The sequence below is a fragment of the Vipera berus genome, assembly GCF_964194415.1.
Source record: "Vipera berus genome assembly, chromosome: Z".
NCBI classification, from domain to species: Eukaryota; Metazoa; Chordata; class Lepidosauria; order Squamata; family Viperidae; genus Vipera; species Vipera berus.
The window spans coordinates 53531665-53603753 of record NC_138205.1 but is presented as its reverse complement, the minus strand read 5'-3'; the positions used below and the strand labels follow the sequence as shown (position 1 = coordinate 53603753).

The window sequence follows — 72089 nt, the reverse complement described above, 5'->3', positions numbered from 1 at the left end:
GCCTCAAAGCTTTCAGGCGTCGGGTGGCAGTCTGCGCCTTCATCGGGTCCTCGTACATGAGGCGCATATGGTCACAAAACCCCCCAAAGTTATCCAACAAAGGGCTAGGCTGTGCCAACAGAGGCGTGCCCCAACGAGCTGCATCTCCCGACAGAAGGCTCAACACGAATCCCACCTTATCTCGGTCAGTGGGGAAATCAGCTGCTCTCACGCTGATATAAAGCTGGCATTGTCCCAGGAAGGCAGGAAACAGTTCTGGTTTACCAGCAAATTTATCCGGCATAGCTATCTGACATTTCCTCCTGGGTGGGGGTGCAGCATGTACCTGAGCTTGCAGTTGTGCCACCTGAGCTGCCAGCAAAGTGAGTTGCTGGGTGAGCTGGGCATTCTCGGCAAGAAGCTGCTCCATCGTAGTAATAAGGGGTGGGTGGCTGAAAGCAAACTGTTCTGAACCAGCCCTCTTCTAGCAAACCCCTATTCAAAAGAAGAGACTGGAGAGCGTCCAAGGCTAAAAGGCTTCTGCCAAGATTTAATTACGCAGTTAACAAAAACACTAGAGCTTGTCTTCTCAAGCGGAAAAGTTGCTTTCAGCAACCAGCCCCTCCCCAAACACTCCTTTTATAGAGAGCTCAGGGCGTGGTCTCCCTGTGCCTCCTCCCGAGGAGTCCCACATTCTTTCTTTGTTTGTTCCTGCTCGACTGCCTCCTGCGTCGGGCGTCCTTGAACAGGGCCAGCTGTGGGTCATCATCTTCCGCACTATCGGGCTCACGCAGCTGAGAAGAGGGCCCCGGCTGGGAACTCTGCCAAGCCTCCACGCCATCATCAACCGGTTCGTCTCCCACATGGTCCTCCTCCCCCTCATCTGAGTCATCCGACACATCTGAGCCGGCTGCCGAAACCACAGGCTGGCCCTGAGTCACAACAGCGGGTCTGAATTCTTTTCCCTACAAGTTGCCAAGCATCCAAAGTCTGATCACATGACTGTGGGGATGATGCAATAGTCAGAAGTATGAAAACTAGTCATTTTTTCAGTGCCATTGTAACTCTGAATGGTTATTAAACAAATAGTTGTAAGTCAAGGACTACCTGTACCCCACCTTTATTAGTTCTATAAATAACTTAAGTTGCTGGACATAGCTTATACTCCATGTTTATCCTATTTTCCCCACAATATTTTTTTCCATATTAAGATGGTTTGAGCTAATCGAGAGTGACTGGCCCAAAGTTATTCAGCTGGCTTTTACTGTTTGTCCAAGATAGGACTAGCTTCGTGTCTTAATTCCTAGACCAAATTAACATTAGTTATGACAATATATGGTACCACAATCCTCATCTTGCACTCTCAATAATTGAATTATGCTTTTACCAGATGTGCAATAAATGGATTTTTCTACTCAATAAAACTGCAAAAGCAAGTAGATGAATTGCCTTCCACTATTATAACTAAAAATTAGGAGTCCCATCTTATACTTTAAAAACAATACAACATGTTAAAGTGGAAGCTAAAGAGACATACTAGATATGTTACAGGAGAGCCCCTGTTAAAAGGAAGATTTTTAAAAACATATATTTTACTGGGTTTTTTTAACATAGTAACCTTAATCTTCTGTCTTCACTTTCTGCCTTCTAATGGCAGAAAGTGAAGAAGAACTAAAGAGCCTCTTGTTGCGGGTGAAGAAGGAGAGTGCAAAACTTGGGTTGAAACTAAACATTAAGAAAACCAAGATCATGGCATCTGGCCCTCTCAATTCCTGGCAAATAGATGGGGAAGAAATGGAGGTAGTGACAGATTTTATTTTCCTGGGCTCCAAGATCACTGCAGATGGGGACTGTAGCCAAGAAATTAAAAGACGCTTGCTCCTGGGGAGGAAAGCCATGGCAAATCTAGACAGCACACTAAAAAGCAGAGACATCAGCCTGTCAACAAAAGTGCGTATAGTCAAGGCTATGGTCTTCCCAGTTGCAATGTATGGCAGTGAAAGCTGGACCATAAGAAAGGCTGAGCGCCAAAGAATTGAAGCCTTTGAACTCTGGTGCTGGAGAAGACTCCTGCGAGTCCCTTGGACTGCAAGGCGATCAAACCGGTCAGTCCTAGAGGAGATCAACCCTGACTGCTCTTTAGAAGGCCAGATCCTGAAGCTAAAACTCAAATACTTTGGCCACCTAATGAGAAGGAAGGACTCACTGGAGAAGAGCCTAATGCTGGGAAAGGTTGAGGGCAATAGAAGAAGGGGACGACAGAGAATGAGGTGGCTGGATGGAGTCACTGAAGCAGTAGGCATGAGCCTAGATGGACTCCAGAAGATGGTAGAGGACAGGAAGGCCTGGAGGAACATTGTCCATAGGGTCGCGATGGGTCGGACACGACTTCGCAACTAACAACAACAACAACAACCTTAATCTTTGGTAAACAGTGTGTTGTCTGGGTTTATATTTAAAAACAATCTATAACAATTACTTTCTATAATTCCATAATCCACATAGTAGCTTTTCTTGATTTTCTCTTCTTCCAATAATATTCTATTTTACCAACCTTAAATTAGTACATTTCTTAGTATTTTGATAGATAAAAATTGAATATAAACATTTTTCTAGTATTTATACAAGTAACTACAGCTTCTTTCTAATTAAACATCTTAATTACCTCATCATAGATCCTGTTTTCAAAGTTCTTATTTAGATTTGTTTTCCCCTCAATGTTCAAGACATTATAATCCATTAAGATTTTCTCAGAGTTAATTACACTTAAGTATCTAAGTCTTTTTCCTCATACAAGCCATCCCAACAGTTTTACATTTCTCATATCTTAAAAAGAAAGAAAAAAGAGAGAGAGAGAAAAGGAAGGAAATACTATACCACTTAAAAAACATATCCCCTTTAAGCTAAAATACATTTATATCATTACACTTAAGTATCTAAAATATTACCCTCATATTAACCATCCCAATATTTTTATATTTCTCATATAATAAAAATACTATGTTACTTGAAGGGCCCAACTCTCTTAAACTAAAATTCATTTATATCCAGAATTTTTCTATTTCTTTAACCATATACAAGCAAATGTTTAACCTTTAGATATTCCATCTGATAAATCCCATCATCAAAATTTCTTGATTCTAACTTTAGCCTTTTTTTTGCCAAACTTCTTTCCTAATCAGTATGCTCCACTGAACCAAAAAAATCTTCCTGTAATCTTGTAGGTGTTGTAAGTGCAAGAGACAAGTCAAATGAAGTGTTTTTGTGGGAAGATTTGCCCATTCATGTTCATTGAAAATATTTTTCTTTCTCTCTCTCTTAATTTCTCTTATCATTTTTTGTCTTTCAAGTTCTTGTAGTTCTCCTGACAGCTCTATAATCCATTTTTCCTTTTTTCTTGTCCTCAGACTTATTTTGCATTCTTGAAGTATAAGTTATCTTTTCTGTGTCCAATATTTCTTGCAAGTTTTTCTCTGCCTGGGTTAAGTCATAATTCCTTCTGTTGATGAGTTCCTCTTTAAATCTTTTTCCTTTGGTTTATATTCAGTTGTCTGATTTATCTGATCCCTCTCTATTTTTATTTTCTGAGAGTATTTTGGTGTGAGGTTAAATTGAAGATTTGTTTATTTATATTTTCAAAGTTGTTTTTAATTTCTTCATGGTTTAAAATCATTGTCATTTGAATTAGTTACAATATGACATACATTTCCTTCTGAAAAGTATTTGTTTTTTCTTGATATGTTCTTTCTGCAGATCTCTGATATTCCATGATAACTGTTCTGTCCCAGCCTACTATGTTATTCAAATATGTGAACAACCAGTTCTCTGTGTGGATGCCGCTTCCGGAAGTCCATTCTGGGTCTGGGCAACAAGAAAATTAGCTACCAGTTCTGCCAAAGTGGTGCAAACCGGCTGAATCCCACCACTGAACATATAATTGACAACTCAATGCAAACTCCATCCCATATGCACTTGTGTAACATCACAAAAAAGATACAAAATAGGTGGAGATAAAGTCACAATACATATTTTGTTATTCAACTCCCTTTGCCCCCTTTTGGGAACTATTGCTAAAAACATAGAAATGTGACTTCTCAAGTTCAGCAGTCCCCAATCTTTCCGGCTTGGCTGCCTGGGGCAAGGGGGCAAGAGGGATAGTTTTGTGTAATGGCAGGTGCGTGCATGCACATGCACACAGCTCAATTTGCACAAGCGTAAGCTCCCACTGCTCATTAGAGTGGACCTTCATGTCCAAGTGAAAGTGTCCTCCACTCGCACATGCAGCTTCAGTCCCACTGTTCGTTCAAATGGAGCTGCATGCAACAATGCAACTGCAAGCAGACTTCCAGTTTGCCGACAGACGTAAATGGATGCCTGGAGGATGGCTCCCATATTCCACGTCCAAATTCGCATCGCTGGGGGGTCCTAAAAGGACCAAAGAGTCGCCCTGGAGGGGTGTCCAGACAGAAGGGGCTTTTGCAGAAAGGCAGGGGGGCAGCAACCTCCTCATTAGTGCCTGCATTCCCTCTGTACTGGCGGACAAAAGACTGACCATAGGAATATGGCTAGCTCCTAGGCTGCAGACAGCTGAAGTCAAATCTACTATCAGGCAATATTAAAGCAGCGTGGAAGAGACGAGGGTAAGATTTCTCTCTTGTACTTTAATCATCTTCTTTTCACCTAATTAAGCTGCTAAGTACTTTCCCCCCTGTGGAGAGGGAGGGGGAATTTAACCCTCCCTTCGGAAGGCGGCAAACAAACTCAGGGGTGTTTTTTGGAAACAAAAGAATGTTTAAGAAAGAAATAACAAAAGAAAAGAACTCTTAAAGTACTTGGGGGACACTCAGTGGCTAAATTTGGAATTGCAATTTTGACTTTCTCTTAAAAAAAAACAACCAAGAAAATATTTAAGAAAACAAGATAAAGAGTAACCTTGAACATCAGATGTGAAAGTTTACAATGGAAGAGTTTCAAAAACAAATTCATGCTCTGTGGGAAATATCTTATCAAACTTATCAGCTCCTTTCTACAGCTGGCAATGAAATAAGAGCTTTTGGAAAAGAATTAGAAAGCATCTCGATGAAATAAACTCAAATTCAAACTGTGACTACAACTAATATTTTACTGGGACAGAACTCAACAGAAGAAATTGAACAATGAAATACATTGGCAGAAGAATTAAACAGTCAACAAATACAGGTTTTTGAAGATGGTGATGGAGAAAATATGGAAGGAAGTTTATTTGGACCAGGACAATTGTATCAAGAGGTGAAAATAATAAGATGTGGTGCTGTTGGCAGATTCTTTAATTCTTTAAAGGTGGAGACTGGGGGTCCACTTCAATATGATATAGTAATACAAGAATGCTTTGATGACCCTGAAGCAAAGAAGTGCAAAATGACATGGCAAAGGAAGAAAGCAAGAATAAGATTGAAGAAATATGAACATTTTTAAAAGGCCTGAAATAGATAATATTAAAATAGACAGGATGGTACTGGGATTGCAAGAATGTTTTGATGAGTAGATAAAAATATTGATTAACTAATAAAAAATAATAAAAATAAAAAATAAAATACAAATGTATATCAACATTGAAATATTGAGTTTTTCTAAATGATATGGGTTAAGATGTATATATGCTAAGAATGATAGAATGTAACTAATATATTTGGATGCAAAGACATGAAGGATGTATTGAATGTTAAAATGGAACAAATTTTGGTTAATTTTTAATATGTGGAAACTATAAATGAGAAACAAGAATATTTTATTGTCCTCCTCTTTTCTTTTTCTTTTTTCTTTCTTCTTTTTCCCCCTCTTTTTTTCTTTTTTCCCTCCTCCTTGCGATTTGTATCTTAATGACTACTATTTTAAATATTGTATAATTGATATAGATATGGAAATGAGATAAATGAGAACTGGACTACATTACTAGGTATTGAACTGTATAAAGGAAAAAGAGGTTATTTAGTACCGGGTAATATGAAATTGAGAAATTTTAAACGTTTTAATTTTAATATCAATGTAAAATTAAAGCTAGAAAAAATAGATAAGGTTTTTGATGTCTGAAAGATGGAATGTTAAAATATGAAATATACTAAAAGATTGATGGATATATATCCAAAAAATAAAATAAAATAAACTATTAAATGATTGATGGATAGTAATAAGAAATATGTTAATTTAGATAGTATATATCGAAGAAAAAAGAGAGAGGAAGTATTGGTTATAAATAATGTGGAGATTTGTAATAATATGTATTTGTCTGAAATGGAACTATTGTAACTCGGACCCCACATTGCTTTTTAAAGATATTATTGTAAATATTGGAAAACTAATAAAATATTTTTTTAAAAAAAAGAATGCAAGTGCAAGTAACCACCAGTCACATGAGTGGAGCTGCACACCCAAGTGCAAATGCTTGCTGCTCATGTGAGTGGAGCTGCATGTGCATGCGTGCTCACCCGCCATCATGCGGCCTGATTCCAAACCAGTCATAGCCTCTAAGTGGGCTGTGGCCTAGGGGTTGGGGACCTCTGCTCTAGTTTGAATGGAGGGGAGGTGTCATTTTTTTCCCTGTAGATTTTGAAAGAATTAAGTTTGACATTTGTTTTCATCACCTGTATTTTATACTTTAAGAATACATTTGTGTTCATTGAAGAAAAATATCTATGTGCTTTATCCTAAAAGCATAGAACTGTAAAATATTAATTAACTTTGCTAGAAATACAACTTACACCTTCTTTTAATCTCATTGGTGATAAAAAATACCTATCAACTTACAGTAAGTGATCAATAGAAACTTGTATTGCTTACCACCAGATTAGAATGGTAGAATGATCATCCTTTAGAGCAAGACTTATATCAAAATCTCTGAGACTAATTTAAACAAAATTATTAAGAACGTTTTCTTTTAAAAAATTATATCATCAAGTAATAAAATCATTGGAATCTGATGATTAACTATCCCTGCAGGTGATTATATACATATTGGCATTTAGAGGTTTGAATTATATAAATATTACAATTTATGTCATACAGTTTAAGACTTTAATATCATCTTGATTTGGATTTCTAGAAAATGTGAAATGCTTATAAAAAGGTTGATCTTGATAAAGGCTTAATCATGTTGTGGTTATTGAATTTAGTGCAATTAGCATCTCTTGCAAGAAAACGCAATGGAAGATTTGCAAAATATTGTATCTTAACTACAACTAAGATTCAACAAAATTCATTGCAACTCTACTATGTCAATGCTCTCTTTCTTTTTATTAATTTCCAGTGTACTCCTGACCTATCAGCAATCTCATTTGAGCCGCTTAGAGGTTTGTATGTATCACTTTAATCATTCTTCTGTGGACAACTGAGCAATTCACACATGGTTTCCCTACTATCTGCTTCCACTTTCATAAATTAAAATAAACCAAAGATACAAGAAGATTAAAGAGACAGTGGGGGTTAAATGGAAGGGGAGGAGATGCTGTGGGTATACATGTGAACTGTTAATAGTTTGACTACTTTCATCTCAGCTGAAAAAAGATTGAGACACATTCAATTATAAGACAAAGTGTGTGTATGTGTGCATGTAGGCCCATAAATATTGTTCAGGATAAGACAGGTGAATCATGTCTACTATTAGAACTAGATATTGGAGGGAACTTAATTCTTTTTTTACAAAAAGCAGATCAACAGATAAGATTTGGGATACACAGCACAAATATGCCTGAAAAAGTTCTTAAAATGCTGATAAATTTCATAAAGATTGTATTATTTATTTATTAATTCGGTTTATATACCGCCCTACTCCCAAAGGACTCAGGGCGGTTTACAAGGCAAAATTTAAAAACAATACAATATAAAATTAAAATTAAATTAAATTAAGTCTAGCTGCAAAAATTAAAATCACAATTTAAAAACATTAAACCCCTCAGTCCAGACAAGATAGCTCAAAGAGCCAGGTTTTTAGGTCCTGGCAAAATGAACGAAGGTCGGGGGCAGTCCGGAGTTCCGTTGGCAGTTGATTCCATAGGGCAGGCGCGCCCACAGAGAACGCCCTCCCCCTGGGGATCGCCCGTCGGCAATCCTTGACCGGTGGTACCCTGAGGAGGCCCTCCCTGTGGGAGCACACAGGATGATGGGAAATTGATGCTGGCAGCAGGTGCTCCCTTAGATAATCCAGGCCCATGCCATTTAGGGCTTTATAGGTCATCACCAGCACCTTGAATCTCACCCGGAGGGCAACTGGAAGCCAATGCAGCTCGCGGAGAAGAGGTGTTACATGGGAGTATGGGGAGACTCCCATCACAATTCGCGCGGCTGCATTCTGCACCAGCTGAAGCCTCCGAGTGGTCCTCAGGGGCAGCCCCATGTAGAGAGCATTGCAGTAGTCTAGCCAGGAGGTCACGAGCACATGGGTGACTGTGCATACGGCATCTCGGTCCAGATAGGGCCGTAACTGGCACACCAGGCGAACCTGGGCAAAAGCCCCCCTGGCCATGGCTCCTATATGATCTTCCAAACTGAGCCGTGAATCCAGGAGGACGCCCAAGTTGCGGGCCCTATTAACTGGGGGTAACACCTCACCCCCCATAGTTAACGATGGAAAAGATTGGTTAGTCTGAGATGCCGGTATGCACAGCCACTCAGTCTTGGCAGGATTGAGATGAAGCTTCTTTCTCCCCATCCAAACCCGGACCGCCTCCAGGCAATGGGACATCACGTCGAGGGCATCACTGGGTTGGTTCGGGGTGGAAAGAAAAAGCTGGGTATCAGCAGCATACTGATGATACCCCACCCCGAAACCACGAATGAGCTCACCCAGCGGCTTCATATAGATGTTTAACAATGAAAATGTATGGTTTTAATGAAACACTTTTAGAAACCTGTGCACCTTTGGTCTGTATATCACAACAGCTAGCTGGTCATGCTTATTATTATGGTCATCCATAAAATACAAAATAACATTATGGGATACAATTCTTATCTGTTTTTTCCAGGCAAAGAAGGAAGCCCTAAGATAGAGTCTCCCAACCTTTTAGGCTTTGGGACCAGCAGGAGGGAGTACAGGGGATGATTCCGTGTGTGTGGTAGGCACGTGTGTGCACAAAGGTCCAATTGTGCAAGTGGCTGGCATGCGTGCCTGCTTCTTGAACAAATGGAGCACACTTGCCTGCTGCTTGCCCACTACTCATATGAGTGTGGATGCGCATGCTCGCCCACCGCTTCTGCAGCCTGGTTCCGAAAGGCTCAAAACTCAGTAGTGGCCTGCAGCCTGTGGGTTGGGGACCTATGCCCTTAGATATATGAAAGCCTAAGCATCCAGGAGTGATTGTGTGCAATATTGTAGCACTTGCTAAAAACATGCTTACTTTGTCATGACTGATGATAAGCCTTTCCTCCTGTAGGAGGAGGAAAGAGCCTCAAGACATCTTCTCAAGTCCACTTGAGATCTAGACAAAATAGCTGCCTCCCTGCATACAATAGAAGTATATCTGTGAAACTTTCATTCTGACAAGATTTGCACTAATACATTTATATAACAGATGAAAATAATAGGTGCCAGAATGCAGCTTGTGATCATGTGATCCCCTTTTGTGACATTCTGACAAGCAAAGTCAATGAGGAAACCAGATTCACTTAACAACTATGTTACTAATTTAAGAACTGCAATGATTCACTTAACAGATGTGACAAGAAAAGTTGTAAAATGGGTCAAAACTCACTTAACTAATTTCTCACTTAGCCACATAAATGTTGGACTCAATTATTGTTATAGGTTGAGGACTACCTGTACTGATGCCTCTATTGAACATCTCTGTTACTTCTGGTTGTTCGCAGATATGATTTTTGATTATCTTTTCCAGGATCTTCCCAGGTATTGATGTTAGATTGATTGGTCTGTAGTTTCCTGGGTCTGTTTTTTTCCCTTTCTTGAAGATGGGAACATCAGCCCTTTTCCAATCCTCAGGTACTTCCCTGGTGCTCCAGGATTTTTGAAATATATGGTGCACTGGTTCTGAGATAACATCTGCCAGTTCCTTCAGAACTCTGGAATGTAAACTATTGGGTCCTGCTGATTTATATTTGTCAAGGTTGGATAGGTGTTCTTTTACCATTTTCTTGCTTATTTTTTTCTAGTTTGTCTTTTGCAGTAGGTTTTTTTTTTGGTATGTTGTGCTATAATTTCTTTTTGTGTGAAGACTGATGCAAAGAATGAATTAAGCACCTCTGCTTCCTTCTTACTGCCTGTTACTTCCTTGCCATCCTCTCTCTTTAGTGGATGTATAGTTTCCTTGACTTTTGACTTTTTTCTTGTTAATATGTTTAAAGAAACTTTTTTTATTGTCCTTGATTTCTTTTGCAAGTTTTCATTCATTCTGAGCCTTTGCTTTCCTGACTTCATCTTTGCCTGTTCTGCCTGTCTGCTGATAATTAGCCTTAGTTATGTGTCCCTCTTTTCTAAATGAATATATATATATATATATATATATATATATATATATATATATATATATATATATATATATATATATATATATATATATATATATATATATATATATATATATATATATATATATATATCCATCCCATGATATATAGAATAGAACAGAACAGGACAGGACAGGACCTTGGAGTCCATCTCCCCTGCTCAAGCAGGAGATCTTATACCATTTCAGACAAGTGGCTGTCCAGTCTCTTCTTAAAAACCTCCAGTTATGTACCCACAACTTCTGAAAATAATATATCTGTCAGAATCCATTTATATCATATTCATAAATGTATGTTTAAAACATTATTCCATGGATTCTGCCATCTCCCGAAGAGAAGAGAATGGATGTGTATTGAACCGGTATTAGGCATTTCAAAGGAAAGGAGAAGCCTTTTGAACTGGGGAAACAAAAGGGAGGGCTAGCATCTGGCTTGTGTCACGGAAGAGAGCAATAAACATGAAAGGTCCTAAATTCCTTTTTCCCACGAGAGGGATGATATGAGAGAAAGGATGGGGGACTGACCAAATGGGGCTAAGGGGGGTTAAACCGGGAACTCTATATAAGGGTTATTTCGTGGAATAATATTAAGTCCTGTCTCATTTCCTACAACCAAGCATGTCATAGTAAAGATTCTTTTTGGAATAGACTTGACTCCAAGAATTTTGTCTTCCTAAGACGCGGTTTGGGGTGGGTCCTGACAATATCGCTTCTGAAGATATATTCAGAAGATATACCCAGAACTTTTGAAGACAATATATCACATGTGTCCTATAACTTTCAGAAGCTGAAAATAAAAATAAAAATATGGCCCATAGCTACAAAAAATGTTTCTCTCAACTTACCATTTTGTCAGTTTATTCTAGTAAATGTTTGTATTTTTTAAATATTGCTATGACAAATAGAGTTGCATTATACAAACCATGTATCAATTCTATTATCATCTATCTAATGTCGTTTTTCTCAACGTCAGCAACTTGTGAAGAAACACTTATCTAATATGTATCATTTATTCAGAGCTTTCTGGAACTATAATACTTTTAATACATGGAACAGTTGCTACTTGTTTTTTGTTTTAGTACTAAGTTTATCATCAATCTGCAAACAGTCACTAGACTTTCATTCACTATACCACTTGTTCTTCAGTGGCAATTATGAAAATGTGCTGATGAGAGTCTTCTAAGAAGAAAGAACAAAAATATTTGAGTTCATTATAAAAATTAAAGCACAAATACATGTAACTATACATTTCTTGCCTGATCCTTACCTAGTGAGATCAGTAATTTTTTTACAAAAATTGCCTTTGTACTGAAACATTATTTTTTAAAAAATCTTTGCCACTGCCTTTATCTGTTCTACTAAAACATACATTTTCACAGGTTCATTTGCATATTAGGTAGCATGACAGCTGGGGAAGAAAGTTCTACTAGTACTGTAAGAAAAGCAAGAAACAGAAAAGGAGATTCTTCCCTTCTTTGCTGCCTGCCTGTCTCTCACCCCAAACAGAATTTCCTCACTGCTACCCATTATATCCATCTCTGCCCTTACCTCTGCTGGAGAACCTGGCTACCACGGAAGTAGCAGCACTCTCTAGCAAAGACAGAGGTAAAAGTAGGGATCACTCTGGTAAGAGCTGTTGAAGGTACTGGTGGAAACACTTTCCAAAAGATCAGTATGCCTATCAGAGTGCCTAAAGAACATTTGGTCTGCCAAGAAAGGACCAGAGACACAGCTCTATACTGGAAGAAAAGGGGCAGTCTCTCAGTGGGCCAATTATAGCCGGGCAGATTACCAACCTCCCCCAGGTACCAAGAGTGCTTTTCTAAAAGGCAACTGAACTTTCTTGGTTTTTTTCTTTGAAAACATTTTGCTTCTTATCCAAGAAGCTTCTTCAGTTGTTCAATCCAGTTGCCTTTTGGAACAGCATCTTTGGGACAATGGGGACCTGGATGATTGAGAATCTCCATAGACAACCTCCCCCAGATCACTCCTTCATGACAATCAGGATATTTATGGAGAATGTTTTTTTTCATTGGAAAACAACTTTCTTGATAAAGCTTCAGCTTGCCTCATTGATAGGTTGACCTCAAAAGGAAGGCTCTTGTTTGAAGATATGACTAGTAAATGTGCCATATCTGAGCCAGGGCAAGAGGGCTGTGTGGATAACTCTTTAATGTAACTCAATCATCCAATAGTGGAAAATTAACTCTTCAAAAATAGAACAGCCAGATACAATTAAATGCTCAGAAAAAAACTACTTTTTTCTACTGTGAAGATGTTCTAAGGATAGGATTTCTTAGATTTCTTGCAGACTTCCCTTTTTTTCTCCTGTTTCATACTGATCCTAAATAGGTCTACCAATCCTTTAACCTATTTCCCACTTTTTTCAGCACTGTATCAGATGCTTCCCACACACACACACACACCTTTTTTCATAAACTCTTCCTTTCTAGATACCAAAAATAATGCTTTTAATATTATTCTTTTAAAAAAAATAAAATTATTGACTCCGAGTCAATAGTATGGAGTTAGGCAGACCAGGAAATTCAGAGGTAGAATCTTATATACCTAGAATTTTCTGGTTATCAAAACTCATTATTACTTAGTGAACCAAACTAGCTTTACTGGTTCAATTAGTCACAACTGCTGAGTTTCTTCTACTTGTTTATTCAAACTACATAAGGAAGATATACGTAATGTATGCAGTGATTCATACTGCTAAACGTGAAATATCATACTATTAGCACAGAAATGGTTGATGAACCTACATACCTATCACTTAAATTGTTTTTTCTTTTCAAAAATGGAATAATGGAAGTTTGGGTCTTCCTTAAAGGTGAACATTAAGGAAATATGTTCAGATTTCTGATATGAAAGGCCAGATTGCCTTAATTTTGAAATATGTTGAATTCCAAAGGGAAGTGATACTGCTCCTTAGGCAACTAACATAATGGTCATTTTTAGACTACATACCTTTTTGTTTCCTATCTCATGTCAAAACCAGTGCTAGAAAGCTTCTCTATTCCTCCCCCATACAAAAATTAACAACCTATTTATCATGGTATGTTAATATTTTTGCCTATGTAAAACTTTAAGCAAATGGCAACTAATTAGCACTGACTCGTGATGCCTTTAAGCTAGTTAGTAGCTGACTATTCTACCAAAAAACTTCAACAGTTGATAAAGTTTGCAAACTGCTTTCTCTCTTCTTCCCTCCACAAAAATAATTTGGACTCATATTCAGTATACCTGTCTATAGGTATTTTTCATAAGTTTCCTCAAGGCAGGTACAAACCTAACAATCTCAAAATGAATGGCTAGAAGTGTAAATTCATAGTCATTCAAGTACTGTAGACATTACAAACCATTTACATTCACAGAGCCATAAAAACGTATTCTTCTGTAGATTCAAATCTAGTACCTTTTCTGTGTTTTATTCTGCGTAATCTATTTTTTTAATTTTAATATTCAGTCTAAGTTGCAAATATATATTCTCTACATTCTTGGTCTGGAAATCTCTAACTACTAATAAACCTTTAACAATTTGTGTATTTCATTGGCATTTGCAAAACATCCTTTCTGAGTCTCTGCTGTGAATGATGGTTAAAAATCTAAAAAGATATATTCAAAATAGAAATAGAAAATCTAGGTCTGAGGTGTGCTGTTGCATAATGACTTAATGGCAAAATTCCATTCAAATATATTCCATGTGGCAACACATCAACTACCTGGAGATGAAATGTGGTTGTGAGAAGAAATGAGGGAAGATAATGCAAATGAAGTTCTTTGCTGATAATTTTTAACTGAAGCAGTAAGCAAGTCAAAAGAAATGTTTAAATTCGGGACTTCCGGGTGGCTCTTCAGTGGCGCGGACGGTCGGGATCGACCGCCAGCCCCCCCAATCTCGTTAAAGCCGCAGAGCAGCGACGATCAGCTGTTCTGCGGCTTGAAAACCCTTCCCCTTGGGTGAAGAGGGGAAGGGGAGTGTTCTGGGTAGGGGTAGAGCTCCCCTAGAGCCCTAGAATATTTATTCTGGGGCTCGAAGGGTAAGAGTTCCCCCGAAGCCCAGAGATACTCCAAATCGGAGGACTTCTCTGCTTTTAAGCAGAGTAAGATGCTGAATCCACTCCTGCTGGATTTGATTGTTATCTTGAGCAACTGAAGCAGGCAGAGCGGATGCGGGAGCTGTATAAATAGCAAGTATAAAACTTTAACTCTGGAATCTCAACCTTTTTTTCTGTTTCAACGATCGTTTTTAAAAAGAAGGGGAAGATGGTGCCTGAGTGATTCTTTGTAACAAGATTTAGAGAAAAGTGGGAAGAACAAAGGATTAAGGAAAATAAAGAGGAAGGAGGAAGATTGGATGTGGATTTTCAAAGTTGCAAAAGATTTTGTTAACGTTTGAAGGTGCTTAAGTGATTTAAAAGACTTGGATACTTAATAGTTAAACAACATATTTGCAATTGGGGTGGAAAAGTGAAAGTGTGAAACGAAAGTTAACTGAGTGTTAAAAATGGCTTCTAAACTGCCTAGATTTCCCGTTCCTAAAAGTGTGGGGGCATCGCCAGTTCAACAATCTGGAATTCAGTCTTTGATGCCGCCCCCCGCAGCCGCTGCACCTACATTGACATTAAAAAATCTACAAGATGCCTTAAAACTTCAATCGGAACAAATATCTGAGCAAGTGGCAGAGCTTTTCAATGAAAAAAATAAGGAAATACGGGAGGATATTTTGCTGGCATTTCAGGGGCTCTCAGGTTGTATTGAGAGTCTCGATGAATGTGTGGAAGAAGTTAATCAAAATAATCTGATATCGGAGGCTAAAATGTGTGAAGCTGAGAATAAAATGGATAAAATTGATGATGAGGTGGTTATGATACAATATAGAGACATGGAGTTTGCCTTGCGGATAAGAGGTTTGAAAGAAAATCCACAAGAAAATTTGGAAGAGATAGTGGTGGATGCTCTGGCGCCTATTTTGGGATTTCAACCGGAAGATTTTATAATGGAGATAGACAAAATATTTCATGTTAATTCTTGGATTGCTAGGCAAAGGAAGCTGCCAAGAGATGTGGTTGTGTATTTCACAAAGAGAAAGATCAGAAATGCGATCAATCAAGCTTTTTACAGTAATAGATTAAAGTGGCTGATCAAGAGGTTTTGATTCTGAAAGAAATTCCCCCAAGAATTTTAAGAAAAAGAAAAGATTTTATTTTTTTGGCAGATGAATTAAAAAGACAAAAAGAAATAGAGGAGGAAATAAAGATGAAAGAGAAAGCTTTTATTTTGAACCCATCTGATAAGAGGCTGAGAGAAGCAATTAATTTGTTAAGAGGACAGTTTGATATGTTGATGGCAGATCAAGTGGCAACTAATTTATGATACGTTAAACACAATACTTTTAACAATGCTAATAAACTGGATAGGAGGCTAGCTTATTTATTAAGGAAAAAACAAAGATCTCGTAATATATATAAGATAGAATATAAGGGTAAAGAAGTATTTCAGCAAAATCTTATTAAAAAGGCTTTTGTAGAATTTTACTCCAAATTGTATGCTAGGGATACAATTCAAGGCTTAGATATAGATAGTTATTTACAAGAAGTGAATATCACGGTACTTACATAAGAGCAACGGGAAGGGTTGAATCAGTTGATAACTGCTGAAGAAATTATTTTAGCAATTAAACAATTAAAAGTGGGTAAGGCACCTGGTACGGATGGTTTAACAGCTATTTATTATAAAAATTTATAGTTAGAAATGGTGGAACCTTTAAAAGAACTTTTTAGAACAATTCAATCTGGTGGAGAAGTGCCTCCATCGTGGAAAACAGCATTTATAATGTTGATTCCAAAGGAAGATCAAGACCTTACTCAATCAAAAAATTATAGACCTATATCGCTTTTAAATAATGATTATAACATATTTGCAAAGATTTTAGCAAATAGATTAATGAAGGTTATGCAGCAAATGATTTATACTGATCAAACAGGATTTATAAGTGGTAGGCAAATGAAAAATAATGTGAGACATATTGTAAACTTATTGGAATATTTGGAAAGAAATAATCAAGTCCCGGCAGCTTTGATCTTTTTGGACATTGAAAAAGCGTTCGATCAATTGAATTGGCAATTTTTATTTAAAGTTTTAGAGAAGATGATGTTTGGTGATAAGTTTTTACAACCTATTAGATCAATTTATCAAAAACAAACAGCTCAAATAATAATTAACGGTAGTTTAACAGAAGCTTGTAAAATTGAAAAGGGTACGAGACAGGATGTCCGTTGTCGCCATTGCTGTTGGTTTTGACACTGGAAATACTATTGATTAAGATACGTGATTCAAAGAAAATAAAGGGAATTAAAATAAAAGATCAAGATTATAGATTGAGAGCGTTTGCGGATGACTTGGTTATTACATTAAGTTAACTGACTCAATCGGTTGTAGATTTAATGGAAATAATTTTGCAATATGGTCAGGTTTCTGGATTTAAGGTGAACAGGCAAAAAACTAAAATATTGTCTAAAAATATGACTACAGAACAAAAGGAAGTTTTAGAAGAATTACCGTAGTTTCCGGCGTATAAGACTACTTTTTAACCCATGAAAATCTTCTCAAAAGTCAGGGGTCGTCTTATACGCTGGGTGCTGAAAATTTAGGGACAGGGCTGGCTGGAAAACCTGGAGCAGATCTTCCATTTAGTCTGTGCAGGGAAAGTGGGACCAATTGGAGAAGAAGCTGCAGTCTGTGATTTTTTACAGGCTGGGGTCTGGGCGTCTTTCTTTCTAAAGTTGAAGAGCAGCTGTAGTATATCCCAACTTGAAAGGCAGGTGGGCAAGGCAGCAGCCAGAACAGCGGCTTAGCTCTAAGGACACATTTGACTCAGGAACTGGGCGGGCTGGCTGGAAAACCTGGAGCGGATCTCCCATTTGGTCTTTTTTTTAAATCCCATTTATATCCTGCCCTTCTCCGAAGACTCAGGGTGGCTTACAATTTAAAGCACAAATCAATGTGCTTAGCAATAGCCTTCATTCTGTGTATATGCCTGTTTATTAGGTCTTTCACCACCCCCCAAGCAGCATTATTACAAAGTCAGCTTATTGCCCCCAACAATCTGGGTCCTCATTTTACCTACCTTGTAAGGATGGAAAGCTGAGTCAACCTTGAGCCTGGTGGGATGCGAACCTGCACTAATTGCAGGCAGCTGGTTTTACATAAGGCTCTGCGCAGGGAAAGCTTTAGAGTGAATTAGGAAAAGTGAAAAAGTGAATTAGGAAAATAGGGAATGGTTGCTGGAATTGGGTATGTGTAGTTTAACGAAGAGAAGGGTGAGGGGTGACATGATAGCAGTGACCCAATATCTCAGGGGCTGCCACAAAGCAGAGGGAGCCAAGCTATTCTCCAAAGCACCTGAAAGCAGGACAAGAAGCAATGGATGGAAACTAGTCAAGGAGAGAAGCAACCTAGAACTAAGGAGAAACTTCCTGACAGTTAGAACAATTAACCAGTGGAACAACCTGCCTCCAGAAGTGGTGAATGCTCCAACACTGGAGGTTTTTAAGAAGAGACTGGACAGCCATTTGTCTGAAATGGTATAGGGTTTCCTGCCTTAGCAGGGGGTTGGACTAGATGACCTCCAAGGTCCCCTCCAACTACTTCTTCTTCTTCTTCTTCTTCTTCTTCTTCTTCTTCTTCTTCTTATTATTATTATTATTATTATTATTATTATTATTATTATTATTATTATTATTATTATTATTATTATTATTATTATTATTATTATTATTGTTTAATCCACTTGCACTGTTTGATGTTTACATGTTTGATGACAAACAGCCTTATGTTTATAAGTGACAGTTTTCCTACTAAGCACCTGCATGCCATAAGCATTTGAATTAAAATTACCATATTAAAATCAAATCTGATGTTTTTTAATTTTTATTTGGTGTGCGTTGGAAGAGGGGTAGTCTCATACGGCGAGTATAGCCCAAACCCTATAATTTAACAGGAAATGTAGGGGGTCGTCTTATACGCCCAGTTGTCTTATACGCTGGAAAATACAGTAAATGGATTTGAAATAGTTAAAAAGATTAAATATTTGGGGGTATATCTTTCAGCTTCAAATGTGAAATTGTATAAAAATAATTATGAATTGTTAATTAAAAATACAAAAAGAATTAGATAGAAAAATACAATTGTCTATACTGGGAAGAATTGCAGCAGTGAAAATGAATGTTTTGCCAAAAATTTTATTTTTGTTTCAAATGATTCCTATACTTAAAAAAGACTCAGATTTGGAGGAATGGCAGAGAGGTATCAATAAATTTATCTGGGCAGGGAAAAGACCGAGAGTTAAACTTAAGATAATGCAAGATATACGTGAAAGAGGTGGTCTTAAAGTGCCCAATCTTAAATTATATTATGAGGCTGCGGCTTTATCATCAATTAGTAATTGGTTTAATTTAACAGAAGGGAGATTGTTGAATATTGAGGGGTGTGATTTGTTATATGGCTGGCATGCTTATTTATTGTATGATAAAAAGGTGGATAATGTTTTTAAGACACATATATTAAGGTATGCCCTGTTGCGAGTTTGGAAAAAATATCGATATAAGTTGTTATAAAATACCAATTTGGGCAATACCTAAACATGTGATAGAAAATATAAATGTGGGATTTAAACATGATGTGACTATATATAAAGAAATCGTTAGACTGGAAAGGAATGTATGGCAATTAAAGCCATTTAATATTTTAAAAGAGGAAAAAATAGTACAAACTTGGTTTCAGTATGGCCAGATACAAGCTAGATGGAAAGAAGATCAGAAAATTGGTATCTCGATATCAGATGCAAATATGGTAAAACAAATTAGAAATCAAAGTTAAGCGCATATAAAAAGGATATATAATGCATTGATAGAAATAGATTCTGAAACGGAACTTCTTAAAGACTGTATGATAAAATGGGCCCAGAATATTCAAGAGCCAATTACGATGGATACTTGGGAAAAATCTGGGTCAGAAATGTAAAATTTACACAGGCACAAAACTTAAGAGAGAATTTTTATAAAATGTTTTATAGATGGCATTTAGATCCTAAAAAATTAGCATGTATGTACAGTATCCAAATTATCAGCCTAAATGTTGGAGGTGTGGTTGTGATGATGCAATGTACCATCATATATGGTGGACCTGTAAAAAGGTTAAAGCTTTTTGGATTAAAATTTGGTGGAATATGCAGAAGATATTTAAGAAAAAGGTAAGGTTTTCTCCACAGTTATTTTTGTTGGGTATTATTACAGATTGTACTGTGATAGAGACTAAATCAGACATGTCAAACACAGGGCCCGGGGGCCAGATCCGGCCTGCAAAGTGGTTTCATGTGGCCCGCGAAGCCATCCTGGAAACAGTGAGGGAACGGCCCCCACTGCCTTGGCCCTGGCCCTGAGACCCTCCTTCTGCCAGAGACCCTCAGATCTGTCCCACTCCTGCCCAGGCCCCCATAGGCACCCTTGATGCGAACGATGTAGAGCTGGCCACGCCCACCCAGTAGGCCATACGCACTCTAGCCACACCCACCCAGGCCATACCCACCCGCCCCCCTAAGGGCAACCCCAATGCTGATGCGGCCCTCAATGAAATTGAGTTTGACACCCCTGGACTAAATTGATGTTGCATTTAATAATGGCAGCAAGACTTTTGGTATCACAATATTGGAAGAAGGAGGAACTGCCTACTATAGAAGAATGAATGAAGTTCTAAGATGGCGGTGCCTGGAATGGCTGCGGCTGCATTGGCTCTTGAAGGTGAATAGTTTTGGGAGGGATAGTAAGGGCTATAGGCCACATGATCAGGAAGATTTTAATGTGTTTGAGCAACATGGTGGAACTAAGGTAACATACAACATACGACCGACAATCTTTGCTGGCCTGGCGAGTTTCTAGTTGTTTTGGAACTGTTGGTGAGACCATTAAAAGTCGTTGACGCTGTTTGAATTTGTTCTACCAGCAGCAAGATCTGGCTGCTGGCCCAGTGATGGATTCTACTGCAAATCAGGGCTGTTTCCAGAGGAGGCAGAAGAGGAGAGGACCTGGAGCTTATGGGGCGAAGGAACTGGATGAGGCTGTCGGCAGGCCCAGAGGAAGAGAGAGAGGCTTTTGGAGGAGTTGGTGGCGGCGGCAGCAGCGTGCTCCAGGGGCAAAAAGAAGCAAGGCCTCTTTAAGTAAAGGGTGGAAGAGTCAGGATCAGAAAAAGGAAAGAAGGCGAGGTTGTCAGAAAACAAGCTAACTTGAGGGCTAATCCACATGGAGCCCCATTTCCATCTGTCCTGTTTGCCATCGTTCACTCCCTAGAAACTAAAATGGACAATGTGAAATTTGAGCGGGCCCCGAACAAGGAGTATATATCGGAGGTGATGACCCTTTGAGAGCTGTATGCAACGAAATTTCATTTTGATGTATGCCGATTGGTGTACATTCAAAGTGACAATAAAGTTATCATCAATGGACTTTGAAAGTTTCAAACTTGGCAGAAATGGCAAAAGTTTCAGCATATTTGAAAGAACAATTGCAACAGAGATATATACTGGAGTGGAGAAGATGGATTGATTATATACAGAATAAATATGGGACTAAAAAGTTTCATTTAGCATATGAATGAGTATTACTATACATATTAGAATTATAAGATGTGTTATTATTTAGTTATGTTTAAGTGAGTTAAAGTGCAATAGGATTTAAAGTTTAATTATAGTTATTTAGCATATTTTAGTTTAAGTTTGTTAAAGGCAATACCCTGTATTCAGCTCTGGGAAGTCGTGGGGGGAGGGGGAGGGAGGGGAATTGGGGTTATGTTTAAAATGTACTGGATAATGTATGTTATGTTTATGTTTAAAATATATTGTAAAACTTTAAAACTCTTTAATAAAAAAAAGAAATGTTTAAATTCAAGATAAAGGAATCAGAAAAGACAAAGCAAAGAAACAAACATTTGCAACAAATGAAGTCAGTCTATGGTCATCAAATATATTGAGTTAGCAGAGAGGAAAGATACCTCTTCTCTCAAATGTATTCTGTATAATGGTCCATTTCGCTTTGCCTCTAGGAAGAAAAAGCCAATAATGGAAAGAAAGAAAGAAGTTAGTCCATCCATCCAGTTGCAATCAGTCTGCCTAAAACAGGGGTGTCAAACTCGTCATGTCACTTGACGTGTTGTGACATATTGCGATGTTTTTCCCTTTCCTGGAGCTGGAGTGGGCACAGCTTCTGCGTGATGCATCCAGCCTGTGAGCCAGCAGTTTGAAACTCATGGCCTAAAAGAAAGTTGGCCATAGATGAAAATGAATAAATGAAAACGTGTATAAAGTATTGATTATGTATATATTTATTTAAAGTTAATACCAGAGAGATGGAAGAGAGAGGAAGCTATCATGCTGAAAACATGCTTCAGGGATTCTATTTTATGGTACAGCTTCTATTCATGTTGATTGCTTCCATCTTTATAATTGCCCAAGTAAGATGCATGAAGATCCAAGATTCTCCTCTTTCACAGTGAAACAGCCTGAACAAGCAAAAGATGAAACAGGGATATAGAGAAGAACATAACTTAAGTTTTTCTCCACTGTTATAACTCTAACTCCAATCAAGCTTCCTTGTCACTTATATGTGTGTGCTTTGTGTGTTTACAAACATACAAAAAACATCCACTAGTTATTGAATACTGGCCAAAATGATAGGCCATCATAGCTATCATGCTGACCACTTGACACATATCACAGTACAATACATAGTTTAGCTGTCATAATAACTATATCTGTCTTGTCCTGTCATATCATGAAAAACATATTTCGTATGTCAAACTGAATTGCTGTGCTGCTTTGTATATAATATGTTAAAACTTAAAACAAACAAATCAAATAAGCTTAAAGTATTGAATTCTGTAAACCATGGTTTATGATTTAGCAGATTATATAAACATAGGCCATTACATATTCAAAAAAAAATAAGTAATCCATACTTAATATAATTAGTGAATCAGGTCTGTGTATTGATTCACAGAGATACAAAATTATCTTAATTTGTAACTGAAGGATGGCTGAACATTTATGATTTCAGATGTCATAACTATTCCTTTGTTCCAAACAAAAATGACCTCCAAATTTCTTGAACCCATGTCAACTATACGCATGACTTGTTTTATCGAAAACCCTTAATTAATATATGTAAACTGATAGTTTATCTTTTTTGTACAGTACATAAAGTAGATTTTATGGTTTACTGAAAAATGGAACATGCAACCAAGAAATCTTCCAGTTTCTAGAAATCCAAAATGCATCCAGACAGGACCAAGAAAATATAGCAAGCCACAAAGCACAAGTTAAATGCAAAGTGCAGCAGCTGATAAAATGGTGGCATGTGCTAATTAAGCAACTTTTTAGCTTAATATATTGCATCTGTAATGTATTCTGTTTCTAGAGATGGAAGGTTACTGTACAAAGCTCTTTGGCTCAACATCTCAAAATAAGCAGTTTCTAAGATAAAGTGGAATGAACTGTTTGAAGATATTTCAGAATGTCTCAATAAGCAACACACCTGCTAGATATTATATGAAGCTAGAAAATCCATAACTAATAGGATCATTCTTATCATATGGCACTCTTTTCCTCATGATTTTCAGCAGAGACCCAGTAAAACATCCTCTTTCCCCCCCCCCTTCCAGGGAACTGCCAGCCAGTTTGCTAGAAGGGGGACCAAAACTACAGACCATGAAGAAAACTGCATTCTCACTCCCATGCACCCCCTAAGGTTCCCTGCCTCCAGACAACCCATGATAACTTTCTCTCCCTCCTTCCTACCAGTAGTATAATGCATCATTAAACTATACATATGATATTAGCACCATCTAGTGACTAATTCCTCATTTGTGGCTTTTCTGATCAAATAGATACAAAAGCTGTTTGGTGGTCATGTGTTAAATTATGAAGAATATAATCAGAATTATTTTTGTTTTTATCCTGTTTTTTATTGCTTAATGTGACCCGTAGAATCATGAATAACTTGGATGGCCATATAAATTCTATAATAAATAAATAAAAGGTAGAAGAATAAATCATTCTGCTTTCTTACTTGATTCTACTAAAATTTTGGTTCTGAATTCAAAATGATTCTCTCATAGAAATGTATGGTTTGCAACTATAACTGATAAACAAAGAGAGGCAACTGAAGACTTGGCCATGTTAGAGCTGTACAAAACATTTTAACTTAAAACATTTCAGGTTCTAAGCACCTTGTTTTAAGTTCTAAATAGCCATTCCAAAAAATCCAAACATTCACCAAGCTTGAAATAGAACAATTTCAAAAGGAGCAGCTATTTCAGACTCAAAATGAGGTGTTTTGAAATTAAAACTTTCAAGCGTGAAACTTGCACAAATCTACCATTTTCCTACTTCCAGAACATCAGAAATGTGATACCCCCAAATGAAAGCATAAGCTATTCCTTAAAACAGGGCTTTTCAATCTTTTCACCCATTGTACCACTTTTAGGATATGGCAACATCTGAGTACCACCAGTCACCTACCAAGGTGTCAAAAACTTGATGACCAAAAAAAAAGGAAAGGAAAAAAGTGATGAAGTACAGGTAGTCCTCGACTTACAAGAGTTCACTTAGTGACTGTTCGAAATTACAAAGGCACTGACCCCCCAAGCCACAGCCGAGCAAGTCACCTGCCTGCCTGTCCAGCGGCGCTCTTCCTCCTGTCTGAGGTTTTCATTGTTGTGAGCATTTCTGTTGAGAATTGGCAGCAAGGGTGGGGCGGGGGTTGTTTGGAGATGAATCAGTTGCCAAGCATCTGAATGTAAATCACCAGACCCTGGAGATGCTGCAACATTCCAGCTGATCGGCGTTTCTTCTGGGATCAGCAGAAGCACTGGGATCAGCGCCGAGCCTGATCTTGGCACTTCCACTGAGCCCTGATAGCCCTGAAGAAGTGCTGATCCAGCCATCTTTCGCTCAGGCTTGTGCAGTGCTGCCACCAGTTCATCTCATTCCCCTCCCCCACTACCAGTTTTCTAGGATGGTCGCGTACAACCTGCCAGGTGCCAATGTACCACAGGTGGTACCCGTACCACTGGTTGAAAAGCCCTGCCTTAAAATACAGTATATGCTAGTGATATGCTGCTACTGCTGCTGCAATCTCTAATTCAGGGGTATCAAACTCGATTTCATTGAGGGCCGCATCAGCATTGCGGTTACCCTCAGGGGGCCGGGTGGGTATGGCCAGGGTGGGCGTGGCCTACTGGGTGGGCGTGGCTAGAGTGCGTATGGCCTACTGGGTGGGCATGGCCAGCTCTACATCGTTCGCATCAAGGGTGCCTATGAGGGCCTGGGCAGGAGTGGGACAGATCTGAGGGTCTCTGGCAGGAGGGTCTCTGGCCCAGGGCCAAGGCAGTGGGGGCCGTTCCCTCACTGTTTCCAGGATCCCTTCGTGGGCCACATGAAACCACTTTGCGGGCCGGATCCGGTCCCCGGGCCTTGTATTTGACATGTCTGCTCTAATTGAAAACACAATTGTAGGAGATGGCCAGGCAGAACCCCAGGGAGGGAGGGGTCAAGAACATCACCAGTCTCAAGTCCCTTCACACCCACAACAGATCTAATTTCAGCACACCTTGAATTCAGTTGATTCTTATCTACCACCAATTTGTTTTAACCATTAGTAGCTCAAATTTTTGTAGTGTTAACAAGCGAATAAACCTATATTCATTTGAACAGGTTTGTTTCCTGATTTCTTGAGCCTGATGACAATTTCCCTCTGGTGAATAGAAAACCACATTAACAATGTTATCTTTCAAGATCCTAAAAGACCACCTTTTCTACAGTAGCACCTGAATTCTGGATTGACTCTTCCCCCCAATATTTGAATGGCCCCAACCCTTCCAATCTGTCAAAGGGCCTTGAAAACCTGGCTCTTTCTCCAGGCCTTCTTTTATTTTTATTTTTTTCATCTGGGTTTGTTACCTTTGCCATCTCTGTTGTTTTGTTAGCAACTTGTAAACTGCCCACTATCGCTGGGAATTAAGCTGCATTTAAATGTAATAAACCCCTGCAATGAGAATATTTCTAGGACTGTTGTAATAAGAATTGAAATGCTTTGAAAAATGAGTGTGATAACTGCAGTTTGCATTGTTACTATTCAAATAAAAGGTGTAATAATGTCCATTTGATAATATAGAAAAAGGATTGTCTCATAGGTGAGTTTTGTTTGATTCCTGACAGCTGCTTGAACTAATTCCTAAAGTTTTCTTGACAAGATTTTCCAACAGCAATTTGCCATTTCCTCCTTTAGGACTGAAAGTGACTGAACCAAGGTCACCCACCTGACTTTGTGCTTAAAGTGGAACTAGAACTCAGTCTCCCAATTTTGAGCCTGATGTCTTAACCACCAGCCCATACAAGTTCTAAAGGTCTACCTTGCCATAGAAAAGTGCAGGCTGGCATTGTACAACATTCTAAGCTAACAGAAATCCCCAGTATAGTTTATCCTGATGCCTTGTTCACATATTATGCTAATACAGAATGTGGGCTTATTTGACTTTGACTTAGCTATTCACGTGTGAACTATAGATTACAGTTTAACAAACTGCAGAATCCAGTAACCAATAAGATATAATAGTAATAAACACAATAAAGAAATACAATAAAGAGCAGTAAAATATGCTCAGAATAATAATATAATTTATTAAATAGCATTCTTCAAACCCCATTTTCTCAGGGTAATTTACAAACCTTCCAAAATGCATCAAAAAGGAAAACCAAACACTAAATAGTGCTATACATGTTAACGAACTATTTTAACAATTGTTAAAATGGGGAAATGAGACAATTAGGCAGAGAGATCTACTTTTCCTATTTACTCCTTTAGAATCAGTGATCAGAGCTTATCTTGATTAGCCTAACTTTTCGTTATAATCTTAATATGTATCTGATTGCTATAAAATATCTGATTTCTGCATTCTGTTACCCAACAGGAGGAAAAAACCTGAATAGCAAAGAAGTCAAACGTGTGAGTATTGGTCTCACCAGAATTTTTTAGGGATGTGATTTTCCCCACAACCTTGGAAAGAGCCCCTTCTGCCGCCTTCGGCCCCTCATTCCCATCAAACGTGACATTGTTTTTAGAAGCTTCTTGTCTTTTACTTTTTTCGTTGTTTAGACCACCCGGCATCCTGAAAACTGATAGCAACGCCTAGGACGACAAAATAGGCTGCCACAATGGCCATCCCAGACATGTCTGAAACCCCAGGATCATCAAGTCTGCAAAATCCAGTGCTTAACCCTCTCCCTTTACAGCCAATAAAATGTAAACGGGGAGAATAACACGGACTCTGAAACCGACTTTTGCCCACATGCCGTGTGAGAACAACATCTGAATATACCGTACTTGAGATTGAATAGACATTCTGCTAAAAAAAGCAATGAAGGTAGAGGTGTCAGATTCAAAGATTCAGCCTCTACTTAACTATTGCAACAATAAATTGCACATTTATCTAACATCTTTCCTCTCTTGGCCTCTGCTCCCACTAATTTGCCACATCTTGGAAGGCAAACACAATTCATTGCCTTTGAAATGGCTTTTAACTGCCCGACACATGCTATACAGCTCATGCTTAATGACAATTTTGGACTGAAAAGGCAGGAGCATCAGAAACTGCTTGTGCTGTTTTGGGATGGGAGAAGGTGGAAGTAATTGATTCTCTCCTAATTCCCCAAGCCCCAATCACACCAAACCAGTGGTAAGATTCAAATAATTTAACAACCACTTCTCTGCCCTAATGAGCATTTTAAGTATAAAAAAATGATATACTGAAAGGTAGTTATTTTTTTGCATTTAATACTTAAATAAGAATAAGAACACAAAATTAGAGAAGTTTTAAAATATTAATGAAAAAATATTAATACCTGACAAAGCAATAAAACTGTTAAGATATTTCCATATTGCTTTTTGATTGGCGTCCTTACTTGCAATTTTCTTCGCTTTTATCCAAGCATCATTGAATGTGTGATTTATCTATAACTGTCTTTTGACTGTAAGAGTACAATCCCATTCCTTTAGAGGTAGGCCAATTAGACTAACAGTCATTGTGTTTGATACATTAGAAAGAGGCGACTTCTCTGATTATATGTTCATCTTTGAAAAACACCTTTCCACTTCTGCTGAAGTTAAAGCAATTGTTCTGACAATATTTTAACTCTTTGAACACTCTGGGAATTTTTAAAAACGTTTTCCATGAAATCTTGATAATCATTAATATCAATTTGGTAATTTAAAATGTCATTAAATACGAGCAATTGTTCTTCAGCTGCTTTCCATGGAACTAATACTTCAATATTCCAGTAATCTGGCTCCAAAAAATTCAGAAATTGTAATTTACTCCTATCTTGAAACCTGCTTTTAAATGTTCACAATCCATTAGTTTTTGTTTTTCAAATTCATTATATTTTCTAAGTCTTTCCCAAGAAAGCCTGACAAATCGATGATTTTCTACAAATGTTATATTTTTGAAGGTTCCTAAAGTAATTAATTCACCAACTTTTTTTTATATGGACACTTTTCTTTTCCAAGCATTTGAAATGCTTTAATAGATCTTATCACAAGTTTTTCAGCCTTTATTATATCTATATTTCTTACTTGCAGTGCATTTGAAAGAAATTTCATGTAAAATATTAATCATCAATATCAAATCAATTATAAAATATTTTCAAGATGGGCAGCCATGCCTAAGTACTTTTCATTTGAATAAAAATAATGATGTAGCTCTGGATAAGTGCACTACACAGCTAGGGTTCACCTTAAACCAGAGGCAGCCCTTCTTGGCCCCCAAACTCTACCAATCTTTATAATTTCAATTCCAAGTTATTTGGAAATTTTGTTAAGTTCAATTTGGTTCTTATTGGATTGATGAAAAATTATACATTTAAATAATCAATATTTTAAAATGATATACTTGCTTTATTTCCTTTATCGAATCATCTAAGATAGAGGTGATGCTTTAAACAGTGCCATTTTATTATGTTTGGAAACTCTTTTGCTATCTTAGTGCTCACTCCAGATTTTTCTCCCAAGCATAACACTGACACCATTGGAGCACAATCCTAACAATTTTTTCTCTACATAGTTCTTAGTAAGCCAACATTATTTAAACTTTCCATAACTGAAGAACATATTGTCTCTACATCTTGTTTTTCCAATTCAACTACCTCAACGAAAATTGTTGGTGATGTAACTGAATCCTCAACTTTTAAGAAAAGTATAACTGGTTTGCAAGATATCATTGTGGCTTCATCAATAATCAAGCATCTTTTCAGATTATTTTCAATAATTTTAGTAAATATTTAATTTCCTTTGCAATGATATTAACTACTTTCACAGCAGTTTTACCTGAATGTAATGCTATTCCCATATCTAATCCATTTTAAATTTGCATTTCTATGTCATCTTCTATGTCTACATCTTGTACGTTTACATTTTTTTGCCAGGATGAAAACTGTATTAACTACTGTACAAGTAATACGTAAATATTTCTCATTCATCATATCTATTATTTTTGTTACTGAATCCTACTCACATTGTTTCAAGTTCTCTTTACAAATGTTATAGGAGCTTTTGATGAAAAATGTTCTTTCATTTTTTTCCCCTTAGAGAAGCTTGTTGTACCTCTTTATTTTTCTGATGCGTCAATCTGAAAACATTACCATTCTTTTAACACATGAACACTTTTCCCTTTTTGAAGTCACTCGCAACCTTTCTTAGAAATTAACAGTCTCATATTTTTCTTTAAAATTGTTGTATTGTTGTGCTGTCCAACATTGAGGAAAACTATTTTCAATTTTGCAGTCGTTATTGGTTTTTGTTTCAATAATTGATGTGCTGCTTTCTTCAAGTTGGTGCGGTTGTGCTTGTGACTGTTTTGTCCCATCCAATTCTGATACAAGTGATTCTGATTTTGGTTTTTTATTGAAAAAAATCTGTCAAAGTCTGTTGTCTTTTCTTCCTTTTAAGGGCTACTGCAAAAATAATTAAAAAATGTTTTATTTTAATATAACAATAATATTTATTTACGGACATTAATACCCTTTATCGAAGATTACAAGATATTGCACAAAAACTTATTGAAATATGCATCAATACCCAAGTAAGGGCATCTAATAAAGAATGCAAAGTTTTATACCATGTTACTACAATCACCAGAGGAAATTAGGCCCAACCTATCCTAAAGTGCTTGGCGAGATCTCACTAGGCGGGTTTCACTTCATATCAAGAGGAATTTGCAGGTTTTCAGGGCCTCCATCGGGAAAGGAGCGGGCATCCCTGCGTATAACTCTGCCGCCTCCCTCTCTATGATGCGAACCGCCACTTCCGCCGACGCCGAGACTTGTGACGTATTGCGCCCATCGCGTGGAGCATTGTGGGAGCGAGAGAATTGTCGCGTAGGAAGTCGGGACGGAGAAGAGGAAGGAGGAGGAGGGAGAAGTGGATTCGGAAAGGAGACTCCATTTTGGCTGGGTAGCCACAGAATATTTTTTTTTCTTGCTGGATCGTTGTTGGATCTTTTCTGTCACTTGCTTCCTCGTTCCTCGCCACCAAGTGAGGTTGTCTCTCTCTCTCTGTGTGTGGCAAGCGCTGTGCTTATATCCCAGAGCGGCTGTGAGAAAAGGATGGCGGCCGAGAGCCGGGAAGAAAAAGGTACAGAATGTTTCCCTTTCCCCCTCCTTATCCTCTGTTTCCTCCTGAACCTCATGCTGTCACGGCAGCGGAGCTGCCCATAGGTACATGGGAAGCGCGGTGGGAGGGACGCGCAGTCGGCCCACGACGAGCAGTCGTCCTGCCCTGCCCTGCCCTGAGGTAAACCACGCCTTTCCCTCAAGTGTCGATCCAGGGTTTAAGCGTTCACGCTCATTGCTACTTTCCGTCTCCTGGAAGGGTCAAGCCTTAACAATGATAAAGCTCAGGTCAGGAAACCAGGTCGAAGACTGAAAGGAGTTTGACTTCATTGCATGGGATCCTGCCGGGGCCGAGCACTGATGGATTCGCAAAGAGTTAAACTTCGCCCTTAAAAATATGTAGGACGTAATTTTCGTGAAGTTCTTTTATTATCGCATTGTTGACTGTTTTGTATTACCTGTCTGCATTTTGGTACTAGCAGTTCATCCTCAAGATGAGTCTGTCCTATTATCCATATATGTAACTGAAGATGAAACTATAAAGCTGTTATTCGAGGTTGATTTGGAATACAAGATTCTGAGTTTATATTTTGCACGTGCAGCTGCTGTGATATATTAGCTTTCTGATTTCATGTAGAGTTTTTGGTGAAATTTCTAATGTTCATCCCATCTATTAATGTTCAATAACTACGTAGTAGAAAAGAACTTACTGGATCATAGGAAAAGACATCTGTATACTGGGGAGACCTCGCTTGAAGACCAGCTCTGCCCACTGAAGTTCATGAGGTGATTTTTGGAGAATCACACTCTCAACTTGGTCTCTTTCACAAGGTTGTTGTGAGAATAAAGGGACAAGTGCTTAGCATCCTTCCATACAAAGGAGGAACACAATGCTGGGAAGAGAAGTGGCAGAAAACAGGGCTGCCATTTCCAGAAGGGAGAAGGGAGACATGGGGTGATGCAAGGTGAGAAAGTGGGGATCAGCGATTGCTGCGCGAGGAAAGGAAGGAAGGAGCAATCCATGGCTGTGGAAACCAAGTGATAGTCTGTGGGTGGTGCCGCTGCCATGAAGCAAGGTACTATAGGTGGCAGGGGAGGCCTGGCTGTGGAGCGCAGAGTTGCGTGGGTACAGGGCATGTGAGTCAGTTTCTACCAGAACATATTGCTTGGTGTAAAATCAAGGTATAAAACAGAACTTTTAAAACCCTGTTTATTCATCTTCTAGGACTTTTTCTCACTGAAGTCAATCCAGAAGTTGTCCCCCCCAAAAAAAGGTTTATATGTTTAAAGTGACTAAAAGTATTTAGACAGTAAAGACTGGATCAGCCCAATTGTCTTTCTTTCCTATTTTCTACATGAGAGTCATAAAATGTAGCTCCAGTTCTTAGAAATGTAGATACCAGAACTGAGGCCTGCAATCCATATTCTTTTTCATAGAAAAGGTAGATCATACAAGAGTCTTCTCAATTTTAAGTTGTCAGTTCAGTTTGGGAATGTGAGAGAGAACTACTATGATACTGGCAAGTGAGGAGCAGGTCACCTTAGAATACTGTTGAGCTGCAATGGTGGGAAATAAAGATTTAGGGAAGAACCACAAAATAACTTACCACAAATTTCTCTCTTGTATTGACTGTCACTTTACCAACTATGTAAGTACTCCTTTCTCTATAAAAACTGCAATAATCTCCTAGAAGCCACTACTTTTTAAAAAAATTAATCAAATTACATACTTTCAGATAAGTGGCATCCATTTTGTTTCTGATTAGAGCTTTATACATATAGGTAGTCCTTGATTTACGATCACAACTGAGACTAAAATTTCCATTGCTAAGCAAGGCAGTTATTAAGTGAGTTTTGCCCCATTTTTTATCTTTTTTTGCCACGGTTGTTAAGCAAATCACTGCAGTTGTTAACCATGCAATCATTAAGTATTTTTTACTTTTCCCATTGACTTCACTTGCTGGAAGTTGACTGGCAAATGATCACATCACTCTGGGATATTGTAACCATCATAAATACATGCCAGTTGCCAAGTACCCAAGTTTTGATCATGTGACCATTGGAAGACTGCAGTGGTTGTAAGTGTGAAAAGTGTTCATAAGTGCCATTGTAACTTCAAACTATCACTAAACAAATGTTTGTAAGTCAAAGACTGCTTGTACTTTTAAATTCAAAATTTTGCCATATAGTGAATAATTTTTAAATTGATTTATTTTAAAGACTTCCAGTAATTTAGCCTTGAATGTATGCACCCATGGTCAAACCAGTGTTTCATCATAAAATGGAAGAGTTTGTTTTTATTTTGCACCTGATTAGGTATAATCTTATAGGATTGCCTGCCAGTGTCCATTTACCATGTTTGGATTTTATCTCAAGATAAGATGTTATGTAACACTAGATCCTTCTTGGAAGTTAAATGGGTTTGAATTAATTTCTCCGCTTTTGCAGATCATTTCATTCTGGGGTTTTTCTTTAGACAGGTTATTTTCTGTTAACTGTATGGCTTTCTCTTGATACCTAAATGAATTGTTAATGGAGAGTTTTCAATATTAACTACCAAACAATATTAAAGGGTGAAACTAATTTTAAAAAATCATATGAAATAATGGCATAAATAATGATGCTGGATCTCCATGCTTTAATCTACCCCAGGCATTGAATGGCACATCATTTTGACCTATCAAATTCTTAGCAGGAGAAAAATATTACAATTTAGTGTATGTACCTGTCTATATTAATAATGATTGCAGGTAGAAGTGAATCACATGTTGTATGCAAGAAACCTGCAGATTGAAATACTAATGTCTCCTCATTTATCACCTGGTCTTTAATGAGTGAAGATAGAATTAAAACTTGGTAATAGAATTACCTCCGATAATGAAATCTCCAAGCAAAAGAATATCATTATTGCAAATTATATTCATGAATAGAAATTAGTCAGTTCTCTTTGCCTAGACAAATTTATGGTGCGCTCTCACAGATAGTTGTATGCTCAAAAGATTTCTTTGTTAAGAGGTTATCTAGAATTGATATAAAAATGGAAAGAATTCTCTATCCAGTCATTCCGACTCAAGGGAGCAGTTTCTTAGCAGAAGAAGCCTGTGTTGTTGAAAGAAATTTCCATGGTCATGTGGCCAGCATGACTATATACTGAATGCTGTTACTTTCCAATCCAAGTGGTATCTATTTATCTATTAATATTTGCATTCTTTCAAATTGCCAGGTGAGCAGGAGCTGGGGCAAGTAGCAGGAACTCATTCCATTGCGTGGCACTCTGGTCTCACAGCTTTCCAGCAGACAAGCTCAATGTCTTTAACCACTTTATCAATTAATAAAATATTAACCATACAGCCTGGTAGAAAACAGAGCTTATTAGAGAAGTTTCATCCTACACTTAAACATTATGGTGGATGGCCAATCTTTTCCCCAGGTGATTTAAATTCTAGATATAATCTCAGTGCCCTTCCTTCTTTAAGTTATTAAATGATTCAGTGAAGGCCAGCCAGCAATTATTTTTTAATTTCCTGGAATAATGCTGACTGTAAAGCAAGAAAGAATGATACTTATCTTTCTAGTGGATCTTCTGTCTCTACTATCTCTGCCTATTGTAGGACATTAGCTTCATGAAATCTAAATTAACAGGTTGTGGTAATAGTCGCCTCTCTTGCATTTGAATTTTTTTCCTGGGGGGAGGGGGAAGCTTTATCTGGTGTAAGTAGACAAAAGCCAATAGAAGTTTCTATTTGTCCTGCTCTTAAAATAGAAAGATAGTGATTCATCAAAGTAAAAATATGGCCATTGTATATAAACCTCCAAATCTTGTCAGTGATCAAATTAAGGTAAAGGATTTATTCAGTAAAATCCAGGTTATTAAAGATCCAGGTTTAATTTCTGTACAACCTCTGTTTTTGCAATCTGTGCCAGATGTAAGTTTAACAGAAGCAATACTGTTGTTCATTAGAGATTATGTTCTGTTTACATATTTGAGTGATTGCTGATTACTGATATTCCGAATTTGTAAGTAACATTAGTATTACAGGAACAAAAACAAAGAAAGTATGCCAAAGCTCAACAAATCAATCCTCTTCAACAAACCATACTTAGATTTTTTCAGTATTTTTTAAGCTCAACACAGGAGGATATTTGAAGGTGCACAGATACATCCAGACTTTAACAAGCCATCCAAAACAACACTGTAGTAGTAATCTTCATATTTATACAGCCTTAACGGCTTCAGCAGGACTTGCATATGAGGCATACCTTTAATATTACCTACCTGCAAAATAAAGTATAGCATAAGGTATTAGTCTACTTCAGGGGTGTCAAACTCACAATGTCACGTGACTTGTCGCAACGTATCGCAACTTTTTTCCCATTGCCAGCAATGGGGTGGGCACGGTTTCAGCATGACGCATCCGGCCCATGGGCCAGCAGTTTGACACCCCTGGTCTACTTGATGAACTGATAGTTCTTTTTTTAAAAAACAAACAAACAGTAACTAGCAGTAATAACTTACCAGACATGTGTACAGCTGGAAACATTCTGTTTTATTGCGCCATGTACCTCACTGTTCTTTTCCTTTCAACAATATCTCACATCATCTCATCCAATCAAACCAATAGAAGATGAGATATGACTGCTCTCTGCTTCTCTACCAGCTAGGGTGGACAGAGCTTGAAAACAACCCAGTCACAAGCCACAAAATAGCAGCTTAGTTGCAGTCCTCAGAACAGTCAGAGCATTCAATATGATTGTCTTTGAAACAACCAGATTTTGTTTCACTTCAAAACAAAAATTATTGAACCACAGGTATTTGGTTTCATTGAAAATATTTAAGATCAGAGAGTTCATGATCAAAATATTTCATAATAATAGTCCAAACTGCTTGGTTCCTCACATATACTATACTGGTACATTATGATGTCCTAGCTTCTTGGGAAAAGCTTGATTCACATGAAGCCAATACCAGCTAAAGCAGGGGTCCCCAATCCCTGGTCCATGGACCAGTACTGGGCCACGGCATGCCAGCAACCGGTCCACAGAAGGAAAGCCCCATCCACAGGATGCAGGCAGCACACAAAACCACGGCCCCTCCAGTCCACAGAAAAACCTCTCTCCATGGTCCCTGGTGCCCAAAAGTTTGGGGACCTCTGAACTAAAGAACTGGCAGTTGTAATTTCACATATTTTTGTATATAATAATAATAATAATAATAATAATAATAATAATAATAATAATAATAATAATAATAATAATAATAATAATAGGATTATCGCTAATAATGATAAAGGGATACCCCTAAATTACCTAAAAGGTAATAGTTCTTTTTCCAAACTAAGGACCATCCTTTACTTTTTGAGTGATGCACCCCAAAACAGAAAGTGTCGAGAAAAAACATATTTGCATTTATTTAAATAATCATATTGATTACTTACCTTACCTTCGCCCTACAATTTTATGGTTACCTTTCGCTATGATCTGGGTGGGCATAGATTATGTTTTGTTTTTTTTAAGCATTCAAATCAGTGACAATTACCTGGATAAGTTTCTGAAGTTTTCTTTACAAGATTTTGGTCCTGGTTTGCCATAAATAATTGTCAGCTATTAATACAGAAACTTATGAAATCAGTTCAGTGATGAAAATGGCAGAATTTTCCTACTTTTAAAAAATTCAGTTTCTTGCAAATCAGATTTTTTTACCACTAAACGAGTTACTGGTGACTAAATGAGACCTTGGTGACTAAATTCTCTTTCTCTCTCTCTCTCTCTCTCTCTCTCTCTCTCTCTCTCTCTCTCTCACACACACACACACACACACACACACACACACACACACACTTATACTTTAAACTTTTAAACAAGATGCTGATACAAAGAAATGAGAGTGAAGAAAGCAAAAAAAATGGAAATAAGGAAAAATGTAAGAGAAGGGAAAAAGTTAAAGTAAAATTTAAACAAGTAGCTTCTTATATTCTTTATAACAATTATAAAATACCTATTTTGACTTACAACATATTGCTCTTTCTATAATCTATCCTGTCTAATCATCAAAATCATAAATGGCAAGTTCATTTTTCTCATTTGTACACAAAAATTCCATAAAAGGCTTCCAGACAGCAGCAAATGTAGATAACTTATTTCAGCAAAATGTGTCATCTTCACCAAGCATTCTCCAAAATGGGTAGTATTGAATCTTTCCTTTCTACCTGCAGCAGTCTCATTGTTGCAATCATATACTGAAATAACCATCCCTGTTTATTCATTAATCCTAAACAGAAAAGTTTTAGCTTCCTTGGAATATTGATCTTTAAAATCTTCTGTATTAAAATATACTATTTGGATCCATTTTTAAAGTTTTTATACATATCCACCAGCATGAAAAAAAGACATCCCTTCATGTTGTTCACATTTCCAACATTAAGTGGCTTTACACATTCCAGATAATTTAGCTAGTGCCATGTGCAAACTACATCAGTTCTGTTTGAGATCATAATCCAATGTAAATTTCAGCATTTTTAACCACATTGATTTGCCTAGTATTATAACCAAAATTCTTGCCCCACTCATATATTATTTAATGTTTTTCCTTTGTTTCAAATTTCAACAAAAGTTTACATATGTTAGTAAATACATGTTCAAATACATGTTCTGACTTATTTTGCTCCATACCATAAATATATAAATTTATTTCTTTTAAATATCTGAGATAACTAAATGGGTGAACCATTCACAACTATATCTTATTGCTATTAATTGTTCTCTCAATTTGATTTCAACTTCCCCTTGATAATTTTACAGTAGATCGTGGTATGTCAACTATTTGTCTTTATTTACCATTTCTCTTTTATAATATATTTCTTGAGCTGTGATGCACAAAGGTGTTTTATGGCAAATTTTTACATTCTTCTCAGGCTATTTGGTGTCATATACTGTATGGTCTGCCAATACCAAGTTAAATCTTAATTATAATGAAGTTATTTTGCAAAAAAAAATTTGGAATTTGGAGAACAAATACTCTTCTTCAATTTCTTAACAAAGTGTGTATAGCAATTGAAAAATATTTTGTTGATAATTTTTAATGGAGATATTTTAAGAACTCACATATAAGCTATCTATATACAGATAGTCTTTTACTTATGACAGTTGAACCCAAAATTTCTGTTGCTAAGTGAGACTGCTATTAAGTGAGTTTTATCCCATTTTATGACCTTTCTTGCCACAGTTGTTAAGTGAATCCATCTTCCCCATTGATTTTGCTTGTTGGAAGGTCACAAAAGGTGTTCACAAGACTCCAGGACACTGCAACTGTTGTAAATATGAGTCAGTTGCCAAGTGTCTGAATTTTAACCACATAACCATGGGGATGCTGTAATGGTTGTAAGTCTGAGAAATGGTCATGGGTAACTTTTTTCATTGCCGTTGTAGCTTTGAACAGTCTCTAAATGAACTGTTGAAAGTCAAAGTCAAGGACTACCTGTACTATTAAACTTCCATTGTCATAACCTTTCACTGGGTAAAACTGCCTCATAGAGCAACAATTTTTGAACTAAGTTTACCTCAGATGGACTAACTTACAGTGTGTGTCCAAAATTCAGTGCTACAGATTACCTCTCGACTAGTTCAAAAATTGTTACTCTATGCTCTTATTTATCTTTGTCCTGATGACAGACCGACCATAAATTAAAACTAAATAGCTTAAAAAGAATGCTGAAAATTATTCCCAAACATATTGGGAGAATGATAGGTGTTTTGGCATTTGGTCTCTGTATTCCACACACAGAGAATTTGAAATGAAACACACAAGTGAATGAAGTGAAAACTGTCAGCTGTAATTCAAGGGCTTTGACAAAAGTGCAGCATTCACCATTGAGAAATTACAGCCATTCTAATATATCCACACCCATATATGATGGGACAAATGGCTGACAAGCAGTTCATGTCCAGGGGTGGCCTCCCTCATTAGTCCATGACAAATCAAGCAGTCAACCGATATGAACGAACCTGATTATATATGCAGTTAGTCTTGACTTACAACCATAACTGAACATGAAATTATGGTCATAAGTCATTGCAGTTAAGCAGATCACTACATGACTGTTTTTATAACCTTTTTTGCTGCAGTCATTAAACAAATCCATTTCATCCAGTGTGTAGTTTTTGTTGGAAATCAGAACACTGGAAAATGAAAAAAAAACATTCAGAAATCATAATCAGTTGATCACAGGACGGTGCAAATGGCCATAAAGGTGAGGCAGTTGTCAAGTGGCCAGAATACGATTATGTGGAGTGGGGTAGGGTATACAGCTGTCAGAACTTTGAAATAGGGGTGTAAGGGGGCTTGTCATAACTTTGAACAGTTGCTAAGCGACAGTCATTAAGCAAAGACTACCTGAAGCATATGTAATACAAAGAAGCAATTGATATAATATTAACGGACTAGGAATTTCTTTCTAGAATAGTTGAAATTATTTCGCAATTACTCTTTAAGAGCATTCATCAGATCCTATAACCTTGTGGCAAAAGTAGGTTGAATTCCTTTGCTTGGCATAGTAGGAAGTTATTCATTGCCATACCTGACAGCTAAATATTGTCAGTGAGATCAGCAAGTACAGGGAAATACACTCTATCCTTGGAAGAATAATGACACAAAGTTTTATTTTCTTATATTACCTCCTGTTTATTCAACATATTTATTTAAAGAAAGAACTTAGTACTTAGTTTCCACTTTGATTCTAGATAACCTTGAATAGAGAAGGAATGGTACTAATATAAATCTCTGGGATTTTGGCTTGCAGTACCTTTTCATTCAGTTTTTTTAATATAATCATTTCTAAATAACGTTTGCTGTTTAATAATAATCATTTCTAAATAACGTTTGCTGTTTCTTCATAGATGGTGAATTAAATGTTCTTGATGATATCTTAACTGATGCACCAGATCATGACGATGAATTGTATAATCCTGATAGTGAACAAGATAAAAATGACAAAAAAGGTATGCTACTTTACAACTTGGTTTTATCTCCAGAGATCTGAGTAACTGGATTTTGGAGCCGGATTAGATATGACACCTATTGGAAAATTTACCATTGTATAAAAAGGCCTTACAAGTGGCCTCTTGGCAAGCTTGAAAACGTTTCTCAATATGCAGGAAGTCTTGCTTATTCTTGCTGAACATTCTGCTTTTCTTTTCTTCATTTCCTGAAAGTAATTTGTGTAGCAAATTCTCTGTGAAGTATTTTCTCTCCCCATCACTCCTGGCTTTTCAAACATTGCTCGATCTATAGTATTTAGTGTATGTTATCTCAATCCTCCAGCCCTCTTTCTTCATACCTTTAACAGGGTGAAACCGTTATTCAGACTTCTTATGCAAAATAGTACATAAACTAATACTACTTCTTGTAAGTAATTACTGTTGCTTTGTAAACAAATATAGCTAATAATTTGAAGTCTTTGAAGGCAGGTATATAGGAAATGTTCGCCTGTTAATGAAATGGAAAAAAAGAAAATTTTATTTTAGATGATTTCCTGTATTTTTCATCTTTATTCAGTAATTTTCAAATTAATACCTTAGCTCCCCAAGCTTTAATCCTAGAATTTCTTATCAACTGGCTAAAAGTTAATAGTTGCAGAATTACTGATATCAGAAATTTAGATTAAATGTTTCTTTATGCTTTGACCTATGCTAAATAAGAAAATGTTGTTTTTTGAAAATGTTTGCAACACATTTTTTAGCATTTAGGTAAGTAATAACTTTTATTTTTTTAAGGATCCAAAAGGAAAAGTGAACGGATGGAAGCAGCTGAAATTAAAAAACAAAAACCATCTGTACATTCCTCAAGGCAGATCTTACCCAAGCCTCCAAGCTCTTCTGTTAGCAATAACAAAAGAATTGTGAGCACAAAAGGAAAGCCTGTATTAGAATACAAGAGTGAGGACTATCGAAGGTCTGACAGAAGTAAGCGTCCAGAAAGTGATAGAAAGTTGCGAATGACAAGCAGCACCTCCAGAGATCCATATAAGGGACAGCCTGAAAAGGCATGTATGAGGAAAAGGGAAATTGACAGAAGAGCTAAGTCCTCCACTCCAGATGCTTCTGTAGTAAGTAATGGATTGTTAATCTCTCTGTACTTAAATAGATAGGATCTTTTCTCCAGTAGCGTGTTGCTTTATATTATTAGTTTCAGCATTTCACTTCCTAGCTTAGTTTTAAGCAGTGTCAGTATTTGGCTTTTAATTTTTAATTTATTCTATCCTAGGTTTAAATAGAAATTTATTTTTTTAACCTGAATGAATAATACATTGCAGTTATATAAAATGAGGGTTTAAAGCAAGCATTTAGAGTTTTATCTCAAAATAATTGGTCTTGATTGCTGATTGTTTTCTATAAACAGAGACTAAGGCATGATGTGGAGAGACGACCAAGCAGGTCAAGCCATTCTTCAAAAGAAGAAGTAAATTCTGAGGAATATGGTTCAGACCGTGAAACAGGTAGTAGTGGTTCCTCTGATGCAGGAAATACTGAAAATGAAGAAGAGGAGGAGGAGGAGGAAGGAATGGAGGAGGAAGAGGAAGAAGAAGAGGAAGAAGAGGAAGAAGATGATGGAGAGGAAGAGGAGGAAGTAGAAGAAGATGGAGATGATGAGGAAGAAGAGTATGATCAAGATGAAAGAGATCAGAAGGAGGGAAATGATTATGATACGCGAAGTGAAGCTAGTGACTCTGATTCTGAATCTGCATCCTTTACTGATGGGTCAGTCAGAACTGGTTCAGGCTCTGAGATATCAGGTATGAAATGCTCTTATCTCTTTCTGTCCCATGTCAGTATTCAATAGTTTGAGCTAAAAATACTAGCTTTATTATGAATAGTAGGGGCAGAAAAACATGGATAACAGAATCACAGATTTCATCAGTTTCCATCTTAGAGGCCAGAGTCTGTGAAGAAGTGAAGCATAAAACACAAGGTTCTGCTGGTGCAGTTACTTATTTTGCCCATAATTCTACCTTTTTAAGAATTTCTATTAACAAGGAAAATTCTTCAAATCAGAATGTAGTCTATATTTTGAATACTGTAACAGACAAAATGAGCTAAGACTTAAATCTACATTTTCCACCAGTAAATAGATTAGTATAGATTTCAGTGAGAATAAAGATAAAGCAAATAGTTCAAGATAACCTGGGGGTGGGTCTGGCCCTAAATCAGGTCTGTATAGTCTTGGAACACTTTGTGGAGGTCATCAGAACTACTTCCAGTTTGGAGGATTTACTTCCAGAAGCCACTGGATTTGGTACATTTTGAGGGAAAAATAGCATGGTCCCAAGGAGAACAGAGCATTAAGTATTATCTTGGACATCTAGTCCTGAATCAGTAAGATTTGGTCACTCTATTGGCCATACATTTAATAGTTAATGATCACTAATTCAGCAAATTGTGTTTGAAGTTATTGTGGTGCTGAATAATAGTATGACTGGTCCCCAAAGTTCTGGCTGTCTCAGCTAATTCGGCAACCTGCATATCTCCCCAATCCAGCAGCAACCAACTCTGTGCTCATACCATATCTTGCTGGCCATGCCCGAACCCTGCCCCATCCAGCAGCAGCTATGTACTTGCTTGCAAGCCATCTGGAACTTGCAATTTCCTACCAGATTCTGCACTGATTTTGCATCTTGGAAGCTGGCAGGAAGTTACGAGGAAGTCCTTGCTTAACAACCCGTGATCCTCACTTAATGATAGCAGTGGGGACTACCAGGATTCCTGTTACAAAGCAGGGCAGTCAAATGACATTGCACTTTACCACTGCATTGCTAGCAATGGAACTTAAATCTACATTTTCCACCAGTAAAAGGACTAGTAAACAGACTAGTAAAGATATAGCAAATAGCAAAGATCTAGCTATTTAAAATTGTTAACCATCTGTAAAACAAATAAATTTTGAATAGTTACAATCATTAAGCGAGTACTCTGTTACATGCATTTAGCCCTTCCTATTTATATATACTATGATTGGAATACTGTATTTTCCGGCGTATAAGACGACTGGGCGTATAAGACGACCCCCTACTTTTCCTGTTAAATTATAGGGTTTGGGCTATACTTGCCTTATAAGACTACCCCACTGCATACAAAGTCTGCTTGGATTGGGTGGGTCAGCTCTCCCTGCCTGCTTGCCCGGCCCTCCCTGTCTCCAAGACGCAATTTTTTTTAAAAAAAAACCCATTTATATCCCGCCCTTCTCCGAAGACTCAGGGCAGCTTACAATCTAAAGCACAAATAAATGTGCTTAGCAATGTACAAAGTACACTTCCGGCATCCAGAGCCTGCCTGCGTTTCTTTAAACGCCACATGCTTCCGACTCTCGACAACTTCAGCGTTGTAAACCTTGCTGCTGTTAGTATCCTGGGTGACTCTTCTCCAAACCCCCTCTACCCCAACCCGGGTGAAAACGCTAATGTGCTCCCAGTGTGTGCCTATCCCTCTCCAACCAACTGCCCCCCCATCCGTATCTGGCTCCAGCGGGCTCGTCCACACGTCCCAGGGCTGCCGTCCAGCAGTCCCCGGCTCCGGTCCATCTGACACCGACGGAAAACAGCCGGCCCTTGCCTCCAGCGCGCAGGCTATAGCATGCAGTCCCGGCACAGGTCCGTCGGTAGGCAAGGGAACAGCTAGCATGTTTTGTAGTGCCCAGGCTCCCTGTACGGCAAGGCAGACTGGGCTGTCCTCCTGAGTGCCTGCGGGGTCCTCAGCAAAGCCCTGCGATGCAGGCGCGTGCAAACGCCATGAAGCAGCTGGTCGTCGGGTTTGCAGAGCCAGGAACCGATGATCAGCTGATAGTTGGGCTTGCTGATTACGGTCGACCTCCTCCCTTGTTTGTCGGAGCGCCGGGTCATGGAGCGAGCCATGTGCAGTGGGGAGGGGGGGTGAGTAGGTGAAGCAGGGCTTGTTTTTGGAATGAGACCCCCTGCGTAGCGTCGGGCCCACAGGGCTCGACAACAGATAGCAATTTTGTGATTCTCTCCCCCTTCCTCCCCCCCTATCAATGAGCTGCCGAGGTTGCCTGCGTGTGTGTATGTGTGGAGGGGTGTTGCCTCTGGTTTTTCCTGTAACATCGGACAATAAAACCGCCCCTAACCCTAACACCTGGCGTATAAGACGACCCCCGACTTTTGAGAAGGTTTTCATGGGTTAAAAAGTAATCTTATACGCCGGAAAATACGGTAATCAGACATGATAATTTTGTTGGGGGGGGGATTTAGTTTCAAATAGTTGAGTGTTGTTGGAATATATTAATCTTTATTTTCACTTTGGAGAGAGAAGATCTAAATGTTTACAGTGGAAAGATAACATAGACATCTGCCATACTGTCTTTTGTTTTGAATGTTCAATATTTCTGATGAAGAATCTGCAGGTATTACTGTTACTAATGATGGGGCTTTTAGTCATGTAAATGAGACAACTACGGTGAATTAGTATGCATAGATTGGGACCTAATTTAGGTTTATAAATAAGTATACTTAAATGTATTACACCTATTACTGAAATATTGTTGATAATCCAAATGGAGGTTAATGCTCTTTTTATTTTTATTTTGAGAAGCATCCCTCACATGGACCCTCCAGAAGTTTCCCTGAGCTTCAAATATAACTTTGACAGGCATTGTTTCTGTTCAGATTAAGTTGTCTAAATTTCTGATACTTTGGTAACTACTATCACAGTTCTCTGAATTCTGGCCCAATGAGAAAAGATCATTGAAATAGATTTTAAACCTTTTGAGAGACAACTATATACTATTTTAAATCATATTTGTTTACAAATATTTATTTTTTATTTGAACCTTTAAAAAACTGCTATTGCTTATTTTGATGATCTTAGATGAGAAAAAGAAGGCCAGGAAAAGAGCTAGAGGCATCTCTCCAATTGTTTTTGATAGAAGTGGAAGCTCTGCATCAGAGTCATATGCAGGTATTTTGTGATTGCTTATCTTCATTAATATGATCTGTAGAAAACCCTTGAAATGCATTGGTAAAAATAAACTGTAGCCCATAATAGGCTTTGGACATACAGCTGAACCGATATAGTTAGTTTTTTGGCATGTTCTGTGTGAATAATTTGATAAAGTGGGCTTTCTTATATTCTATTATGTTGCTTAAGTGGAAATTTCACTTTTTTAAACTTGGAAGATGATGATTCATTGACTAGTTTTCTCTATAGAAAACTGGTCTAACAAATCAGACCCAAAAACAGACAACTAAAAAAATCAAATTCAAATCCTCATGCACATTGAGAAGCATTCTTTTTGTGTGTGGGGGTGCACATAGGAGGAATAATTTGTCATGAATGAAAATAGTATGTGAAAAGATTGTAGAATTTGTATCGTATTAATAAAGGCTCAATCTGAACGAATGTACTTTGGCTAAATACAGGTTCAGAAAAGAAGCATGAGAAATTATCATCTTCCGTTCGTGCTGTCCAAAAAGGTATAATTTAAATTTGAACTTTTTAATGCATGCATCTATTGCAAGCTATTGTATTGACTTTGTTGATTATATAGCAAATAAAATAATGTTCCGATGTAGAGTAAAATGCATACTAGTGAATAATTCAAATTATTTGCATGTGGTTTTTAATGGAAAAAACTATTTCATCACTGAATTAGCAGGCAAATAAGCAATCTAACATCCTTTTACCAACAAACTTCATAAAAATAATTTCTCTGCTTAAGGCTATGTTGTTTATTATGAATAAAAATATCAGAACATTATTAATGTTGCATTGGCTTCCACCTTGAATAACCTATTTTGCTTTTAAAGTTTAACATTGCATGGTATGGAAATCTGAATTTGGTGGTATTATGTTATTCATTTGAAAAGCACAATTGTATATTTGAATTATAGACCTTTTTATTAAGAAGGAATTTATGGTATTAAACTGCATAGGCCATGAGTGTCAAACTCAATTTCATTGAGGGTCGCATCAGCGTTATAATTGCCCTCAAAAGGGCCAGGTAGGCATGCCTAGGTGGGCATGGCCGGCTCATGTTGAGGCACTCCTATGGGAGTGCCAGGCAAGGCTTGCAAGGGGGATCCGGAGGTCTCCAGCAGAGGAAGGCAAGACCAGGGCAAGCGCCAGAGCGTCATTCAGCAGGGAAGCCTTGCCGTCCCCCAAGGAGAGCGAGGACAGCAGCAGCATTCTCAAGGAGGAGCTAAGCACAGCTAGGCTCCCCTTCAGAGAAGCGGGGCTGGGCTGTGGGGTTCCGGTGCCCCGCAGTCCAGCCCAGCCCTGTTTTCCTGAGGGAATGCCTGACCGCACTTACTCCTTCCCTGAGGCTGCTACTGCTGTGCTTGCTCTCCTTGGTCAGGCTGGGCTTCCTGGGCTGCAGGACAGTGGAGGGACAGCGGGGCTGCTGCCGGTGCCATGAGGCGAGGCAGGTGTCGAGACAGGGTAGTCTGGCTGCAGGGCCTCCGAAGTATGCAGTTGTGATGCATGCACAGTGGGGCTGAGCGTGGTTTATTGGACACCCCAGCTCACATCCAGCTGTACATAATGCATGGCCAAGGGGCCAATGAGCTGCAGTTGCAGTCAGACACTGCCTGCCTCCGCACACTCGCAACCTCCTGTGCATGGGCCCAGGCAGAGCGCCTGGCTGGGCGGGGATGGGCTAGGACCAAGACGGGGCTTGGCCCCTTGCCGTCTCCAGGGTTGCCCTGCAGCCCAGGTTTAAACCCATCACAGGCCAGATCTGGCCCGAGGGCCTTGTGTTTGACATGATTGGCATATGCCCTACTAGAGGCCAATTTTGCCATTGCAACAGCTAGATTTTGTACTCCAAATCCTATAAGTATAGGGAGTCCTTGGGTTATGATCACAATAGAGCTAAAAATTTCCATTGCTAAGCAAGATAGTTGTTAAATGAATTTTACCTCTTTTTCTACGTTTCTTGCTACAGTTGTTAAGTGAATGACTGTTGTTATTCTAACTTAGTTAAGTTAGAACAGTTTTTCATTGAATCTGGCTTTCCCATTGACTTTGCTTGTCAGAAAGTCATGAAAGGTGATCACATGATCCCAGGGTACTGTAACAGTGATAAACACATGTCCTTGGGGAAGCATCTAAAATTTGGTCATGTGACATGGGGATGCTACAGTGGTCATAAGTATGAAAAATGGTCATAAGTCAATTTGTCAATGCTATTGAAATTTCAAACAGTCACTAAACAAATTGTTTTAAGTTGAGGACTACCTATATTTAAGTTTACTTGGCAAGTAAAGTTTACCTATTTTGTTTTTTCCTTCTAGACCAAACTAGCAAACTTAAATATATTCTCCAAGAGGCACGATTTTTTCTTATAAAAAGTAACAACCATGAAAATGTCTCTCTTGCCAAAGCTAAGGTATGCTGAATTCCTGTGAAGTCATATGCAAAGTATAGAATCAGATTAATTGCTTTTCTTTTTATTTATTTAATTTTCTTTTATTAAATATAAATATAATTACTAAAACATAAATGCAAAATAAAATATATGTTTCTTGGCTCATTGCCTCATTTAAAATAGGTAACATTTTCCCCCAGCCACATGTTTCAAATTAACTATATTCAACCACCAGAAGTCATGGAAACTTGGTGGTAATGTCACTGGAATGGGTAGTAACAAAAATTTTGTTCCTGTTTCCCCCCCCCCATATTGCCCCCCATATTGTGCAAAATTAATGCTTTAAGCCTCTGAAAGTCATAATACACATATTTAAGAGCTTATATTTTACAAATGTACTGCTGAAAAATCACAATTTTGAATTTGAATTTATTAAATTTATATGCCGCCCTTCTCCCTAAGGACTCAGGGTGGCTCACAACAATAAAAAGCTAAAAAACATCAAATACAAAATTTAAAAAAGAATTAAACCATAAATATAATAAATACATAACAATTAACCCAATAAAACCAAATTTAAAACTATTGTCAGTCCAGGCCCAGTTGTTGGAACATCCATGTCTTCAGGTCATGGCGGAAGGACATATGTATGTTTCTTTGGGGAATGCCAAATAGGTTTGTAGAAGCATGCATGTTTTACAGACAAATTATTAGGAATAATGAACTAGTTTCTTACCTATTGAATTTTTTTCTCTTATTTTTGCTTTGTATAGAACAATTGCACCCAACCTTTTTGGCACCAGTTTCATGGAAGACAATTTTTCCATGGATTGATGGGGAGGAGATGGTTTCAGTTTCACTCAGTTTCCCGCCAGTCACCTCCAGCTTTGCAGCTTTGTATCTAAAAGACCATATAGACCATTCCATGGCCCAGAAGTTGGGAACCCCTGGTGTAGAAGGAATATCACATATTGGTTAAAACAGTGCTTTTTTTGTAAAAAAAAAAAAAAAGGTGGCGGAACTCACACATATCATACAACCCACCTTGCCTATCCTACAAGGTTCCATCCAAAAAAAGGTGCCGGAACTCTGTTCTGAGCGTTCTATGACAAAAAAAGCCCTGGGTTAAAATGAGTTTAAACTTAGTGAATGTTATCTGTAGATTACTGAGAATGTGCATATTTCTGATACTTTTCCAAAAAAATTGTATGTATTAATATATAAAGCTTTCTTAGTTATTATACGATTGTATAATAACTAATAGGTTTTTTTATGACTCAGACAGATATCTGTCTTGGATCTATTCTCTGGATCTGGAAATTGCAGGGATAGAAACTGAGGTCTTCATAGAAAATATATGCTGTTGCTGAATATATTCCAAAATTGTACTGAACTTGAACCCATCAAATATTTTTTGGTTTGTAAATTATTTTCTCATCTCTCCATAGGGTGTTTGGTCAACCCTTCCAGTCAATGAGAAAAAGCTCAATGCTGCCTTCAGATCAGCAAGAAGTGTGATTTTGATATTTTCTGTAAGAGAGAGTGGAAAATTCCAAGGTAAGTACAGGTTGTCCTCGACTTACAACAGGAATTGAGCTCAAAATTTCTATTGTTAAGCAAGACAGTTGTTAAAGTGAGTTTTGCCCCATTTTATGACTTTTCTTGCCACCATTGCTAAGTAAATCACTACAGTTGTTAAATTAGTAAGACAGTTGTTAAATGAATCTTTCTTCTTTATTGACTTTGCTTGTCAGAAGGTCATTAAAGGTGATCACATGACCCCAGGACACTGCAACTATCATAAATATGAACCACTTGCCAATTTTGATCATGTGACCATGGGGATGCTGCAACTCGTAAGTGTGAAAAATGGTGATAAGTCACTTTTTCCACTGCTGTTGTAACTTCCAACAATCACTAAATGAATGGTTGTGAGTCAAGGACTACTTGTAAAAGGAATACTTGCATTCGTAAATCAAAAATTATTTGGATAAGGGCCTTATACTTTTTTAAAATTCTTACAGGATTTGCAAGGCTTGCTTCTGAATCTCACCATGGAGGATCTCCCATACATTGGGTGCTACCTGCAGGAATGAATGCAAAAATGCTGGGAGGAGTATTTAAGATAGATTGGATATGCAGGTAAAATGGGTGGAAATTAGAAAATGAAAATGTGGTTGGATAGGCTATTTATTATAGAATAGATACATAATGTTTAAGTAGCAAGTAATATTTGCATGCCAGAGCCCCTATCCAAATTTGACTTGTCTTAACCAAAGAAAAAAAGAAGAAACCCCCCAATAATGTCACTTCTAGTACTTTGATAAGAGATCACCAGAATATGTAGAGCCATAATAGACCTGGACCTTTTATGGCCTGCGGGCCACATCCAGCCCATGAGCTGTCCCTGTCCAGCCCATAGCATTGGGGGCAGTGGCAGCATCAGGTTTGGGGTGGTGTCGAGAGCCCTCCACAACATTCCCAGTTTCTCATGTGGCCCCTTGTGAAAATTAATTGTCTACCCCTGGAATATAGGACCCAGATTTTTGGGGGCAATTAAGCTGACTTTGTAATAATGCCGCTTGGGGTGTGTGTGAAAGCCCTAATAAGCAGGCATATACATAGAATGAAGGCTACTGCTATGATTGTAAGCCGCCCTGAGTCTTCGGAGAAGGGCGGGATATAAATGGAATTAAAATAAAATAAAAAAAATATATAGGTTCTAATGTGAAGTTAAGAAACTTCTTGGAAGACAGCAGTGTGAGTAATATCTGCATTGATACCAAGAAAACAATATGGATATGATCATATAGGTGCCAAGAGTTGAGCCTATCTCAAGAGAGACTTGACTTTGAGTGTAATATTGAAAGATAAAATTATTTCGGTAGCCTGGAGGTCCATATTTTGATCCATCAAAGTCAGGGATTCTGCTACCCCATTTTTCTTTCTCCCATATAATTCTTCTGCTGTGGTTTTTGTTTTATTTACTGATTCTGAATTGCTGCCTTTTCTTCTTATTGTTCTTATAGTCTTATGTGTCTTCTATTGATGATGGATAGCTTCCTTTCCTTGGATTTTGAAATCACATTAAGTGTAAAATGGGTAGAGAAGCAAAAGGTTGCTTTTTTCTTGTCCAGTGGGAAATTGTGCTAGAAATGTGACTTAAGATTTTAAGAAACATTATTTTAAAAACTAAGTATTGTCTGTTTTATCCCTTTCAAGTTCAGTAAAGACTAGAATCGCTTCCATTTTGTTCCAAAGCCTGGAATCCCTTCAGTTTTTTTCATTATAAATATAAATGAAAATAGTGAAACCTAATTTCAAAAATTGTGTAGAGGATTTTATTAGTAATAACAAATACGTTTGCCAAAGGTAAGCTTAGAATTTGATTCTAAAAATAATGCCTCATAGTCTTTCCCCAAATCAAGTGGAAATTTTAGTTCTCTGAAAATAAAAACTGATCCTATTTCAGATGATTAACCTATCTCTGATTGATTATTATGGAGAAAATTCACTAATAGTCAACTTTATGGCACATAATCAGTCTATTAATCTGATTGATTAGATTTCAAGGAGAACAAACTAATCATTTTCTGGTTTCTCCCATAGCATCCAAAAATTGCTTTTCTATTTAATACTCTTTTTCCCTTCTTTTCCTGCCTTGTTTAACTTTGTAGGATGGCAGATATGAGGAGCACTGGGTCAAAAAGTTTTCCAGCACCATTATTATGTAATTCATATAGGGAAAATTACATGTTTATCAATCTGCTTCCTTTGTTGCAAAAGCAAGGGTATGGAGGAGGGGATTTTTGAACATTGGATAGTAAGAAACAATAAAGGAAAGATTAAATTACCTGCCTTTAGAGTTACATAATCAGAACTGAAGACAAATTTTGGAGATTGTAATATTTGCTTTGTGAGATGAACATTATGATCTCATGGGATTTAGCCTCTAAGCTCTGCTTTCATTCATTAAATCCATTGCTAGTTGCATTCTCATATTTTAAGTTACAGTTCAATATATGAAAAAGTGTCTCATAACATATTTTTAGGCGTGAATTGCCATTCACAAAATCTGCTCACCTGACGAATCCTTGGAATGAGCATAAGCCAGTAAAGATTGGACGTGATGGACAGGTTTGTCGACTGCCTTTAATTGCTCTTTAAAATATTAATTCCAGTATTTTAAAATATTGTTAATAGGTTTTTTGTGATATAGTTGTTCATCTTTGACAGTTAATGCTGTTTTTGCTTTATCACAATTATCTATATAATATTGTCACATTTTGGTAAAAGGATTGCCAAATATTTTATTAAATATACACCTGGGGATGTATATCAAGTTCTTTTAAAATAAAATATACCATTGTAAGCAGATTTCTATAACAAGGTTGCATGAAGCCAGAAGAACTGTCATTCAACTTTTTAATCAAAGCACTCGTAGTGATGGAAAATGGCAATTGAACTGATGGGAAGAAAGATGATAACACTGATAAATAAAAACTGGTTTTTTGATGACTGATGAAAACTTGGTAAAGCAAATCAGAGATGAAGGTCAAGCACATATAAAAAGGATATATCTTGCATTGATAGAAATTGATTCAGAGATGGAACTTGTTAAAGATTGTATGATAAAGTGGGCTCAGAATTTTCAAGAAGTTATTACAATGGATACTTGGGAAAAGATTTGGGTGAGAAATGTAAAATTTACACAGGCCCAAAATTTAAGAGAGAACTTTTACAAAATGTTTTATAGGTGGCATTTAGATCCTAAAAAATTAGCAAGTATGTATCCGAACTGCCAGCCCAAATGTTGGAGGTGTGGTTGTGAGGATGCAACGTATTTTCACATATGGTGGACTTGTAAAAAGGTTAAAGCTTTTTGGATTAAAATTTGGTGGAATATGCAAAAGATATTCAAGAAAAGGATAAAGTTTTTTCCGCAATTGTTTTTATTGGGTATTATCACAGATACCACCGTTGTAGATATTAAATTGATGTTGAATTTAATTATGGCAGCGAGACTTTTAGTAGCGCAATATTGGAAGAAGGAAGAACTGCCGACTATAGAAGAATGGACTTTAAAAGTTTCTAACTTGGCGGAGATGGCAAAGATTTCAGCGTATTTGAAAGATCAATCACAACAGAGATATACTGTGGAGTGGAAGAGATGGATAGATTATATTCAGAATAAATATGGGACTAAAAAGTTTCACTTAGCATTTGAATAAGTAGCAGATTTATATGATGTATAATTAGCTTGTAGTTATTTTATTAAGAAAGCGTGATAGAATTTAATATCTTATTCTTGTTTGCATATTTTAGATTATGTTTGTTCGTATTTTTATACCCTGTATTTAGCTCTGGGAAGTCGGGGAGGGGGGAGGGGAGGGGAGAGTTGGGGAGGGGAGGGGTTTTGTATTCAAAAATGTACTGTAAAACTTTTCAATTAAAATAAAACACTGGTAAATATATCACAGCCACAGCACCTCATAGATTGGCACTCCCTATTCTCACAAATTGTGAGATAAGGACTTGTATGAAAATTGCCTATTTACTAAGCGTGTATATTTAAGTTGGGGTGTGCATTAAATTAAATAAAGACAGGCAGATCTTGACCTACAATTGGAACTGGAATTTCCATCACTAAGTGATGTACTTATAAAGTGTGACCACACAAATTAGTGATAGAAATCCCGGTAGTTCCAATTGCCATCATTAACTGAATCCTAGTTGTTAGGTGAGGCAAATTCCTGCCAACTTCCCTCAACTAAAGTCATTGGGAAAGCTGGCAAGAAGTTGCAAATCTGCGATCCACAAACAGGTAGGTGGCAGCAGCTAGGTGAGAGAAAGGACAAGGGGGTGCTGGTGAGGGTTGGTGGGAGAGGGGAAGCCGCAGGTGGAGAGCATGCAGTATATGAGAGGCACTATGCAGGTTGGAGGGTGTGCAGGAGGTTCCATATGGGTTAAGGAGGGAATGTAGGTCTGTGCAAGAGGCTAGCATACTCTGAGCACAGAGGAGTTAAAGGAGGAGACTTATGTGAGCAACTTGTGACCTTTGCCAGTTTTCCCATTCACTTACTGGAGAAGCTGGGCAAGAAGGGTGCAAATGGCAGTCACGTGATTGTAGGTGGCTTGGCAATTAGAAATATAACTGAGTTGCCAAGCACTCAGATTACGATCCCTTGTCTTCAAGGATGCTGGGATAGGCAGAACCCAGAGGATTGTTGTTACCATCATTTGTTCAGCACTATCATGATTTACAATGGTCACTGACTGGTCATAGGTCAGGGACTACCTGCAACTATACACCTGCCTTGGTCCATCTCTTGTTAATTTCACTAAAATCACTACAATGTATGCAACTTAAGTAGTTTAATCGGACCTGTTAAGTTAAGCTTTCACATATTTCTTAAATTAGGCATTAGCATTCATAAAATGTATTCCTTTGTTCTTAGAATGAAACCATATAATTAAACATTGATCCCTTTGGGTGGACTCTTATAACATCAACATTTAATTATTACAGGAAATTGAGCTTGAATGTGGAACCCAACTTTGTCTCCTATTCCCTCCTGATGAAAGTATTGATCTGTATCAAGTCATTCATAAAATGCGTCATAAGAGAAGAATGCACTCTCAGCCCCGGTCAAGAGGACGTCCATCCCGTCGAGAGCCACTCCGAGATGTGGGAAGGTTAGAAACATTCTTTGGACTGATAATAGGCACATGTGTCAGAATAACGTGATGGAGGAATATGATTCATCAAAAAGCTTTCCCTGCAATCAAGAAGAGAGAAAATCCTCACATCAAGCTGCATGGACGGGTTTGTGGCTTCATTGAGGATTTCACATTGTCCCTCTCCCCCAGTTTGTCACTTTCAAGAGGAAAATGGGGACATTTTGCTTACACAGAAAAGTTTGTGTCAATCTAGCTTTGACTAGATTTTTAGTCAATTGTAGGTAAGCCAATTTTTTTTCAAAACCAGGTTAGGTGGAGGAAAATCAAGTCTGTGTGTTCCAAAATGTGTTAATATCTTGTAAAAGCCTTTTCTTTCAGGTATATCTCTGGATAAGCCTTGTCAAATATGGGACTTTTATCAGGATCACTTATAATTTTGCAGAAGATGGTCGCCTCATTTTGAGGATAAAATATTTATAATATTTTGCTGTTCAAGAAGAGCGTGTTTGGGACTGTTTCAAATTGTATCACCGTGCTGTGGTTATGCCCATTGCCAAATATTCTCTTACATCTTGCTGAGCTTCTGGAAGCCGTAGGTTCTCTCCAAAGGAAGTAGCCCTTGGAGACCCGGCAACAAACCAAAAAGAATGGCTGTTGCTGTGTCAGTGTATACAACCTTTCCAGATGCTGGCAGCACCCGTGGACTTAAAAGTGGTTTTAGAGGATCGCCATGGTTATTGATCACTACTCTATGAACTTACCAACATTCCCCAGAAAGAAGGGTATATCTTGTTACAGAATTGGAGGAGTCTTTGCAAAGGACTGATAATAATCCCTTCTATCCAACACGTTTCCCTGATCCCTGTGTAGCCACTTTGTTTTCTGATAAATCTAAAGCTTTTCTGCTAAAGACTGTGTGGTTTGGGCTGAAACCTTTTTGGTTAGACTTTCCAGTTTGTGGAAATGTCCTGTGGTAGGTACAGATATCCAACGAGTCCCCATATCCTTGCTCTTAAAGGACACTGTAACCTGTAGGTAGGAGGAATCCTGGCAGCAACCCCCCTTTCTTTGGGCATAAAAGGACTGAGCACCAAGATGGCTTTTGAAGTTAAGCCCTAAGAGATTTCCAGTGCAATAAAGTATTTACAAGTGAAGGTTTTGCAATGGACTGCAAACTATACATTATAACACCATCACACCTTCTCAAGCCTGCCAGGGCCTCCATTTATGTATGTGGCTTTCAGCTTAAAGTCAGTAGTTGGACTACTATATGAACTGTTACTATCATATATTATACCGGTCGTAAGTGCACACTCAAACTACAAGAAAGCGGTATGTTTATTCTTTACACCAGCTATTTTCTAAATCTCTTTTTTGCTGTACATACGGTTGCTTTATTTTCTCAGAATGTGATACTTATTCTTAAGAATGATAATTTAAATAATAAATGGGGAGGTGGGAGGAATCATTTTATGGTCTATTCATGTTTCCCTGTTATAGAAATTGTGAAGGTGCATTGGAAGGGAACGCCAGGTAACTTGCTAATGAGTGAAAAGCAAAGTAGAGCATGAAATCTTAAAAATCGTTTAAAAACAATTTAAAATTCATTTTACTAAAATGTATAGCAGCCTAAAATAATGGGCTCTTGATTCCAATATTTGATTTTGTTAAAAATATTCATGCCTTAAATGTTTTTTTCTGTACAGTAACAAGTAATTGTTGTCTATGCAGGAATGGGATTTGCATGTTGGAAATTGATCAAGTTTTTACAGACCAAGTAAGACAGTTAATCAGATCAAGTGTATAAAATGGTATTCACAAATTATGCAGCTTGTGCTTCCAGGGTAAACTTCAATGTAGAAATTGTGTAAGCATCAAGGAGATTTCATGCTGCAAAAAGACCCCCAAAAGTCATTGGTACTTTTAAAGAAATTTGTATTAAGATTGGATTTCCTGTAGGTATGATTGGATAAAGTTCCCTGCTAAGCATCTAAAATCTTCACATCATAATATTCTAGTTAAGAATATACATTTTGTTGCTACCACAAATACAATTCTTTTGTAACAAATTCTGGGAAACCATATAGGGAATTACAGAAAATATACCAAAAAAGCTCCAGAAAGTTGTGGGCTGTTCCAGTGAGTCCTTCTAAAGATTTTGTATTTATATAGGTTGTTCCAAACAATTCTTAATTATTGTCTAATTTATGTAGGCGTCGACCAGAGGATTATGATATTCATAACAGCAGAAAGAAACCAAGGATTGATTATCCCACTGAGTTTCACCAAAGACCAGGTTAATATCTTACTGTTTAAATGTATATACACAAATTTACAGATTTGTGTATTACAATAGTCAACATGTGGGAATGTGAATATTAAATAAATTATTTAAATTTAAGGTCATGAAGGTTCTGATTAAGAATAGAAATATGAGAATATAACAATAAAAAATAAGGGGACTTTCTTGGAATAACAATCACACTAATAAGATTCTAAAATAGTTATGCAATAACAGGACCTCTTTGGAACAAATAGGCATTGTAACAGTAATATGGAGGCATTCAAAAGAATGTACTAGTTCTTGTTAATCATTAAGTAAAACCAAAAATTAAACAGGACTGAGTTTATATAAACTGCCTTGTGTTCGGAATAATCCAAGCATCACGGACTGTTCACTTAATTTCACACAATGTCTTAGTATGTGGGGTGGAGGGAGCATAGGAGCAGTGGTCTTTCATATACTATATGGCTCAATAGATTCCAGCAGCCCCAGGCAGTCTGCCTAAAGGTACAAGATGGTATTAGTTGAAATTCAGCCTCCTTGTAGAGCAACATTTTTACTATATTTTGCCATAAAGTGTTACATAGTTATTTTAAAATTGAAATTCATGGGCCAGTTGGGAAGAGAAGGATCTATGAGTAGCAAGGCAGTAGCATGCTTAAAATAAAGATGGTAATGGCTATTTATGTTGTCAAATATAATAAATATGATACGTAATGCTGCTTGATTTTAAACAGGATATTTAAAAGACCCCAGATACCAAGATATAGACAGGTAAGAGATGTTCAACAGTGCTGTTTCCTAATCTAAGGTATCTGAGTATTTGTGTCTAATTTAATAAATCTTACTCTCAACAGGCGATTTTCAGGAGTTCGGAGAGATGTCTTCTTAAATGGAGTAAGTTTATGGTATTTCATTGGTAGTAACAGTAATTTTAATATTGCTTGATTTTGACATTCTTGTATATGTGTTTTTTGTAGTCTTACAATGATTATGTGAGAGAATTTCATAACATGGGACCACCACCACCTTGGCAAGGAATGGTTTGTAATTTTGTATTCTTTGACTTTAGTATACCCGTAGTATTATAAGGGAATATTGTTAAACACAGCTGTTCCTCTCTTTTATGTAGAAAACAGCATTTTGCTGTGATTTTAAGCCTGACATTTGGGTAGATCTTTATGACATAACTTCCTAATTTTAATTACTAATTTTAGTCAAACGTGTTAGACAAGTCTGATCAAAAACTAGTACCTGTGAAAATGCAATCTTAGCATTGCAGTTTCCTTCAATGAAATCAGTAAGATCCAAGATAGTAAAGTTTCACATAATATTCTTCATGTCATAGTTTATTTGAAAATTATACATGACCTTAGTTGGAAAGAACCACATAAGGCTTACAGAATATCTGTTGCCTCAAGGACTGTAACAGAGGATGACAAGACTTAAGGAATTAAAACGAATGTTTTAAGCATCATGATAAGTTATTGTGGAATGCTTGCTCCTTAACGCAGATATACAGACACCCCAGAGCAAAAGAAACAGGCCTCTGTTTTGTCCCTTGGGCTTTGGGAAGGTAGGCTGTGTTTTTGTTACCCTTGAACTAAGCAGTAAACAATGATTGAGAAGTAATTGGGAAATTAAAGCTCCCAATACTTGATTGATCTGTTGATGCTGCCAAACTATAGACAAAGCCAATGCCCCTGAAAATCTGGAATTACACATTCACCCCGCAAAACATTTCAGAAAAGATTCTGTATAACCATGGAATAGAAATGAAAAGAAAAACTTAACAAGCTTACACTGTCAATGTGGAAGAGTTGTACCATGATTAACAAATAAATGAAGAAAAGCAATACAATTAGTGCAGGTTCGCATCCCACCAGGCTCAAGGTTGACTCAGCCTTCCATCCTTCCGAGGTAGGTAAAATGAGGACCCAGATTGTTGGGGGCAATTAAGCTGACTTTGTAATAATGCCGCTCGGGGGTGTATGAAAGCCCTAATAAGCAGGCATATACATAGAATGAAGGCTACTGCTAAGCTTGTAAACCGCCCTGAGTCTTCGGAGAAGGGCAGGATATAAATGGAATTAAAATAATCCTTGACTTATGACTACAGATGGGATTGGAAATCTGATCATAAGTCAGTTTGGTCATAAGTTGATGTAGTCACATGACCAGAAGTGATTAGGCCAGACATGTCAAACACAAGGCCCGGGGGCCGGATCCGGCCTGTGAAGTGTTTTCATGTGGCCCACGAAGCCATCCTGGAAACAGTGAGGGAACGGCCCCCACTGCCTTGGCCCTGGCCCAGAGACCCCCCTTCTGCCAGAGACCCTCAGATCTGTCCCACTCCTGCCCAGGCCCCCACAGCTACCTTTGACACAAATGATGTAGAGCTGGCCATGCCCACCCAGTAGGCCATGCACACTCTAGCTACGCCCACCCAGTAGGCCACGCCCACCCTGGCCATACCCACCCGGCCTTCTGAGGGTAACCGCAATGCTGATGCAGCCCTCAATGAAATTGAGTTTGACACCCCTGGATTAGGCAAACGGCACAGTTGTAAATGTGAATCCAATGGGCTTTTTTGTTGGAAGCCATGGTCAGTCACGTGACCATGGAACACCATGAGTGTTCATAGATGTGACCATTTGCCAAGTGCCCAATATGTGGTCATGTGATCAGATTGCAGCACAAAATTTTTACAAAGGCCTGGGATGCTTTGTGGACTTTAAAGCTCCTGTTCCATCATAAATGTAGATGATTGTTAAGCAATGCAGCCATAAGGACTAGCCATAATAAAACCCATACTGGAAAAACAGGTCTAAATCTTCTCCAAAGAAATACTATGGTAGAAATAGTAACACTTCAGATGAGTATGAGGAGAAAGAAACATGATCTTAATTAGTCAATAAGAGGCTATAGATGCAGTGGAAATGACCTTGGGGGAATGCAACCAGGGAACAGTTGGATAAGAGGCAACTTAGCAGGAATGTGGGTGTGGAAAATATCTTAAAAGAGTGCTTCCCATGGTTTCTTGGTTTATAAAAGCACCAGGGGAGAAATGTACTTTCAGATTCTTAAAATTCTGTTACAATAAAATAGAATTAGTTCATTTGGATATGCTTCCAGTCTGGACTATGTGAGAAGGCTGATATAAGTTATGTTGTTCCAGAACATTTCTAGAACATTCCATTTCTTCAGCTGTTCTAGAATTCTCCAGCTATTTTCTTGGGGAAGCTAATCCTCCCAAATTGAAAATGACTTATAGTGTTCAACACAGATTTTGTATTTTTAAAAAAAAATTTTTTAAAAAAGATTACCATACCATGCCACAAAAATATTTGAAAAAGAAATGGGAATATTCCAGGTCATTCGGTTCTAACACAACTGCTTGTACAGTTTCAGTATTTTAGGTTTTGTGATGCATTTCTAAAAAGGAAACCCTTTTAAAAAGTTTTCCTGTTAAGACCAGCTAAGAATTTATGTCAGCCACCTCCATTATGTCACTCCAGTTTGTTTTTTTAAGTGGGTCTCCTGACAGCAGTATAATTAAAACCGTTGATTTGCCATAATGGTTTTCAAGTGTATTTTATACTTCGTTAACTGATTAACTAGCATTTATATCTCAGACAAGAAGCAGTGTAGTCAGCAATGAAGCTAATTTAGGGGGGAAGATACATGTGCCTCCTTGGGCTTTTCATAGTATTGAGATTTTGATGCCAAGTGGTATGAAAATCTAATCATCAATATAGGTGCGCTATGCTAAAGATACAATATTCCAAAATACCTGCCAAATAAATTTTCTGTTGTGTTTCACATCTGTTATCCATTCTCTTCTGGTGCATTTTTTATTTTTTTAATGTAAACACACATGCAGGCACATTTTTTCATTCCTAGCCCTTACAGGTGTTAGTGGGAATTTTTCAGATTCTCAGTGTTGTATAGTATGTTTGTTAAGCATTCAGAATACACTTGCTTGGTCCCAGACACGGGACAAATCTTATTTCCTGTTTCAGCCTAGCCCAGCCTAGCTTTGTTCAGCTAACAAAGAGAGAGAGCCTGTGGCCTAGGGGTTAAAACAACTGCCTGAGATGCAGTCGGCCCAGGTTCGAATCTCAGAAGGGTATGGTTTACTGATGAGAACAAATAAGTTTGAAATGATCATATCGGTCTCTCTTTATTCTTTGTTAGTAAGCCAAAAAATTTACACACACACACACACACACACACACACACACACACATTCAAAATGCATGTTTTATTTGATAATTGAATGATAGGGTTGGAGATCTTCTAGTCCAATCCCCTGCCCAAGGCAGGAATCCTTATACCATCCCAGACAACTGAATGTCCAATCTTTTCTTTAAAAGCTGTTCTGTTGGTTAATTGCTGTGTCCGGAAATCTCTCCTTAATAGGTAGGATCTCTCTTTAACAAGGTTCTAACCATTGCTTCTTATACTGTCCTCAAGTGCTTTAGAAAATAAATAAACTCCCTCATCTGTGATTATCAGTATTAGAAGACATCTTTCATGTCACCCCTAATCCTTCTCTTTGTTTAGCTAGACATGCCTAGCTCCCTCAGTTGCTGATCATGTGATTTAGCCTCCAGACCCCCTTATCTGAGAGTGCTCTTCTCTGCACTCTTTCAAGGGTTTCATCTTTTTTTTCTTTTGCATTATGGTGACCAGAATTGGATGCAGTATTCCAAATGTGCCCTTACTAATGTAGTGTGGAGCAGTACATCACTTTCATGCTCTTGATGCTATCCTTCTGTCAATGCAGCTTAGAAATGCATTGGCTTTTTTTTTTACAACTGCAACATGCTATTGGCCCATATTTAAGTGGTGGGCTATTAGGAGGCTTAGATTTTTCTCACAATAACTGTTGTTGAGCCAGGTACTGCCTATTCTATACCTGTGCATTTGGTTTTTCTTGCCTAAGTGCAGGACCTTATTTTTCTCACTACTGAACTGCATCTTGATGAATAGGCTAATTTCTCTAATCTGTCAAATTCCTTCTGAATCTCTATCTTCCAAAGTGTTAGCAATTCCCCCCTGCTTGATATCATTTGCAGATTTGGTGAGGTGTTTCTGTTCTCTTGTTTAGATTGTTTATGAAGTTATTGAAGAGTACAAGACAGAACTTTGAACCTTGACAGAATCACACTACATGTGTGATGTATATGTAGCTCCACTGAGGGTTGCATGCTGAGTGTGATTGGTCAGCCAATTATGAATCGATCTAGTGGTGGTACTACTGTCTATCTTACATTGAGGATAAACTGTGATCTACTTTATCAAATGCCTTATCCAACCATACTACATCAATAGCATTTTCCTGATCCACTAATTTAATCACTTTATAAAAGAAGGCAGTAAAGTTTGTTTGGCACAATCTATTTTTAACAAACCTAAGCTGGCATTTATTAATCGTCTTTTTCATTTCTAGGAGCTCACAGATCTGCTTGATTATCTTTTCTAAGTCTTTCCTGGTTTTGATGTCAAGTTGGTTGATCTGTAGTTTTCTGGTTCTACTTTTTCCCCTTTTTTTCTTTTTCAAAAATTGGAACCACATCAGTTGAAGCAGCTTCTTGGCAGGGAAAAATTCCAAGAAAGACAGTTTACCTCAGGGGTGTCAAACTGCCGGCCTGCAGACCGGACGTGTCATCCGGAAGCCATGCCCACCCCATTGCCGGCAATGGCGAAAAGGCTCCAATACGTTGTGCGACGTCACATGACATCGCAAGTTTGACATGTCTGATTTACCTGGATGGTTTAGAATCTACATCGGCAACCACATCTGCTCTTTTTCCAATCCTCCTCTTTCTCTATTTCAGGAGTTGTAATATTTTGTTCAGTGGTTCTGAGTCACACCTGCCAGTTTCTCCAGAATCCTGGGATGTAATGCTTTTGGCCCTGCGATTTGAACTCATCTAAATTGGAAAGGTGTTTTCTTCACTATTTTTTTTCCTATTTTGTCGTTTTCTGTTCTGTCTCTCACTGTGCTATTTTTGATAGATTGGATTATTTCTTCCTTTTGCATGAGGACAAATGCAAAAAGGAATTAAGCAGTTCCATTTCTTTTTGATGCTCGTCACTATGTTGCCACCTTCTCTATTAGCGGACCTATCATTTCCTTGATACTTTTCTTGTTCTTTACATATCAAAAGAAACTTAAAAAATATTTTTGGCATTTGCAAATTTAGTTCATTCTGAGCCTTAGCTTTCTGATTCCATCCTTGCAAGTTCGGGCAATTGGTTTATTTTGCTTTAGTTATGTGTATCTCTGTCCATTCCAAGTCTTAAGTTCATTCTGAGTGTTAGCTTTCCTGTCTCCATGCTTGCAGATTCAGAAGACCATTTTGGGCACTATCCAGTTGGAGCACCATTGACCTGAAATAACTTACTTTATGTATAGAATGTTTTGAACTAGTTCAATTTTTACTGTTTTAATAAACTTAGCCACAAAAAGTCTATTTTGCAAATCTACTTTTCACAGCTTTCCTAAGCAAATTCATAGAAAACTGACAGATGCAATCTCATAATTATCTACTTGAATTTATTTATTCTGCAAAAGATTAATTTGCCAACAGGTCTTTTAAAAAATTGAATTCCAGCAAGCCTATTAATGTCCAGTATAATTTGGTACATAAGAGATTCTCCAGAAATGAATTATGGATGGTATCAAACTAAAGAAAGTTAATAATTATTTCTCAGTGATAATGAGATATTCGGGTGGAGAGGAGGGGAATGAATTTTCTAAACAAGATCCAGGTAGAAGAAAATGCTTTGAATCATGTCAGAACAAAACTTCTTTTTAAATTACCAAATTAGTCATTTTTGAGTAGCCAGATTCCCCCTTTTAAAGCAGCGAGATACTTATATTGAATAACTGTTCCAAAATCCGAAGGGCGTTAACCTTAGTATGCAGCAATGCACTTCTCACAGCAGTTTTGGAGGGCTGGTACAAAAAAATACCATATAAACTGAGATTTTGCCCTGGTAGACAAGGAAACCATAACTCCTGCCTGCTATTCTGCATCTTCTGCAAGGACTTACAGCCTCAGTTTATAACACCTCCCAATAAAATGCCTGGGAAATACTGAACTCTTTTATATACATTATTGCTATCAGATCAGCACAAAGTAGTTTCTTTAAATGTGGCCAAATTTTGTTATACTGTATAAATTAGGCAGATTTTAACTGAGCACTGATAATCCATCACTAATCGTAATATATTATTTTGTTTGCTTTTTTATTTGTATTAAATTATTATTGTTCTTAATGCCTTTATTTGTAATACTGACCTGTGACTAATAAAAATGGATTGATTGGAATGACCAAATTGCTCTGAAATCAAATTTGTAGTCAATGCACAGTCCTGATGCAATGATGATTACAGTGAGTTGAAACTTTTATTTAACAATTGGATCATTCTTAAATATGGAACCCTATTCTATCTTGTTATAAAAATATTTTAAGAGTATTTTTATTAGTAATAGCTATAAGGAAATGGATTAAATATCTTCAGCTTTCCTAGGGTGAAAATGTACTTGTTGCAGAAAGGTTTAATAGCATGAGAATTCAAATACCATGTTAGATATATATTGCAGTACTGCTCAAATATTGAATTATATTTTCCTGTTGATGCTGCTCTGTTCTCGGGTAACAAATTACTGGAGTAACACGGAAATATTTCTTTTTAGCCTCCTTATCCAGGGATAGAACAGCCTCCCCATCACCCATACTACCAGCACCATGCTCCACCTCCACAGGCTCACCCTCCTTACTCAGGACACCATCCCATGCCACATGATGCGCGGTACAGGGATAAGCGAGTGGTAAGTGCAGCCTGGGTCACTGTTTTCCAAGTTAGGAAAATTTGGTTGATTCAGATTTGGTTGAAAATCATTATGTTCATTATGAAATATCTATGGCTAAATATCCAGGACTAGAAGTGCCAATTTGATGTAGTGGTTAAGACACGAGGCAGGACATCATGAGTTCTATTCCCATTTTAGATAGAAAGCCAGGTGAGTCGCCTTGGAATAGTCACTCTCAGCTCTACTTGGGAATCAGTGTCGAACTGCTTCCAAAAACGTTGCCAAAAATACTGCAAGGATTTATCCAGTCTCCTATAATTAAACACTATTGAAAAGAAGGGGGGGAAAGGTATTTACATATTTGTAAAACTCAGTGTAGTGAGATTTGCAGGCAGCATATTTCAAAAAATTCAGTTAAAAAAATAAAGATCAGCATGTGGAAAATGCAGAATGTAAAGAGGATGGCCCTGAGGGAGAGAGGGGAGAGTTACCAAAGAATCAAGGATAAAATATAGATTAAGCCTAGGTCATGTAGAAAGTATGTGGAAATAACTTGACAAACACCCTTTTAAATCACATGGTTATAAGAGAGGAGAGGTAGCACAATCAGACTTGCAAGATTATTACTATCTAAATCAAAGTGGTCTAGTATATACTAACAGTTATTAAATATGTTAACATTACAACAGTGAACTGTTGCTGGATAATTGGTAGCCCTTTAGATCCAAGTATTTTTAGTTATTCCCAAGTAGATAGAAGAACTTGCAATTTTAAACTTAGTGATATTTAAACTTACTGTGTCTTCCATAGCATGATTATGACATGAGGGTGGATGACTTTCTACGTCGGACACAAGCAGTTGTCAGTGGTCGAAGAAGCAGGCCGAGAGAGAGAGAGCGGGATCGGGAACGAGATCGGCCCCGAGATAACCGAAGAGACAGAGATCGGGAACGAGGGAGGGAAAGGGAGCGAGAAAGAATATGTGATCGGGACAGAGACAGAGGAGAAAGAGGAAGATACAGAAGATAATGTATTGTAAAATTACAATTACTTAAGGAAGCAAAGGCATGTATATTTGCGTGTTTACAGGTAGTAAACTTTTATTTTCCTAAGTCATCATACTTGATTGTGTAGATGAATTTATAATTGCCCCTATTCCAAGCATGCCGTAAGCTGTGAATTGAAAAACTTCTTTCGGCCAAAAATGTGTGAAGCTTGATTCTTCAGTTGAGATTTTCATTTAAGCAGTTTAGAAGACAAATATTTAAAGAATGTAGATGAATTTTCCCAACATGTTTATCTTAACAGTAATTTAATTATATGTTCTTTTGAATACGAGTTATTAGCTGCCATAATTTTTGCTCTGTTTTTTGATATGTAGCTTTTAATATTTCTTGAGTGGGGTAGGGTGGAATGCTGCTATCAAGTATGCAAAAATACTGGATGTGTGATAGTTGGCTGTATGGCAGTATTGAAGTAGTCGCCTTTTGTTTTTTTGTTTCTGTTTTAATTTCTGTAAAGACAAAGCTTGTTCAATAATGAAAGCAATAGTAATATGATATTGAACCTGTGCTCTGATTGTATTTTGTTTAATGCTCATCTAATCACCTAACTTGCACTCTTTTTTCTCCAAATTAACCATACTGTTTAGAATGTCCACTGTATGTATGTGTGCATACATGCGTGAGCACAAATACTGTTGTATTCTACATTGCTATCGTTTCTTTTTTTATAATAAATTACTAATAGTCAAATTCCATGGACTTTGATGCTTTCTGCCTTTAAATCTTAAGGAAAGATTAATGATTAATTTGTCAATGTCATTTCACGCTTTCAGGCCTCAGCATGAAAAAGAGGCACCCTCAGAATTGTCCTAGGTAGTGATGATAACCCAAATAAATTTCCATTTGTATCCAATATATTTAAATTTGTGGGCATATATATTTACAACTCCATAAAAATGTAAAGTGTGGGAATCTCAGACTCAGGAAAGTGCAGTTTTGTTATAGAAATATGAAACTTGGAAAATGGTGGCCAATGAATAGTTCCATGTTAGTTTATTTAACCAAGCCCCATGCTATTTATTGCAAATTATTGCCAGTAAGAATGCTTGTTCATGCCTGAGACAAAGCAAATTGTCTATTTGATATTATAGTAAGAATAGTCTGATGTTACAGTAAATTATAGTAGTTCTTTAATGAAAAAGCTAGAGGGATAATGTTTCTAAACATCTTGATTCCACAAATAATATCTCATTTTTTCCTTTTCTAAAATAAAACAAAAAATAGCAATACCTGGTATTCTTTACCAGTCTTGTTATTTTGTCACCATAGAAATATAATGCAATTTATGTATAATTGCTCATAAAATCATTTTAATATAACATTAATATTGATTAACCAATCTGAGTGTGGTTGGGTATTTTTGAAAAAAACTATAAGATTAGAAAATGCATTGATGTGGTCAATGAAGGTTTAATATTCTGACTTTAAACCCCTTGTATTTCTATTAAAATAGTGTTTTCTGTTAACTTTTTTGTGGTGTTTTTTTTGTATGGAATAAAAGCATTAAAAGGCCAGAAAGAGGATTTTCTTCCTAAGCTTTTACATTTAGTTCCTAGAACAGAATGTCAAACTCAAGGCCTGCAGGCCAGATCCAGTCTGTGTTTAGGTCTGGCCTGCAGGGCCTCCCTGGAGATGGCAAGGAGACAGCCCCTGCAGCCTTATCCCTGGCCCAGCCCAGTCCAGCCAGATGCTCCCCCTGGGTGTGCGGACAGGGTCTGGCGGTGCCCGGCTGCAGCTGGTTGGCCTTTCTGCTGCTCATTAGCCAGCAGCGACTGCCAGCCGGATGTGAGCTAGGACTTCTAATAAGCCACACTCAACCCCACCCCCAATCTGGACCACAATTGCACACCTCTGGGCCTTGCAGCCAGCCACTCCCGCCCCACCACATGCCTCGCCTTGCTCTACTACAGCAGCACCGCAACTAGGCCACCCTTGCCCCATCACCTGCCTCACTTTGCAGCCCCAGCACCCCTCTGCTCTGCTCCAGCCCGGGAAGCTCAGAAGCCCAGAGGGGAAGCCGCCATTGCAGCCCACTGGGCAAAGCAGCCACCTCAAAGTGGTGCCCACAAACCGGCTCATCAAGCCAACCATGTCCATCCAGTCATGCCTACCTAGTTGCGGTGACCTGGCCACACCTACCTGGCCAGGCCCATCTGGCCCTTTTAGGGCAATCGTAATGCTGATGCAGCCCTCAATGAAATTGAGTTTGATACTGCAGGCCTACAACAAGTAAAGCAATTGGTTAACTCAATACATGATGTGCTCAAAAAGACTCCTTAATTTAAAATGATCTTCTTTCAGAAAGGAAATATTGTACCTAGGAAAATAGACGGTTTTTCTCTCTGTATTTGCCATCCTTTAAAACCTGGTCATGCTAGCAGGACAACAGGATATCCCAGAGGATAGAAATGAATTCTGCTCTGTCAAGGACAGTATATCCTGGGAAGCACTATTTTTCCTCTGCATAGAAAAGGAAGATAATTTTATGAGGGTTATTGTAAATTTATTACAGTCAAAAGAGCCAGTTGGTTGCAGGAGACAAAAGATTTTGTATATGAGTATCTTGTCTTAAATATTTTATTCACAATTGTAGGAAAATAGTGCTGTCAACCATCCCATTCATTCATCCATCCAGCAAAGAGACTTCCGAACCATTGTTTTGTCAAGAGTATACTTTACTGAGGCTTAAATGGTTACAGAAGTTTAGCAAACCTGGTTTTGGTGTTTTTGTGTGCAGTCAAAGCAATTAACATTGCCTTTTTCCTGCCTATCCCCCATTACCACCAAACATCCAATTAAGTGCTGGTATATTGATGGGTGACCTTGGCTAGCAGGTACTTGCTTCTCATTAGCTTAGGTTTCCCTTCCCTTCCCCCCAATCTTCTCCTTGCATTCCAACCCTCTTCCCTCCCCTGTTGCTAATGTCAGGCTGTAGGTTTTGCAAAACTTGGCTTGGGGGACAGCAGCCATGACAGATACATAATCCATTTTTTTTTGTATTTTAAATCTTGAGAAAACAGAAATCTTGGAATTTTCCCTCTAACCTTTTTAGACCTGGTAAAGCCATGTGTTGATAAGAATATTGCACAAGACAGGCAGTGAATTGCAGTGAAGGCTCTCAGAGACATTTGGAGGTTTTGTCGAAGATCAAGTATTTTCTGATAGAAGTTATAAAAATTATATTGTGAAAGCAGCAACATTTGGGTACTTGTTAACTCTTATTTGTTACTCTTAATACAGTAGCAAAGATGTATCCATCTGAAAAACTACAATACAACACAACCAAAAGTTTTAGATAAATTAGTGTTTTAATTTGACTTTTCCTCATGCTTGTTATGGGTGACAGCTGAAGATAAGTATATCACTTAATCTTACCTAATGCTCTCTCTCATATATTAGATACTTCCATGAATATTTTTTTAAAAAGTGATTGGCATTCTGTGGAAAAAAATACTACATATGCTTTTCTATATAAAGTAACGATTTGGAGAACTATAGAGAAGCTACTATTTGCAAAAAATAATAATCACTTATAGCTGTCCTAAAGGCGCTTTTTTATGAGGAACTGAACTTTCTTGTTTTTCTTTGAAGATGTTTTGCTTCTTCAGCTCTGAATGGATGGAAGAATTTACACTCCTTGCAGACAGCTGTTCATTTGCATTCTTTTAGAGAGTGGTTGAGGCCACTTGGAGGTTTATCTGTGTTGTCACGTTCACCTGAGTAGTGCAAATGGGTGTAGAGCCTTCTTGGAACTGCTGAAAGGACTGTGTTGTAGACTATAAATAGATGATATTGTATCCCCTTCTGTTGAGAGGGCTGTTTAATTTTGGCATAGATGGCCTCTTTGACCCCTTTTTCAAACTAGTAGTCCTCTGTCCAAAATGTGGACTGCTGTCTTTGAAAGAGTGGCCTTTGTCAACATTGCTTCATTCATTATAAACAACATCTTCAAAGAAAAGTAAGAAAATCCAGTTGCCTCATGAAAAAGCACCCTTGGGACAACTATGACTGAATGACTGAGAATCTCCATAGACATCTTTCATTATAGCTCAATTTCTACTTCAAAAATTTCTTAACTAAATCAAAACTAAATTGGTTAGCCATTTAGACATACAAATAAAATTTAATGTTATGAATGGAATCTAATTATATGAAAACAATTAAAATAAATCTTAGTCTATTAATAATGAGCATGTTAATCAGGTTTAGGAGAGTTGAGTCCCAGAAGAATTACTCTGTTTTTGATTTTTGTAAAATGTTGCCACATTTCCAAAAGCAATAAGAGCAGCATTTAAAAGCGATGAATCCAAAAACTACTGTGTAGCCAATCAAAAAGGCTATGACATCCAGAGAGTGATATTGATACCAAGTCAATTGACAGGCAGCTGCTTGCAAATGCTTGGCACCTTTGTGACGTATAACAAATTCAATCCAAAAGATAGCCCTGTCTAGTGGCTTTACTGGTTGATCATGATGGATCTCTGATATTCTTAGCGCATTTTTCTTAAAACTGGAAAATGAAAGAACAAGAAAAAGAATAAGAACAATTAGGAAAGAGCCAGAAATCAGTTTTCTATTGTATTTAAGAACTGCAGTCTTCAAATACCTATGGACTTTATATAGAACAATCTGCCTATTTATCGAAACTGAAAGTAGCTTAGTGCCTGTTATAGTTTCTTACCCCAAATCAGTTCCATTACTATTATAACCAACAGCTAGTTAATTTATATTCCACTGAAATACTATTTTGTTATCTTCCGTGACACTTGCATTGCTCTCTATTCATTTTAATGTATAAAAATATCAAAAAGTTGGCTAGAATTTCAAGATCCTTTTCTGAACAATGAAATTAAGTATACTGAACAAAGCACAAATGTTCCTATACTAGGAAAAATATGATGCTCCAAATTCCATATAGTTCTAGGTAGCACAGACAATTGGAAGATAATCCAATCCAATAAAATGCTCAAAGTACATATTCTATTGTTATCTCTTTATAGATATACAAAAAAAGTAGGCCTAATTGAGATAAAATATCATAAATAGTAAAGTAACCACAATTACTATTTTTGCAAAAATGGTCATGACATCAAAGAAAAAAGCCATTTACTGTGAATATCTTAGATATAATCTGTATCTCAATTTCAGAAGAGTTTACCAACAACTCACAAAGCATTATGAATGACAGTATTCACAGCATTTACTAAATCTTCGGTTTTCATTGTATGGATGTCCAGTTCCACAGCCATTCCCTTCGCCTTCATATGGATAATATTATCAGTCTGGTCTCCAAATAGGGGAATCCCTACTATGGGAATCGCATGGTAAATGGCTTCATAAATTCCATTTGTTCCGCCATGTGTTATAAAAGCTTTGGTCTTTGAGTGGCCTGGAATAGAAAGATGAAAATGTTCTGACAAAATATTTTAGGATACAAACATACTGATGGTTTAATTAACATAAGGTGTCTCACCAAGAAGATCATTTTGTGGTATCCAATCATAGATCCTGGTATTGGCTCCAAGCATTTCTAGCTTTTTTCCTTTATACCGCCAAATAACCTAGGGTAAAAATAATTGGAATGCTATTCTATGTACTCCAAATTACAAACCATGTTATAATTTTTCTTGGCCCATGAATTTCAGATTTTCTAGTTTGTTTGGGTTTGGGGATTGAATTGTGCCATGGATCTTTTAATTTTTTCATCCTTGTGAAATTGCTGAAACTCCAAGGGATTACAAGATAATTTAAATGCAATAAATAAATAAAATTGCATACTATTCTTTTTATGACAATAAAATACTGAACTCATTTTACTAGTAATTTTTGTTTTGAATTGTACTTGCCCTTTAAAACATGCTGCATACGCAAAATTTAATAGATGCTTATTGTATTTCTTACGTCTTTCACCATAAAGTTCATAGAAAGCATGAGCTTTAACAAAGAGTATTTGCAATCCCTTCCCTAGTGTGGGAATTTTCAAAAAGGAAGAAGTTACATAAAATCAATTGAAAATGCACATGTTCTACATTTTCAAACTCCAAATGTTAAAAGTTATTGGGATAAGAAAATTGTAGACACATTTCAATTAAATGAAAATAATGAAATATAAGCTTCCTTTGTAAATCAGTAAACAGTTCAATAAATCAGTAAATCAGCTGTTTATTGGAGCGTAAAATGAACAGATTTCTGGAACATCCACAAAGTGTTCTCCCTCACAGAAATTTGTGTGTGTGACTTATGCTTAGGAGACTGACCTTCTGTGGAAGTTGGCTGAGTGCTGATGCAATTATATTATTTTTTTCATCTGTTATGTTTTGAACCAGTGAACCAAAAGAAAATACCACAATACCATGTTCACCTGAACTCTGTACAAAATTTTCCATTTCCTGTTAAAAGCAAAGGGAAGAAAGAATCAGATCTTTTTATCATTACATGAAATGTTAAATTTTCTTTGGTTGGCCATGATTAGGGTGCTCAAACCACATGTTTTTGATCATATACAAGCAGATGATGGACCAGGGAAAAATGCATATGCAATGCAATGCAGTGAGATGTGCAGATCTGTACATTGGGAAACAAACGAACCACTTCCGGCGCGATCTCAAAACCTACCTTTTCGAACAAGCTGGCCTGGCCTGATGGGATGGGGTTGGGTTTTATTAATGTGTTTTAACCTACTTTTAATGTGTTTTACCTTATTCGTGGGCATTTTGTTTAATCGTTTTTAATTTTTGTATCTTGTTTTTGATATGTATTGCCCTGTTCACCGCCCTGAGTCCTTCGGGAGAAGGGCGGTATACAAATTTAATTAAATAAAATAAATAAAATAAAATAAATAAACGCATGGCACAACAAAGAACAAACCCATCAGTACAAGATTCAGCAGTTCATCTCCATCTAAAAAAAATGGATGAGAAGCAAAACGTCTTCAAACAAAAACAAGAAAGTCCAGTTGCCTCTTGAAAAATTTATATTTATTTACCTTGGATTAGATAGATTAAAGTAAGATTTGAACTGGAAACATGGTGGCTTTCAAGTTTTAACCATTATACAATATCAGTTTATTCAGATTGTGATTCAAGGCAGGCAAGTTCACAAGAAATCAAAGAACTTATGATAAGTAACATTTATTGAACAAAATTAGGAATCCATAAACAATATAATTCCTACAACAGGTGTAATTCATGACCCAGTGTCAGGCATGAAATACTAGGATATGTGACATTCTAATTAAACTGATTATTACTAATTATTGCTAATACCTATGCACAAGAATATTCTCAATTAACAGTTAGAGCCTGCTACGATAAGGGTCAATAGAATTCACAGTGGGTTGTACTTAGTGCATTTGTGGCTATGTAGCAGCTAAAGGAGGCCTTTCTGTCAATGGGTATCTTCTTGTATAATTGCTTTGCCTCTTCTAGCTGCTGTTTCATCAGTGTTTGGGCAACAAGCTGCTCTTGCAAAAAATCTACAGCTAATGTGATGGAGCCCTTCTCATTCACGCTCCCTGATAAAACTCTCAGATTTGTGCCACACAAAGCTTGAAAAGGGTCATAGCAATTGATGTATGGAGACAGTTTTTGTATGAAAATTCTGTCAATGGTAAGAGTACAGGCCAATTGTCTTGGCTGTGTATGCAATACCTTCTCAAATGTTGGAGCATTTGATTA

At 37.4% G+C, this 72089-nt stretch overlaps 2 protein-coding genes across 3 annotated transcripts in view; one reads left to right on the top strand and one right to left on the bottom strand.

Annotated features, from left to right (window-relative positions):
* The first annotated feature begins 29969 nt into the window (after nucleotides 1-29969).
* Nucleotides 29970-65879, top strand: YTHDC1 (YTH N6-methyladenosine RNA binding protein C1). Of its 2 annotated transcripts, XM_081345551.1 has the most exons (17): nucleotides 29971-30211; nucleotides 39082-39183; nucleotides 39958-40289; nucleotides 40583-40976; nucleotides 44059-44148; nucleotides 44610-44663; nucleotides 46482-46576; nucleotides 48004-48112; nucleotides 48580-48697; nucleotides 50608-50692; nucleotides 53085-53251; nucleotides 55450-55532; nucleotides 56258-56294; nucleotides 56378-56417; nucleotides 56501-56563; nucleotides 63233-63367; nucleotides 64160-65879. In XM_081345551.1, the coding sequence occupies exons 1-17, from the start codon at nucleotides 30184-30186 to the stop codon at nucleotides 64376-64378; spliced, it is 2151 nt and encodes a 716-aa protein (XP_081201677.1). In that variant the 5' UTR covers nucleotides 29971-30183; the 3' UTR covers nucleotides 64379-65879. The 2 variants fall into 2 exon arrangements, with proteins under 2 accessions (XP_081201678.1, XP_081201677.1); XM_081345552.1 differs by lacking the exon at nucleotides 44610-44663 and having other exon boundaries at nucleotides 29970-30211.
* Nucleotides 65880-69512: 3633 nt separating this feature from the next.
* The window catches only part of LOC308677487 (UDP-glucuronosyltransferase 2A1-like), a gene marked incomplete at its 5' end in the record, with an annotated part of 3019 nt that continues 442 nt past the window's right edge, over nucleotides 69513-72089 (bottom strand). Inside the window, 3 exons of the mRNA XM_081343931.1 lie at nucleotides 69513-69802; nucleotides 69887-69974; nucleotides 70671-70802. Of these exons, the coding sequence (XP_081200057.1) occupies nucleotides 69579-69802; nucleotides 69887-69974; nucleotides 70671-70802 (444 nt within the window). The 3' untranslated portion in view covers nucleotides 69513-69578. The remainder of the gene's footprint in view (nucleotides 69803-69886; nucleotides 69975-70670; nucleotides 70803-72089) is intronic.

Bases quoted from the DNA above. Each gene is read 5' to 3' on its own strand.
- YTHDC1 (XM_081345551.1), top strand. From the start codon at position 30,184: ATGGCGGCCGAGAGCCGGGAAGAAAAAG. The intron at 44,149-44,609 runs GTATTTTGTGAT...GGCTAAATACAG, and splicing joins TGCATCAGAGTCATATGCAG to GTTCAGAAAAGAAGCATGAG. The intron at 48,113-48,579 runs GTAAGTACAGGT...AAATTCTTACAG, and splicing joins AGAGAGTGGAAAATTCCAAG to GATTTGCAAGGCTTGCTTCT.